This window comes from Pan troglodytes, chromosome 5 (assembly GCF_028858775.2).
Source record: "Pan troglodytes isolate AG18354 chromosome 5, NHGRI_mPanTro3-v2.0_pri, whole genome shotgun sequence".
Taxonomy (NCBI): domain Eukaryota; kingdom Metazoa; phylum Chordata; class Mammalia; order Primates; family Hominidae; genus Pan; species Pan troglodytes.
Genome location: NC_072403.2, coordinates 33,613,844 through 33,685,209, shown reverse-complemented (window position 1 = coordinate 33,685,209; position 71,366 = coordinate 33,613,844). Strand labels below are relative to the sequence as shown.

At 43.3% G+C, this 71,366-nt stretch overlaps 1 protein-coding gene and 7 non-coding genes across 13 annotated transcripts in view; 5 read left to right on the top strand and 3 right to left on the bottom strand.

The window, feature by feature from the left end:
• LOC101059676 (transmembrane protein 225B-like) overlaps positions 1-22,125 on the bottom strand; it is a 25,084-nt gene extending 2,959 nt beyond the window's left edge. The window contains exons 1-7 of one of the 6 annotated variants that reach the window (XM_063812809.1): positions 21,423-21,890; positions 16,252-16,322; positions 13,503-13,606; positions 5,674-5,775; positions 5,008-5,218; positions 4,666-4,809; positions 2,585-2,870 (exon numbers count right to left, since the gene is read on the bottom strand). In XM_063812809.1, coding sequence (XP_063668879.1) covers positions 2,752-2,870; positions 4,666-4,809; positions 5,008-5,215 — 471 coding nt within the window. In that variant the 5' untranslated portion in view covers positions 5,216-5,218; positions 5,674-5,775; positions 13,503-13,606; positions 16,252-16,322; positions 21,423-21,890 and the 3' untranslated portion in view covers positions 2,585-2,751. Of the gene's footprint in view, positions 1-1,908; positions 2,871-4,665; positions 4,810-5,007; positions 5,219-5,673; positions 5,776-13,502; positions 13,607-16,251; positions 16,323-21,422 lie in introns of those variants that run through there. The other 5 variants (XR_010157931.1, XM_063812808.1, XR_001718340.4 and 2 more) reach the window with 5 other exon arrangements.
• A 5,545-nt stretch (positions 22,126-27,670) lies between these two features.
• Positions 27,671-27,744, bottom strand: TRNAI-AAU (transfer RNA isoleucine (anticodon AAU)). Its single transcript has one exon. It is a non-coding gene; the product is annotated as a tRNA-Ile (tRNA).
• Positions 27,745-31,199: 3,455 nt separating this feature from the next.
• On the top strand, positions 31,200-31,273 carry TRNAT-AGU (transfer RNA threonine (anticodon AGU)). Its single transcript has one exon. It is a non-coding gene; the product is annotated as a tRNA-Thr (tRNA).
• Positions 31,274-34,803: 3,530 nt separating this feature from the next.
• On the top strand, positions 34,804-34,876 carry TRNAV-AAC (transfer RNA valine (anticodon AAC)). The gene has a single exon. It is a non-coding gene; the product is annotated as a tRNA-Val (tRNA).
• An 8,741-nt stretch (positions 34,877-43,617) lies between these two features.
• On the top strand, positions 43,618-43,699 carry TRNAS-CGA (transfer RNA serine (anticodon CGA)). The gene has a single exon. It is a non-coding gene; the product is annotated as a tRNA-Ser (tRNA).
• Positions 43,700-45,525: 1,826 nt separating this feature from the next.
• On the top strand, positions 45,526-45,598 carry TRNAR-ACG (transfer RNA arginine (anticodon ACG)). The gene has a single exon. It is a non-coding gene; the product is annotated as a tRNA-Arg (tRNA).
• Positions 45,599-47,546: 1,948 nt separating this feature from the next.
• Positions 47,547-47,620, bottom strand: TRNAI-AAU (transfer RNA isoleucine (anticodon AAU)). The gene has a single exon. It is a non-coding gene; the product is annotated as a tRNA-Ile (tRNA).
• Positions 47,621-65,087: 17,467 nt separating this feature from the next.
• TRNAV-AAC (transfer RNA valine (anticodon AAC)) lies at positions 65,088-65,160 on the top strand. The gene has a single exon. It is a non-coding gene; the product is annotated as a tRNA-Val (tRNA).
• Positions 65,161-71,366: the final 6,206 nt, after the last annotated feature.

Sequence of the window (71,366 nt, the reverse complement as noted above, 5' to 3'; positions counted from 1 at the left end):
AAGTGCTAGGATTACTGGCATGAGACATCCCTCCTAGCTTACTTTAGTTTTTAAATGCATTCTTCCTGATTTTATGAAACTTGCAAATATGAACACAGTCTTATTTTACCTAACTTTTTACATAAAAGGTAAAATATTTACTAATTATTCTGCAGCTCTTTTTCTCAATATATTTTGGAAATCTCTATTTTATCGGTGATTAGTTACAAATAGCACATTTAAATTTGCATCTGCACAAAACAGGAGCTTATTTTCAAATGAGTTTATCCAACCAGGCAGGAGTACAATCTGCAAACTTCTTTTCCATTGCACCTCTAAACAAGGGAACAAGAACAAATGTAGATTTATTGGAACTCAAAGGAAGAAGAGAAAATGACATCCTTAATTGTTTTTGATCCAGTGAGAAATAAAACACTTTTTGCCTAAAGCAATGTGGTACTCAACAATACCTGAAGTAGGGAATTAGAAGCAGCTGGTGATCAAAGGAAATGTTACATTAATTCAACAAATATTTATTGACCTTTTTCTTCACACTGCAATATTTAGCTATCTATTTTCTTTAAGTAAAGGTGTTCAAGAAATAGCATTAAGTTTTTAAAAAAAAAGATACAAAAATTTTTAATAGGATAGCAAATCCCCCCCTGCCCCAACTTTGTTTTTTGAGATGGGGTCTCACTCTGTCACCCAGGCTGGAATGCAGTGGAGCAATCTCAGCTTACTGCAACCTCTGCCTCCCAGCTTCAAGCGATTCTCCTGCCTCAGCCTCCCAAGTAGCTGAGATTACAGGTGGCGCCACCACATCCAGATAAATTTCTTTTTTTAAATTTTTGTATTTTTAGTAGAGATGGGGTTTTGCCATGTTGGCCAGGCTGCTCTTAAAACCCTGAGCTCAAGGAATCCTCCTGCCTCAGCCTCCCAGAGTGCTGGGATTACAGGTGTGAGCCACTGTGCCCAGCCAAAGACAATCCCTTTTTAAAAACATACGCAACATATACACACAACACATGTATATAAATGTCTAGAAGTGTATGTGTATATATGTATACACACACACACACACTCACACACATATGCCACCCATATATATACAGTAAAATGTGCTTTACATGCTTAACAGTGTTTATCTTTGGAATGTGGGGGGAATATATACATATACTCAGTCATATTTTTAATATTTTTAAGCAAAAATATAGGATTTTTAAGCAAAAATCCTATTTAATGCCTTGGTAGCTCAAGGCTGCTGCTCAGAGTTCCTTACCTTGAACAGCAGTTATCCAACCTACAGTCCATATTCAGTATTAATGATGAAGGTAAAAACAGTTGAAAATCAGAACAGTTAACATTCCAGTTGATTTACCAGGATTCTATTAATTTGGTTATATAGACAGGAGAATTCTTCTGAAGGTGGCTACTCCCTGGTAAAAAGATGAACTTCCTCTCAGAAGGCAGTGGGGTAAAGAATTTAGGACAAGGACTCTGGAGATAGACTGTTAGTTTGGGCCTATCCAAATGGGTCTACTCTTTACCTAAGACCTTTAAAGGGGAAAAGTGCATGGACCTTGGAGCCCAACAGTCTTGTTTTCCAATTCTGGTTTTGCCACTTCCTCTCTCTAAGCTACAACATCTTCATTGTACTAACCCCTACTCTATAAAATAATTATGAGGAAAGACACACACACACTCCCACATACATTGTATGTCACATACTGCCCGATAAATAGTAAGTGCTTAATAAATATTAGTTCCTTTACCCTAAAGAGAAAACCATCCTCATCCTTTATAAGCCGCCTTTCATGAAAATATTCCTGCTTTATTTCCATAGCCTTTAAAATATTCTAGACACTTATTTCTTTCTCTCTCTCTTTTTTTTTTTTTGAGACAGAGTCTTGCTCTGTCACCCAGGCTCACCTGCAGTGGCATGATCTTGGCTCCCTGCAACCTCCACCTCCCAGGTTCCACAGGTTCAAGTGACTTTCATGCCTCAGCCTCCCAATGGGTGTGGGCCACCAAACCTGGCTAATTTTTGTATTTTTAACAGAGACAGGGTTTTGTCATGTTGTCCAGCTGGTCTCGAAATCCTGACCTCAAGTGATCTGCCCACCTATGTCTCCCTAAATGCTGGGATTATAGGCATGAGCCATGGCACCTAGCCCTAGACATTTATTTCTTTTTTGTTTGTTTTTTATTGTTCATTTGTTTTTTGAGATGGAGTATCACTCTCACCCAGGCTGGAGTGCGGTGGCATGATCTTGGCTCACTGCGACCTCCGCCTCCCAGTTTCAAGCGATTCTCCTGCCTCAGTCTCCTGAGTAACTGGGACTACAGGTGGATGCCACCACACCCGGCTAATTTTTTTGTATTTTTAGTAGACGCTTCTGGAGGGAAAAGGATTTTTTATCAAAACCTAAACTTTACAGACAGAGGAGGAGTTCTGTTACGGACAACAAAATACCCCTGCAGAATAGGAAGCGCAGTAAGGGTAGGATTTATGGAGATGATAGAAAAGAGGCACCTGCATAATCTAGGAGCCAAAGCATAAGATTGCCTATCTGCTTCTCTCTCAACACACACAATTCCACCCGTCTTCACTTTTCTCTGCCGTAAAACACATTTATTGTCCTGGGCTCTAGAAAAATGAGCAAGACCAGGGGAAGAAGTCAATTCTTTCCATAATCAGTGACACTAATCTTGGAGTAAGTGTGAGGGGCTGAGGCATCCCCAGTTATGGGTAGAGAGTCCTCTTCGGTGAGTTCACTCTTCTGCTTGGATCAATTTTGTCTTTTCTGAGGAAATAGTATCCATGTGGTTTGGTTGAGATGTTAAAACTCTGACAGCTCCACAGCACCAGGAATTGCGAAGGTAGAGGGCTCCTAGAAAACAGTAATTATACTGATGACTCAATGATGACAATTGCTAATTTTCAAATAGCTTAAGAGTCCAGGCACTAAAGTGTGAATTACTCATGTACATTTTTATCATCACTCTAAAGATGTCCAGACTAGCTTCATGGGCATGTTAACTTCTACAGTTGCAAATGGCCCTGCACCCAGAAGAGCCCCACAATTGGTTCAATGCTCTGCTATCACCATCTGGAGATTGTTAATAATTTTTGAACCAGAGACTCTGTATTTTCATTTTGCACTGGGCCTCACACATCATGCAGTTGGTCTGACAGAATGTCTTCAGACTTTTTCTGTTGTCAAGAAAAGGAAACAAGTCTTTCCCATACTCTGGATTCTATCCCTTTTTCAAGGTATGTTTGGTGCACAGGGATTGCTTCCCAATCCCTCTTCTGGTGTTCAGGTGGTAAAAGTGAAGTGCAGGGAAAAAAATCAAGAAAGGATTTTTTTTGGTCCTTTTTTTTTTGGAGAAGGATATATTTTTAAAAATAGGTCACTGAACAATAAGAAGTCATGTATGACTGGACATGGTGGCTCACGGCTATAATCCCAACACTCTGGGAGGCCGAGGTGGGCAGATCACCTGAGGTCAGGAGTTCAAGACCAGCCTGGCTAACATGCCGAAAATTCGTCTCTACTAAAAATACAAAAAAAATTAGCCGGGCTTGTTGGCGCTGCCTGTAATCCCAGCTACTCGGGAGGCTGAGGCAGGAGAATCGCTTGAACCCAGGAGGCAAAGGTTGCAGTCAGCTGAGACAGTGCCACTGCACCCCAGCTTGGGCAATGAAGAGACACTCTGTCACAAAACAAAACAAAACAAAACAAAACAAAACAAAACAAAGAAGTGATGAATGAGCATTCATGATCAGAAATCAAAGACAAAAAGGGGTAGATTACATGACTGGGTGTTGCTATAGCTTCCACATATATGAGACCTTTACAGAAAAAGAAATGAAAGACCAAAGAAATAAGCTTTTTTTTTTTTTTTTTTTTTTTTTTTTTTTTTGAGACGGAGTCTTGCTCGGTCGCCCAGGCTGGAGTGCAGTGGCACAATCTCGGCTCACTGCAAGCTCCGCTTCCCAGGTTCACGCCATTCTCCTGCCTCAGCCTCCCGAGTAGCTGGGACTACAGGTGCCCGCCACCACGCCTGGCTAATTTTTTGTATTTTTAGTAGAGACGGGGTTTTGCTGTGTTAGCCAGGATGGTCTGGATCTCCTGACCTCGTGATCCACCTGCCTTGGCCTCCCAAAGTGCTGGGATTACAGGCGTGAGCCACCGCGCCCGGCCCAGAAATTAGCTTTATCCACTTCCTGGGAGGTTAACTCTCCCTCTTCGGCCTCACAGAATCCAATGATCACTCACCACATAGCAGAAATAGAGCATAGCTGAATGAATTTATGAAGTAAGGAAACTTATAAGTGACTTTTGTTGGGTCAGGTCCCTGACTCACTTTCAAAATTTGTGTATAGTGCATAAGTAAGGAGAAGAACACAAAAGTACTTGTCAACCCCAAAAAAGAAGGGAGAGATCAATCTGCTAATTAGCTTATCAATACTTAAAGATTTAACTGTAGTATTATGATCAGGGAACCAAATTATTTCATCACCTCCCCTCATTCTTCTTCTCCCTCCTTTCAGACCATTTTTTCTCCTAGCTTCTCCTTTTCCCTTGTACCCTCCTGAAAACTTTTTAAGAGGCTAATTAAGCCTCTTCCACCCTCACCCCAAGGCCAAGACATTCGGAATTTATTCCTGCCTCTCTTTACCTGTGACAATGCAGATGGATGCACAGAAAATATACTGTTTCTGGGTCTCAGGGAATAACTGAGGGAAGGTCAGCAACAAAAAGTTCAAGCAGAATGAGAGGAGAAGGGCGCTAATCATAAAAATTCCACCCAGTATGAAGTAGGCTAAAGAGAGAGAGAGAGGGGTATAAGTTCTTTTCAGGGCTCTCTCTGGTTTCAGAGTCCCCCAGTTCTAAAGGTCACATAGTAAAGTTTGGTGGATGTCAGCAGGAAGAAGTAGTTGTGAGGGAAATGAGGGGAGGGAGCACTGAGGCTCAGGTTAGTAATGACATTTAGCCCTTCCTTTTTAAATCCAGGACTTACTTGGTTTGTGTTTGGGCATCCAACACATCGTCTTACCACTGCAGTCCATGAAAAGTGCACTGACAAGAACATTGGGATCTCCAGGTAGTTCTGTTTCTACCCAGGAAGAGACAAGGGAAGACCACCAAAGCAGTGTGGTAGCCGGGAAATTACAGATAAGGATCATGGCCCTGTTCAGTTTCTTCATCCACCACCCATGAAGAGGCATCGCCTAAGAAGTAAGTGGGGAAAAAGGGAGGAGTTTCTTTAAATTCTCTATATTTACTTCTCGCCCTTCAAAGACAATTCCTAATGATCCCTCGTTTCTAAAACTCTCTTAAGTCTTCCATTCAAGCCCCAATATCCTCTCTATAGTTTAACTCCTTATTCATTTAACAAATGCTTACTGCATGCCCATAATGTGTCATGCCTTAAGTTCTGTTATATTGTCTTTTAACTGACCCTAGTTATTATCCCCACCATTCTAGACTCCAGATTAACAGCACCTCCCCCAAATAAGTTTATCAGGCCCTTCCCCAGCTTGAAACTCCCCTAACTCCTTTTGATTACCTCTAAACATAATCCTTGGGGTAACATCCAAGCCCTTCCTTATTCTAGCCTCAGTCTATCTTTCCAGTTTTATTTGTCTGAGCATGGTGGTACACGCCTGTAATCCCAGCTACTCACGTGGCGGAGGCAGGAGAATCACTTGAACCCGGGAGGCAGAGGTTTCAGTGAGCTGAGATCGCGCCACTGCACTCTAGCCTGGGCGACAGAGCAAGACTCCATCTCAAAAAAATAAATAAATAAAATAAAATAAATAAATAATTTAAAAGTTTGTAAAGTAAAAGTTATAGTAAGCTAAGGTTAATTTACTATTGAAGAAAAATATTTTTTACAAATTTAGTGTAGCCTAAATGTAGTGTTTATAAAGTCTACAGTAGTGTACAGTATTGTCCTAGGCCTTCACATTCATTCACCACTCACTGACTCACCCAGAGCAACTTCCAGTCCTGCAAGCTCCATAAGTGTCCTATACAAGTATACTTTTTTTTGTTTGGAGATGGAGTTTTGCTCTATTGCCCAGGCTGGAGTGCAGTGGCATGATCTTGGCTCACTGCAACCTCCGCCTCCCAGGTTCAAGTGATTCAACTGCCTCAATCTCCCAAGTATCTGGGATTACAGGTGCCCGCCACCATACTGGCTAATTTTTTTGTATTTTAGTAAAGACGGAGTTTCACCATGTTGGCCAGGCTGGTTTCAAACTCCTGACCTCAAGTGATCCACCTGCCTTGGCCTCCCAAAGTGTTAGTATTACAGGTGTGAGCCACTGCACCCGGCCAGGTGTACCATTTTAAAAAATCTTTTATATTGTATTTTTACTGTGCCTTTTCTATGTTTCGATATGTTTAGGTATACAAATATTATCATTGTGTTACAATTGCCTACAATACTCAGTACAGTAACATGCTGCACAGGTTTATAGCCTAGGAGCAATAGGTTATAGCAAACAGCCTAGGTGTGTAGTAGGCTGTACGATCTAGGTTTGTATAAGTGCACTCTGTGAGTCTGCACAAGGATGAAATCACCTAACAACACATTTCTCAGAATGTATCCCTGTCATTAAACAATGCACGACTATTTAAATATGATTAAATGCATATTTAATACTAACTTTTTACTTTTACTTATAAGTAGCAAGGGAAAGGAGTGAATTATAAAACCTTTCGTTATAAATTCATATACATTCAGGAGTCAAGATGTAAAATGTATTTATTACTGTGAGCTGAAGAAAAAGAAGTTGGAAAACATTACTCTAAATGTTGGCCACATGAGGGGGTTGCAAAGAAAGCGTGGAAAAGAAGATCACCAGATGAGAGAGGACTAGAGAATCTTACGATAGATTATTATGTGATTTTTGGCACGTAATATGGAAGTTAGAAAAATTAGAACTGCATTTCTATTTCAAAATTCCTTTCATTCCTATCTACTTGTGTGAACACAATTTCTCATATCCATAAGAATGACAAACAGACATAGAGCTGATTTTGACCTCTGGTCTCATTCTAGCAGTGAAGAATATTCTGCCATGGAAATATGAATAAGAAAATATTAGTCCCAACGTGCACAGTGGCTCACGCCTGTAATCCCTACACTTTGGGAGGCCGAGGCAGGCAAAGCGCTTGAGCCCAGGAGTTCACGACCAGTTTGGGCAACATAATGAGATCCCCTGTCTCTATGAAAAATAAAAAAAAAAACTTTAGCTTGGTGTAGTGGCATCTGCCTGTGGTCCCAGCTACTTGGGAGGCTGAGGCAGGAGAATTGCTTGAACCTGGGAGGCAGAGGTTGTAGTGAGCTAAGATTGTGCCACTGCATTCCATCCTGGGCAACAGAGTGAGATGGTCTCAAAAAAGAAGGAAAAAAAGAAAAATAGAGAAACAAAAAGAGAGGAAGGAAGGAAGGAAGGAAAGTAGGGAGGGAGGGAGGTAGGGAGGGAGATGTTTGGGGCGGGCAGATGGAAAAGAATAGAAAAGAAAGAAAGAGGCCAGGAGCGGTGGTTCATGCCTGTGACCCCAGCACTTTGGGAGGCCAAGGCAGGCAGATCATGAGGTCAGGAGATCGAGACCATCCTGGCCAACATGGTGAAACCCTATCTCTACTAAAAATACAAAAAAATTAGCCGGGCATGGTGGCACGCACCTGTAGTCCCAACTACTCAGGAGGCTGAGGCAGGAGAATCGCTTGAATCTGGGAGGTAGAGGCTGCAGTGAGCCGAGATTGTGCCACTGCACTCCAGCCTGGGTGACATAGTGAGACTGTCTCAAAAAAAAAAAAAAAAAAGAGAGAGAGGGAGGAATGGAAGAAGAATAAAAAGACTGAATTCAAGTAAAAAAGAGAAAGATGGCCGGGCTTGGTTTCTCATGCCTGTAGTCCCAGTACTTTGGAAGACCAAGGTGGGCAGATCACTTGAGGTCAGGAGTTCAAGACCAGCCTAGCCAGCATGATGAAACCCCGTCTCTACTAAAAATACAAAAGTTGACTGGGCATGGTGGCGTACGCCTGTAATCCCAGCTACTCGGGAAGCTGAGGCAGGAGAATCACTTGAACCTGGGAAGTGGAAGTTGCAATGAGCCAAGATTGTGCCACTGCACTCCAGCCTGGGTGACACAGTGAGAGTCTGTCTCAAAAAAAAAAAAAAAAAAAAAGAGAGAAAAAGATGCAAAATATCTAATGTTAAAAAAAAAAGCTTGTTTTTTTTTTAATTTGATGATAGATTTAAATCACTATGGTATTTAGAAACCACTGAATACATTTAGAGGAGTGATGGAATACATTTTAAAATGTCATAATTCACAATATACCAGAAATCACATTTTTTACAACTGTTTAAACTTATGATGTGAAATTTTTAGATGTCAACTTAAAAATGTAGAAGTGGATACATAATTTTTCAACAGGATATGCTTTCAAAGTTTGAAGACCACTGCTCTAAAGCAGTTCTTACATGTGATGAGCTTCAAGGAGTCAGTCTTGCTAGTTGTGTGACATTGGGCAAGTGACATAAATTCAGCTGTTTCCTTATCTGTAAAATGGGGATAATAACAATACCCTATCTCAGTAGCTGTCCAACTTTGGCATTCATCAAAATAGCATGGAGGGCTTTTTAAACAGACTGCTAGGTCCTCACCCCTAGAGTTTCTGATTCAGTGGGTCTAGGGCCAGGCCCTAAAATTTGTATTTCTAACAAGTTTCCAGGTGATGCTGATGTTGCTGGTCCAGGAACCACACTCTGAGAACCTTTGGCCTATCTCATAAGTTCACTGAGAAAATTTAAAACATTAGTAGATAAAATGCTTAAACTGTACTGGGACATAGCGGGTGCTAATATGTATTAGCCAATATCATCAATTAGGACTGCATTCACTGTAACAGAAAATTCCACTCCAGTGGATTAAACAGGAAGAAGTCCTATCTCATTTAATAAGAGGTCCCAAGGTAAATCATCCAGAGGTGGCACTACTGTCAAGAATGTCCCCAGCTCCTGTCTTCTTGCTCAATTGCCTTTGTCCCATGGCTTTCATCATCACGGATGTATGATAGCTGCTGTTCCTCCAGGAATTCTGTCTGCATTCCTGAGAGGCAGAAAGAAGGGCAAAAATGCACAGGGCAAAGAATTGATGGAGTGTTCCAGCCAAGTTGCTCCCTTTCAAAAAATGTTTCCCGAAACCCCCACAGTGACGCTGACTTGAATCACAATGATCAGATCCAGGTCACATGTTACCCCAACTACAAAGAAATCAGAAAAAGAAATAATTTTTAGTTCTCCAGCCACTGTGGTGAAGGAAATCAAAGGAGAATGCAGTTTGAGACAGATAATATATTTCACTTGCCTGAAGGGTACCCATGAACACCAAGAAACTCGTGCAAAATATCAAGTGTATGTGTATTTTTCTGAAGAGTCAGTCCACAGCTTTCATGAGATCCTTAGAGTCCAAAAACAAGGGCTTTCAAGCCCTAGTTTCTTGACTTGAGGGCCTAAATGTTTTCACAAAAAGGATGTCTGCTCCTTTTCATCCCCTCTGTCTGCCATCACGTCAAATAATAAAACCTGAGGGCATGGAACTCTCTTAATTGCTGTATCCTTTCCTTTTTTCTAAAAAAAGATTGTGAATTCATTGTAAATGCTGCTTATACTATTATATACTTGTCTATAATTTGTACTAAAGTATATTCTTTGGTGTGTGTATTTTTTTTTTTTTTTTTTGAGACAAAGTCTCGCTCTGTCGCCCAGGCTGGAGTGCAGAGGCGCGATCTCGGCTCACTGCAAGCTCCGCCTCCCGGGTTCACGCCATTCTCCTGCCTCAGTCTCCCGAGTAGCTGGGACTACAGGCGCTCGCCACCACGCGCGGCTAATTTTTTGTATTTTTAGTAGAGACGGGGTTTCACCGTGTTAGCCGGGATGGTCTCGATCTCCTGACCTCGTGATCCGCCCGCCTTGGCCTCCCAAAGTGCTGGGATTACATGCATGAGCCACCGTGCCCGGCCTGGTGTGTGTAGGTTTTTAATGTGATTTCCCAAATAGATAATATACTTTTTTTTTTTTTTTTTTTTTTTTTTTTTTGTGAGACAGAGTCTTCCTCTGTCACCCAGGCTGGAGTGCAATCGCACCGTAATGGCTCACTACAGCCTCAAATTCCTAGGCTCAAGCCAATCTCCCACCTCAGTAACCTGAGTAGCTGGGACTACAGGCATGTGCCAATATACATAGCTAAGTTCAATTTTTTTTGTAGAGATGAGGTTTCTCTATGTTGACCAGGCTGGTCTTGAACTCCTGGGCTCAAGCGATCCTCCCACCTTGGACTCCCAAAGCATGTCCTTGTATATTTTCGTCCTTTGTCATTTGCATAAAGTTGGGGAGCAAGGAACATTAACATCCGAAATAAGTTGCTGTGTCCTGAATTTCAGCCTGGCAATAATACTTGGAGATTTGTGTTCTCTGACTGAAGAAACCAGAAGGGTTTTTAAAGATGAGAGGCAGTAACTGGATTTATTCTGGGGTGTCTGAAAGACTGACTAATTCAGGAGTAAAACCTAAACACTGAAGGATTTGCATTCTTCAACATATGACTTTCACTTAGTGGGAAGACGGAAGACTTATCAACAAAACTACTGGGATCATCTGGAATCTCACCCTGAAAACACTTAGATCAAAAGTACTAATTGTGAAGTATCAGCTGAACAGTGTATAAAACAGGTTGGAAATGAGTTCTAAAATTATTAAAATGTTAGAATTGAGAAAGTTTAAATCTATTTAAGAATAGCACATAGGTTTATATTCTGGGTAAAATGCATTTAGAAAGTTAACGTTTGCTACTCCTGACAGTAATGAGTCTGAGTTCAGTAGAAAGAGCCTTCCCATCTACAAATCAGCCAAGAGAATGTTCCACTGTGCAGAGAACAAGCGATTTACAAGAAATGGGGAATACTTTTTAAAATAACGAGCTAGGCTGGGCGCAGTGGCTCAAGCCTGTAATCCCAGCACTTTGGGAGGCCGAGGCCGGAGGGTCGCTTGAGCCCAGGAGTTCGAGACCAGCCTGGGCAACATGGTAAAACTCCATCTCTACTAAAAATACATACAAAAAAAATAAAATGTAGCAGGGTGTGGTGGTGCATGTCTGTAATCCCAGCTCCTTGGGAGGCTGAGGTACAAGAATCACTTGAACCCAGGAGGTGGAGGTTGCAGTAAGCCAAGATCGTGCCACTGCACTCCAGCCTGCGGGACAGACCAAGACACTATCTCAAAGAAACAACAACAAAAAAGAAATAAAATAACAAGCTAAAAAACTTTAAAAAGTCAGTCTTTCAATAAAATTAATTTTTGTTTTGTCCCAACAATGTTATATTTAACATAGTTTTGTACCACTTTTCACAGTGAATCATTTTTATTTTTTTAATATCTAACTCAAGCCCCAACTTTTTTTTGCAGTTGAGATAATCTGACTTTCAATCAGCAGATGTATTAGCTCCCTTATGTTGGCCTTAACCTCTTTATGGGTTAAGAAAATTTGGAAAAGGTAAATGGTCATTTCCAAGTTAGGCTCTCTGATGAGAAGAATTCCTGAAATTTGAAAATACACTGATCAAGTTCAGAGTCTCAGCTTTTGGTGTCTCTGCCCTTTAAACATCAAAAAAGAGAAGTGTGACAAATTGATTTTGGGCGGCCATAAAACCATGTTAAATGTTAATATGAATGGTTTCCTTAAATATGGAATTCCCTGCTGTCAAATGGGATGTTAGAAACTGGTTAGAAATTAGTCATATTTGCAAGCTCCCTTATTAGCAGATATCATGGGTTGAACTGTGTTCCACCAAAATTCATACGTTGAAGTCCTAAAACTTGGTACCTCAGAATGTGACCCTTATTTGGAGACAGCGCCTTTAGAGAGTTACAGTGAGGTCAACTGAAAGTAGGTCATTAGAATGTGACCTAACCCATCCTAATATGGCCGGTGTCCTTTTATAAAGGGAAAATTTGGATACAGACATACAAAGAGAGAATACAAGGTGAAGGGACATAGGAAAGAATGGCTATCTACAAGCCAAGCAGAGAAGCTGGAACAGATCTTTCCCTCATTGCCCTCAGAAGGAATCAACTCTACTGAAACCTTGATTTTGGATTTCTAGCCTCCAGAACTGTGAGACAAAGACACTTTTGTTGTTTAAGTCGCTCAGTTGTGATATTTTGTTACGGCAGCATTAATAAACTAGTACAGCAGGGATTCTCTGATGTCGTACAAGTTTTCTTTCACTCCTCCCATTCAAGCACTACTCTCTTCTTTCCCCATGTGAGGACACTGATGTACAAGAAAGGCTGAGCTGTAGCTGAAAAATTTCCCACTCTTTATGCCTATAAACTCTTTCCTAAATACGTGGCGTCTTTGATGTCAGAATCTCCCAAGTTTTAGCTTAACATAGAATGTGAGCCAAAGTGTTATATGCAACTTTCATTCTGTCATTGCTTAAAAGGAAGCTTCTAAGTCACAATATTTTCTTTCCCCTTCCTGCAAGCTGTGATTCTGTTTCACCCATGTGAACAAGGCAATCCTCAGGAGGTCCAAAAGCAGCTAGAAGAACATAGACCCCTGGAGAACTTTGTGGAGAAGGGCTTCTAGAAGTCTCTGGTTTGCCCTTCAACAGCACATTTATATGACAAAGAAAATTTTCTATCTTGCTTAATCATTGTTACTTGGTCTTTATGGTACTAATCAAATAAACATCCTAACTGAAAGAAATCAGAGTAGAATTAAGGACTGATAACTAAAGGGGGGGCCAAAGTTTACACACACCTACCTAGATTATTCCGAGAGTCTTTTGACTGATTTTACTGTTTTTGGTCTTCTCCCTGTTCAATGCATTCTCCATATTATAACTATAATCTAAGACATAATCTGGTTATACTACCTGCCTATTAAGAAACCACTGCCTAGAGTTGAGTTGTATTGTCTAATACAGTAGCCACTAAAATTCAGTAAAAATTCATTAGTACTAGCCACATTTCAAGTGGTTTTTTTTTTTTTTTTTTTTTTTGAGGCAGGATCTATTTCTGTCTCCCAGACTGGAGTGCAGTGGTGCAAATACAGCTCACTGATGCCTCGACCTCCCAGGCTCAAGCAATCCTCCCACCTCAGCCTCCCAAGTAGCTGGGACTACAGGGGCATGCCACCATGCCTGATAATTTTTTTGTATTTTTTGTGAAGACAGGGTTTCATCATTTTGTCCAGGCTAGTCTCAAACTCCTGAGGTCAAGGGATATGCCTGCCTCGGCCTCCAAAAGTGCTGGGATTACAGGCGTGAGCCACCATGCCCAGCCTCAAGAGTTTATTAGCCACATATACATAGCGATTACTGTGTTGGACAACACAGATACAGGATAAAGTTCTATTGGACAGCATTGGGCTAGGAGATGCATGTCCAAGCCACCCACATGTCCTGTAAAGCTTTCTCTGCAGACTTACCTGCTGTCGCCATAAACTTAGTCAAGGCCACCATGCTGTTTCTCAGCCCTGCATTTGTTCATAATGCTGCTGCCAAGGAATTCTCTCTCCTCCACCTTGTCCACCTAGAAAACAATTCATTTTTTTTAAGTATTACCTTATTTACACATACACCCAAAAAACCCCAGAAGCATTGAGTAGTTCAAGAATTAATTTTGAATACATCTTCCCTTTTATCTACTATCCCTACAAAGATTAGCAGATCCAGAGAAGGGTCTTCATTTTAAAAATAGAAGTTTTATAGCTTAACAAAAAAACATAATCCAATTAAAAACTAAACAAAAAACTTGAATAGGCATTTCTCCAAAGATATGCAAATGCAAAGAGATACACGACATCACTAATCACTAGGGAAATGTAAATAAAAACCACAAAGAATACCACTTCACACCCACTAGGTCACCTACCTTTAAAAAAAAAAAAACCCAAGCAGAAAATAACAAATGTTGGCAAGGATGTAAAGAAATTGGAATCCTTGTGCACTGTTGGTGAGAATGCAAAATAATATAGCTTCTATGGAAAACAGTATGGCAATTCCTCAAAAAATGAAAAATAGAATTACCATATAACCCAGTAATTCCTTTTCTGGGTATACTCTAAAGAATTGAAGGCATGTAGGCCAGGCACGGTGGCTCACGCCTGTAATCCCAGCACTTTGGGAGGCCGAGGAGATGGATCATGAAGTCAGGAGATCGAGACCATCCTGGCTAACATGGTGAAACCCCATCTCTACTAAAAATACAAAAAATTAGCCGGGCGTGGTGGTGGGCACCTGTAGTCCCAGCTACTCGGCTGAGGCAGGAGAATGGCATGAACCCGGGAGGCGGAGCTTGTAGTGAGCCGAGATCGCGCCACTGCACTCCAGCCTGGGCGACAGAGCGAGACTCTGTCTCAAAAAAAAAAAAAAAAAAAAAAAAAAAAAAAAAAAAGAATTGAAGGCAGGATCTCAAAGAGATATTATAACCAAAAGGTGAAAGCAACCCAAGTGACTATTGGCAGATGAATGGATAAACAAAATGTGGTATATACGTAGAGTGAAATATTATTCAACTCTAAAAAGTAAGGAAATTGACATGCTACAACATGAATGAAGCTAGAGAGCACTATGCTAAGTGAAACAAGCCAGTCACAAAAAGGCAAATACTGTATGATTCCATTTATTTGAGGTACCTAGAATAGTCAGATTCATAGACACAAAAAGCAGAATGGTGATGTCCAGAGGCTGAAGGGAGAGGGGAATGGGGAGTTCTTTCTTAATAGGTATGGAGTTTCAGTTTTATAAGATGCAAAGAGTTTTGCAGCTAGATGGTAGGGATGGTTGCACAACAATGTGAATGTACCTAACAGTACTGAACTGAACACTTAAAAACAGTTAAGATAGGCTGGGAGCAGTGGCTCACACCTGTAATCCCTGCACTTTGGGAGGCCGAGGTGGGCAGACCCCGAGGTCAAGAGATCGAGACCATCCTGGCCAACATGGTGAAACCTCGTCTCTACTAAAAATACAAAAAAAATTCGCTGGGCGTGGTGGCATGTGCCTGTAATCCCAGCTACATCGGAGGCTGAGGCAGGAGAATCGCTTGAACCCAGGAGGCAGAGATCGTGCCACTGCACTCCAGCCTGGTGACACAGCGAGACTCCATCTCAAACAAACAAACAAACAAACAAAAAATGATTAAGATGCTAAATGTTATGTGTATTTTATTACAATTGATTTAAAAAGGTCCATATTTAAATCTCATTCCGAAAAAGGTAAGTCTTGAGCAAGCCCTGACTCTACCAGAACCCAGTTCACAACCACATCCTCAAACACCCCACGTTCTTTTTCTTTTTTTTTTTGAAGAGACAGAGTCTTGCTCTGTCACTCCAGCTGGAGCACAGCGGCACAATCATAGCTCACTGTAACCTCGAACTCCTGGGCCGAAGCAACCTTCCACCTCAGCCTCTGGAGTATCTAGGACTGTAGGTGCAAGCCATCACACTCCACTAATTTTTTTTTTTATTTTTTTAATTGAGGGAAAGAGGGATGGGGTGGGTGTTCTTGCTTTGTTGCCCAGGCTGGTCTCCAACTCCTGGCTTCAAATGATCCTCCCACCTCAGCCTCCCCCAAAGTGCTGGAATTAAAGGCATAAGCCACCAAGCCTGACCTATCCCATATTCTTAAAACGTACCCCATGATCCTGCTTTTCTAAAGAGAAGGCCACACATGCACAAAAATGCATGCAAGGAACGACCAGCCTGGCCAACATGGCCAAACTCCATCTCTACTAAAAATACAAAAATTAGCTGAGTGTGGTGGCATGCGCCTATAGTCCCAGCTACTCGGGAGGCTGAGGCAGGAGAATCACTTAAATCCAGGAGGCAGAGGTTGTAGTGAGCTGAGATCGCAACACTGCACTCCAGCCTGGGTGACAGAGCGAGACTCCGTCTCAAAAAAGAAAAAAACAACAGAAGTATGAGAAGATTCATAAAAAGACGTTTATGCTTGTTTAAATAAGGCTGAAGAGAAATGGAAAGAAGGGTAAGTGTAAAGTGGCGGTTAAGAGAAAAGTCTGCTGGGCAAGAAACATCTCATTCATCTATAGAAGGGTCTTGCAATTCCTGAGTAGATGCATGTGACTAGTGGTGTGCTAGGCAGGGTCTAGCCCAAGTGAAGGAGATTGGGGCAGCTGCCATGAAGCAGGCAGATCCTGGAAAGGTGGGATATTACCTAGGACTCGACTCTGACATTTGCTACAGCATCACCTGGTCTCCTGATCTCCCTTTCTGAGCAAAGCAGGTCTATAAAAAGAGAAAGAAGTTATCAGGAATAACCTAGTGCTAGTTCTGCTCACCCAGGCCAACTCCCATAAAAGTCATTTCTGCACAATTCAGCTGCAAATAAACCTTCTCTCAATATATAAACACCATCCAAATCCACCACCCGATACAAAGTAGAGTAAAGGCAAAATGCTCAACAAGGTGGCAGGACCAATATAAATTTAAACATGAATGGAAGAGTGGATATGTTTACAATATGTTAGCTCATCATACAACACACAAAAAAATTTTTCTTTTCTGAGACAGGGTCTTGCTCTGTCACCTCGTCTAGGCACCGTCGCAGTCACAGCACACTGCAGCCTCAACCTCCTGGGCTCTAGCAATCCTCCCACTTCAGCCTCCTGGGTAGCTGAGACTACAGGCACACACCACCACGCCCGGCTAATTTTTTTTTCTTTTTTTTTTGAGACGGAGTCTCGCACTGTCGTCCGGGTTGGAGGACCAATATAAATTTAAACATGAATGGAAAAGCGGATATGTTTACAATATGTTAGCTCATCATACAATACAAAAAAAATTGTTTTCTTTTCTGAGACAGGTCTTGCTCTGTCACCCCGTCTAGGCTCTGTCGCAGTCACAGAACACTGCAGCCTCAACCTCCTGGGCTCTAGCAATCCTCCCACTTCAGCCTCCTGGGTAGCTGAGACTACAGGCACACACCACCACACCCAGCTAATTTTTTTTCTTTTTTTTTGAGACCGAGTCTCGCACTGTCGTCCGGGTTGGAGTGCAACGGCGTGATCTCGGCTCACTGCAACCTCTGCCTCCCGGGTTCAAGCAGTTCTCCTGCCTCAGCCCCCCGAGTAGCTGGGATTACAGGCGCCCGCCACCACGCCCGCCTAATCTTTTGTATTTTTAGTAGAGATGGGGTTTCGCTATATTCGCCAGACTGGTCTCGAACTCCTGACCTCGTGATCCGCCCGCCTCGGCCTCCCAAAGTGCTGGGATTACAGGCATGAGCCACCGTGCCCAGCCGCCCAGCTAATTTTTAAATTTTTTTGTAGAGACAGGGTTTCGCCACGTTGCCCAGGCTGGTATCAAACTTCTGAGCTCAAATAATCCACCTGCCTTGGCCTTCCAGCGTTGGGATTACAAGTATAAACCATGGCACCCAGCTAAAATGTGATTGTTAATCTATGTTCATCTGACCTAAAGAAATGTGACACTTTAGGAAAAAACAGACATTAGCTATTTAATAAAACAAAATTTTTCTCTGTAATAGTATTATATACAGGGAATGAAGGAAAAATATGTTTCTTCAGTTATATGTTTACTGTATATATATATGATTATGTGTGTATATATTTATATATAAAGCTATATATATAGTTAACTGTACATATATAATTGTGTGTATATATTTGTGTATGTATATATGATACATACACACAGTTATTCACTGCATTGTTTGTGATGGTGAAAGATTAGAAACAACCTAGTGTCTATCACCAGGAAATGAGTAAAGCCCAAGTGTTCATCACCAGGAAATGGCTTAAATATATTATGGTATATCCATATACAAATGAAGACACTGTATATTAATATAGAAATCTCTTAAGATACAGTGTTGTGAAAAAAGTTGGAAAGTATGCCACCTAACAAATAAATAAGAGTGAAAATAGCCGGGTGTGGTGGCTCACACCTGTAATCCCAGCACTTTGGGAGGCCAAGGTGGGCAGATCACCTGAGGTCAGGAGTTCAAGACCAGCCTGGCCAACATGGCGAAACCCAGTCTCTACTGAAAATACAAAAATTAGCTGGGCCCAGTGGTGCACGCCTGTAATCCCAGCTACTCAGGAGGCTGAGGCAGGAGAATCGCTTGATCTCTGGAAACAGAGGTTGCAGTGAGCCGAGACTGCACCACTGCCCTCCAGCCTGAGTGACACAGCCAGACAACCTCTCAAAAAAAAAAAAAAAAAAAAAAAAAAAAAATTATTCTATCATTCTTTTTTTTTGCAGCAGCTTCCAGGAAGTCAGCTTTCTTCTCCTTTCACTAGCTTTTCTCTTCTTCCCTCTACCATAAGCACATACATACAAGATTACTTTCAATGTCAGTAAAAATATTCTTTTAAAAGCCATTTTTTTTTTTTTTTTTTTTTTGAGACGGAGTCTCGCTCTGTCACCCAGGCTGGAGTGCAGTGGCGCGATCTCGGCTCAATGCAAGCTCCGTCTCCTGGGTTCACAACATTCTCCTGCCTCAGCCTCCTGAGTAGCTGGGACTAAAGGCGCCCGCCACCACGCCCGGCTAATTTTTTGTATTTTTAATAGAGACAGCACTTTGGGAGGCCAAGGGGGGGCGGATCATGTGTTAGCCAGGATGGTCTCGATCTCCTGACCTCGTGATCCGCCCGCCTCGGCCTCCCAAAGTGCTGAGATTACAGGCGTGGGCCACCGTGCCCGGCAAAAGCCTATTTTGAAAGAGGTTTCTTATTTTCTTATTTTTTTTTTTCTGAGACAGGGTCTCACTCTGTCACCCAGGCTGGAGTGCAGTGGCGCGATCTCGGCTCACTGCAACCTCCGCCTCCCGGGTTCAAGTGATTCTCCTGACTCAGCCTCCTGAGTACCTGGGATTACAGGTGCAGGCCACCATGCCTGGCTAATTTTTATGTTTTTAGTAGAGACGGGGTTTCACCATGTTAACCAGGATGGTCTCGAACTCCTGACCTCATGATCCGCCCCCACCTTGGCCTCCCAAAGTGCTGGGATTGCAGGCGTGAGCCACCGCCTGAAAGAGGTTTCTTTTAAGAGTCTGTTTTTACCAGCCAATGTCAACTTCCTTCCTCTCATGAACTCTACCCCTTCCTGGCTAGATTCTGATCATCCTGGTGTATTTGTCACAGACCCAAAATACAAATCTCTAGTCAACAGTATAGAGCTCTTCATGGCTTCCAAAACAAGGCATATTTCCTTCCTAGAATGTTCCTTCTCTGGAATCCTCGTGATTCACTCCTCATTCCTTAGTCTTTGCTTAAATAATGGTAAAGTCTTCCGCATTCATCCTATTTAAAACTCAACACCCATTCCTCACTCTACCCTACTCCATATTGCCCTTCTCTGATTTCTTTTTCTCCACAATACCATCACCTGAGAAACTGTATTTTCCTCTAGAATAAACTCCACAAATATGGAGATGCTTGTCTTAAATGAATAAAGCCATGTCTATTCAAAACCAATTAGTCAAAATTAGTATCATATTCTTGGTTACTATTTTTTCATAAACTGTCAATTTGGTGTAACCTGGTTCTCATATCCCATTCCCCTTTTCTAGACATTCCTTTAATCAACATACTACTGAAGCTTTCCTTTTCTTTGTAATAATTTAAAAAACCCAGGTCTTTGTGATTGCAATGCTTGCTAGAGGCATCATGCAGGAAATGGCAGAAAACGGGTCCTCTTATATGCTGAACCAATAGTTCATGGAATGGTTGTGGGGGGGTCACAGATCTTGTAATCTGAAGTGCCCCATTGACTTAAAAGTAAAAAACACATGGCTGGGTGCGGTAGCTCACACCTGTAATCCCAGCACTTTGGAAGGCCGAGGTGGATGGATCACCTGAGGTCAAGAGTTTGAGACCAGTATGGCCAACATGGTGAAACCCCGTCTCTACTTAAAATACAAAAAATTAGCTGGGCGTGGTGGTACACACCTGTAATCCCAGTTACTCAGGAGGCCGAGGCAGGAGAATCGCTTGAACCTGGGAGGCAGAGGTTACGGTGAGCCAAGATCGCGCCATTGTACTCCAGATTGGGAGACAAGAGCGAGACTTCATCTCAAAAAAAAAAAAGTATAAAACACAGGCTTTTATGTTATACAGACATGAATGAAAATCCTTGGTTCTGTCACTTACTAGTTGTGGGATGTTGGACGTATTACCAGGTTAAACCCTCTAAGCCTCAGCTTTACTGTGGTTAAATGGATATAAAAATATCCAGTCTCTCTAACAGAGTTGTGAGGATTAAATAACAAAATTTGTAAACCTATTTAATAGTACTGGGCATACAATTCCTCAATAAATGTTATTACAATCACTGCGACAGAACAAAGATCACTGGAGGAATATTTCCAAATCGTTAGAGGTTTTAAGATCATCACAACTGTAATCCCAGCACTATGGGAAGCCGAGATGTGTGGATCACTTGAGCTCAGGAGTTCGAGACCAGCCTGGCCAACATGGTGAAACCTCGGCTCTACTAAGTAGCCGGGTGTTGTGGCACACACCTGAAATCCTAACTACTTGGGAGGCTGAGGCAGGAGAATCGCTTGAACCCGGAAAGCAGAGGATGCAGTGAGCCAAGTTGGCACCACTTCACTCCAGCCTGAGTGACAGAGCTAGACACCATCTCAAAAAAGGAGCACCACTGAACTTTGTAACATTAACTGACAGAAAAGACACTAGACACTAGAATTCTATGAGCCCCCAGCAGTGTCAGAAAATCCTCTTACATGGATTTTGTTTTTTGTTGAAGAAAAAAAACTTCTTAAACAGAGAAATATTGCTAGATTTCTTAGATTAGATAAGGATAAAATGAGAACTATCTTATTCTACTCGTTCCTTGTATTATTCAAGATTCAGTACCCTGATGGTAAGTTTCATTCAGCGAATCCAGCACACATGAATTAAATGCTAGTTAAGGTACAATGTCTCCAACAGGCACGATGTCAGAATAATGGTTTCTGTCCATCAGAACAAAGGATGAGATGCGCCTCTTGGATTTGACTGTAGCCCAATGGTCATCATAGCTGGCTGCACATTAACATTATCCAGGAAATTTTAAAGCTCTGTAGGTGATTCTAAGGAAGAGGAGGACTGAGAGGCCGACTGTTAAGATGCACTGCTACTGTCCGATGAGCACACACTCATCCATAACGTTACACATTTCCTATTCACCTGATGCCCAGAATCATCAAACAGTGTATTCAACACAGTCATGCCATTTCTGTTTTCCAGGTGACTATCCTCCACAAGATTCTGTTATCCAGAGCAGGTAAACTCCCTAGCATCTGTCGCTCAAGAACTTAAATCCCTCCCTGCACCCAACCCATCAACAGTGACTTATTACCATCCACAAGTCAGGCTGCTTCCCGATGCACCTTTTCTCCTGGGGAGTGCCCAGACGAGCGCCATCTGCTCCTGGGTCAGAGGAGTCCCTGCAGAGTCATCGACTTCCTCCTTTCCAAAAGCCCCGTAGGTTGCACTGGAGTCCCGAGGCGAAGCGCCGACACTTCATCTGCCTGTCACCTCCCGATTTTTGCAATGAGTTTCTTCTGAACAAGAATGTGTGCCCTGGAAGCCAACTCAAGTCCCAGACCTAGGTTTCTCGACATTTCCCCAAGTCCCACCTGCGTCAGGTTGTAGGCTCCGGGGCCAGTCCCTTTCGATCCGCATCAAAAAACCTGGCGATCCCCTTTGGGCACAAGAGCTCAGGGCTTTGGTCCCCGCGATCGCGGAAGCCCACTTCCAGAAAAACTCGACCACTAACAGTAAGCTTCAGGGGTAGCAAAAAGGGGCAGAAGGGTTTGCATCCCCTGGCGTCATTTCCGGGTCCGCTCTGGAAACCTCGGAGGTTTCCGTGTCTCTGTTGTTTATTCCAACTGTTAATGCTCCATGTGCCTTTGACTCTCCTCACCTTCCCTTCTAAACACACGGGGAAGAAAGGTTCAGGTTTCCCAGAGAAATTGTGGGGAAAAACCTTTAAATTATATATACAAAGGTAGACAGAATAGTACAGTGCATCCAATGTACCTGACACACCTTCAAGAATTACTAACTCGGCCGGGCGCGGTGGCTCACGCCTGTAATCCCAACACTTTGGGAGCCCGAGACGGGCGGATCACAAGGTCAGGAGTTCGAAACCAACCTGGCCAACATAGTAAAACCTCGTCTGTACTAAAAATACAAAAAACTAGTTGGGCGTGGTGGCGGGCGCCTGTAATCCTAGCTACTCCGGAGACTGAGGCAGGAGAATCGCTTGAACCTTGGAGGCGGAGGTTGCAGCGAGCCGAGATGACACCACTGCACACCAGCCCGGGCGACAGTGCAAGACTCCTCTCAAAAAAAAAAAAAAAAGAAGAAGAAGAAGAAGAAGAAGGCCTGGCGCGGTGGCTGACGCCTGTAATCCCAGCACTTTGGGAGGCCGAGGTGGGCGGATCACCTGAGGTTGGGAGTTTGAGACCAGCCTGACCAAAATGGAGAAACCTTGTTTCTACCAAAAATAAAAAAAAATTAGCCGGATGTGGTGGTGCATGCCTGCAATCCCAGCTACTAGGGAGGCTGAGGCAGGAGAATCGCTTAAACCCAGGAGGCGGAGGTTGTGATTAGCCGAGATAGCGCCATTGCACTCCAGCCTGGGCAACAACAGCGAAACTGCGCCTCAAAAAAAAAGAAAGAAAGAAAGAAAACAAGATGAAAGAAAAGAAATACCAACTCGTGGCAATTTTATTAATCTATAAACCACTCCTCCCCTTATGTGGTTGGAAGCAAATCTTTTTAATTTTTTTTTTTTTTTGACGGAATCTTGCTCTGTCGCCCAGGCTAGAGTGCAGAGGCGCGACCTCGGCTCACTGCAACCTCCACTTCCCGGGTTCAAGCGATTCTCCTGCCTCAGCCTCCTCAGCCTCCCGAGTAGCTGGGATTACAGGCACCCACCACCGCACCTGGCTAATTTTTGTATTTTTAGTGGAGACGAGGTTTCACCACCTTGGCCAGGCTGGTCTCAAACTCCTGACCTCGTGATCCACCCGCCTCGGCCTCCCAAAGTGCTGGGATTACAGGCATGAGCCACCAAGCCCGGGCCACTCCACTTTTCCTTAAAGCAAAACCTGTCATTCTTCTGTTTCTTGCCTCTTAGTTTCTTAGTCCTTTTTTTCCTATTAGCCCTATTTGTATTTATTTGTTATTAATGCACTATGACTAATAAAAACTTGCCTAGGGTCAGAAACTTTGAGCTTTAGCAAAAACAAAAACATACAAACAAAAACTCAGAAAGTTTTTTCAGATAAAGGTTTGTTTTTCAAGTACAATTAAGAGCATGATTCTGCTCAGGCGTGGTGGCTCGCACCTGTAATCCCAGCACTCTGGGAGGCCAAGGCAGGCAGATCACTTGAGGTCAGGACTTCGAGACCAGCCTGGCCAACATGGTGAAACCCCAACTCTACTAAAAATACAAAAACTAGCTGAGTGTGGTAGCGGGTGCCTGTAATCCTAGCTACTGGAGAGGCTGATGCAAGAGAATCTCTTGAACCAAGATAGCGGAGGTTGCAGTGAGCTGAGATCCCACCACTGCACTCCAGCCTGGACAACAGAGCAAGACTCCATCTCAAAAAACAAAAAACAAAAAACAAAAAAAAAAAGAAAGAAAAGGAAAAAAAGCATGATTCTGAACAGTTTGGTCATTTTAGAAACTTTTGGGATAAATCTGAATATTCAGAGTTTTCTCTGGCCATAAAATAGAAGATAGGAAAAACGTAAATTTTTATTCATATGGAGAGAAAAGTCACAGTTGTCCCTGTATTATCTTTAAGAAAGCTCCTGTTCTTAATTCTCTAACTAACTGTAATAATATCTCGAAGGACTATCTGTAAAACAAAAGGAAACAACCACTTGTTAAATTCAGAATTCCAAAAAATGTAGTTGTATCTCCGGTGTAATATAAACATCCATCTCATGGCCTTGCTTATTAATCATTCTTTAAAAATTATATATAAATTGGTTCTATGACCACTGTAAAAGTACCTGCATTTTGTTTGTTACATAGAAAAGTTTAAGGTTCAATGTAATCTTTAAGGGACCTAAATTGGCTTAATAATATTTTCATAATTGGGAGGAGGGGTTATGACTTTCCTTCAATGCATGGGGAAAAACCACTTTGCTGCTTGTGGCAGCAGTATTAACTATAGTTGTAAGATTAGACAGCTTAAGGGTAATACCAACACCAGATGTGGCAGAACAGTGCCAATCACAGAGAAAGAGTCAGAGTACCTCTGTAGTTCCTGTCACGTGAGATGTATTTCTGTCCTAAGCCAATTGGATTATTCTTCCTTTTTCCCATTTTTATTTTTTATTTTGCAGCTGAATGATACATTCTAATGCAACATCCTTAACACTTACCAAGTTCTCAATTAAATCTATTCTGCATGATCCCCTCCTGTCTGGTAAATCTGGTAAATCTTCTCTGAGTCCTTTAGCTTCCTGCTCCCGTATGGGTTAGTTGCATTCTAGGTTTCTTGAATAGCTGTCATCCTGTGTTTTTCATTTTTGAGCTCCTAGATCAGATTCATCATTTCCTGAGTTCCATGTCTTTCTCTGTCTTCCTCCCTATTTTCCCTGTAGTATATATATTCAGTTTGCGTCTTAAAATGTAGGTCAGCTTTTTGAGTCATGATAGGTTTATAAATGTCTTTATTCCAACTTCACATTTGATGTTACACATAGCTATGGAATTCTGTATTAAAACATTTTTCCTCCAGATTTTGAGGCATTATTTTGTTTTCTCCTAACATTCATTCAAAGTTGCTGATGAGACGTCTGATGCAGAAAGAGTATCTTTCTCTTGCCCACCACCATTACCTCTGACAGCTGTTAGAATCTAATGTCGTTTGCTTTCAGTCTTATTCCACCGTGAGCAGGTCTATACAAGTCTGCTCCTAAAGGCTGAGGAAGCTGAGAGGCCAAAGAAAGAGGCTGACAAATTCAGTTTCTCAGAAAGAAACATTTAATAACAGAAGCCATGTCTTGAGTGGTAGCAAGACAAGATGATGGATCCCCACATTGTCACCAGCCAAACCCAGGGCTTATGAACCACAGGGAATTTGCCTAAGGGCAGGATTTTTTTTTTTTTTTTTTTTTTTCTTTTGAGACGGTCTCCTTCTGTCGCCCAGGCTGGAATGGCCAGATCTTGGCTCACTGCAACCTCTGCCTGCCAGGTCAAGCGATTCTCTTTCCTCAGCCTCTGGAGTAGCTGGGACTATAGGCACGCCCCACGATGCCCAACTAATTTTTGTGTTTTTGGTAGAGACGGCATTTCACCATGTTGGCCAGGCAGGTCTCAAACTCTGGACCTCAAGTAATCTGCCCACCTCGGCCTCCCAAAGTGTTGGGATTATAGGCGTGACATACCGCGCCTAGCCTAAGGGCAGGATTTGTGTATGGTAAGTATGGGTTACAATAACACCAAGGTTGTTTTCACCTAATTGCAGGATTTATTGTACCTCAAAGTAGAAATCTTAGAGGCATTCCCAGAACTGGGGTTAATCAGAAGTCAATATGGTGGGTTACCATCCAAGATGGAGTGGCTTTCAGCTGGGCACAGTTGCAGTTGGCCAAGATCATGCCACTGCACTCCAGCCTGGGCAATAGAGCTACAGTGTCAAAAAAAATCTATATCTAAATCTATATATATATATACACACACACACATATGCACACACACACATATATGCACACACACATATATACATATATAATATTCATGCACACACATATTTTTGTACTCTAGTTTGTTACTTAACATTATTTCCTTCATATCTTTTCACTAGAGACAGCGGATTGCCACACCGAAGAGTGAGAGATCAATAAATGTTTGTTGAAATTATATATAATTTCCTTTGATTATTGTACAGCTTGGGAGCCCATATTCAAACCTCTTTGATGATCATATGGTCTAGGAAAGAAAGTGCTTTGTTCACCTTATAAGAGAAAATTAAGGGTATCGTCTTCACCACCCTCTTTCCTACGATGAAAAAGCCTGTACTTTGTACAGTGGACAAGAAGTATCTATATTCAATTCCTGGCTACTAGGATCAACTCATTTGAAAATAAGCTGATTTTTTTTTTTTTTTTTCAGATGGAGTCTCGCTCTGTCGCCTAGGCTGGAATGCAGTGGCATGATCTTGGCTCACTGGAGCCTCGGCCTCCCTGGTTCAAGCAATTCTCCTGCCTCAGCCTCCCGAGTAGCTGGGACTACAGGCGCGCGCTGCCACACCCGGTTAATTTTTGTATTTTTAGTAGAGACAGGGTTTCACCATGTTGGCTGGATGGTCTTTATCTCCTGACCTCGTGATCCACCCGCCTAGGCCTCCCAAATAAGCTCTGCTTTTAACAGTGTACAAAGTTGAAAAGTGCAATTTAAAACATCTAAGATACATTAAGAAAAAGTGTAAATGCAGAACAACGAGTAAATAACTAAGCTCTCTTTTGTGTGAAAAAGAAGAAAAAATAATCGATATAAATGCAGTATTTAAATAAAGAAACCCAGTAGGGATATATGAGAAATTAAGGACAGAGTTTACCTATAGAAGGTGGTGGTGAGAATTGAGCTGATGAAGAATAAAAATGGAAGGAAAGGCCAGGCAGCGTGGCTCACGCCTGTAATCCCAGCACTTTGTGAGGCCGAGGTGGGTGGATCGCCTGAGCTTAGGAGTTCGAGACCAGTCTGGCCAACATGGCGAAACCCCGTCTCTACTAAAAATACAAAAATTAGCCAGACATGGTGCTGCACGCCTATAATCCCAGCTACTCGGGAGGCTGAGGCAGGAGAATAGCTTGAACCTGGGAGACAGGGGCTGCAGTGAGCCAAGATCGGCCCACTGCACTCCAGCCTGGGCTACAGAGCAAGAATCTGTCTCAAAAAAAAAAAAAAAAAAAAAAAGAAAGAAAAGAAAACTTTTTTACTATATCTTTTTAAATTGTCTTTAAAATGTTTCTTTGTATAATAATAAGGTGTTATTTATTTTTTAAAAAACTCTTAAATTAGAAAAATATTTTTAAAGGTATGTATCCTGTTCACCTTGGAATAAGCGTTCAGAGTATATAAAACAGATCTTTGTCATTGTTATCATTGAAGTTTTGGAAAATTTTTCTTTCTCACTTTATAATCTTGTTTTCTCTTAGACTGAAATGAAGAAAACGGAATGACCCAGCATGAGTGATACAAACGGTGGGTGGTTTTACGTGCTTTTTTTTTTTTTTTTTGGAAGTAATCAAATAATTCAGTATTTTACTCCAAGAAAATTTCCCTGGGGCAGAGGAGGACAAGAATCACAAAAGCCTCCAACCGTAATGTACCTCTGTCACTGTAAGGTGCCTATACTATAGGCCCTTTGTTTTACGGGTAGGATGTGGGTATGCCTTGGAGGCAGCGGAAAGAAACGTCCCCGTTCAAATTAACTGCTGTCGAGTAAGGGAGGGCGCATCAAATTCACAGATTCGTTTTCTCGGGGCAAAGTTAAGCCTGGAGAAACACACAGGTACACGTTTAGATAGATGTCTGGGTTACTATCCTTTCTGGTGATAAAAACCACAGGGAACACTTGGCCGGTACGGGGATCGAACCCGCGACCTTGGCGTTATTAGCACCACGCTCTAACCAACTGAGCTAACCGGCCGGATGACAAGATGCCTTACTTCCCCATTATAAGCTACTATCAAACGGCATGCTTTGTGGAAATTTATCTTCGAATAGATAATCACATTCATTCTGTTTCCCAGTTTTCCTTCACCCGGGCTGGGAGTGGCGGAGCTCCACATTGAACACCAAAGAACCCTGCTTCTTACGGGGAAACAGTTTTTCTTAACCTGCTAATTCTGATCCGAGAAGATTCAAGTCAACGTTTCCAATCGGGGCTTCCTTCCTCCTGCCTGGGGCGAATCCGAAGTTGCATCCAAGCTTGAGATCTCGGCCAGCGGATCAGGGAACCGTTGGACCACGGAGCTGTCTCAAGGTTGAAAGGACGCGGCTCCCGAGTGATGGTTGCAGAATCCTCTCTGTTCTTGGAGACCCTTCCAGACAGGTCGGCTCTTCTCGAAGCCTTCGGGATCCGGGAACTGCACCATCTCCCCGCCTAGCCTCGGGTGGTTCCTCTGTCACTACGACCCTGAAGTCTCAGCGGCGCTTCCCAGGCCTGTGGCTCCGGGCTCAAGAAAGTCACACACTTGCCGCTGCAGTTCCCGTCACAGGACAGCTAGTGGCGCTCGGGCGCGGACTGGGGTTCGCTGAGACAAAAGGATGGTGGGGACAGCCTCTCTTGAGCATCTGCCCTCCCCTCCTCCCTGGACAGAACCAAACCCCCAAAACAATAATAGGGATTACGGAGCCAGCGTGTTTCCGAAGTAAGGGCCATTATTTGCGGGGGAGAGAAATCCTATGATCTGAAAAGGGAGGAGGAGGCGAGGCCCGGATTCGACAACTCAGAGGAAGCAGGCGTGAAACATTTGCCCCTGAGAGGTGCCCCGCTTCCAGACGGAGCCTGATGCTCCTGCTTGCAGGTGACAACCCAGGAAGGGGCCACTGGAGCAGCTAATTCATGATTTACTGTCTGTTTTTTGACAAGATTCTACTTTCCCCCTCTTCCTACCACGACTGTTTCTGTTAGTTAAGGGTAGTAATATTTTCAAAAGTTAATTGGCCTATGTACATTTTAAATGCCCTCCTTATGCCCTCCCCCTCTATTTAGACGTATATGCATACACTTATTTATATATATATATATATAAATTGTAAAGTCTTATCTTGGATATGCACTATTAGTATATAATGTGTTTAATGCTTTATATTCATGTCTTCGCCTTAGAAATGAGAATCATATCCTTTGACTAGACAAATTTGCCATTTATTTTCTAACTTTACATTTCAACTCTTTGAATATGAAAAATTAAAATTAGTTTAACATCATAAATAATAAATCACCTTTTCGTGTCCTTCAGCTCCTTTCACTAAAGTTGCACTTTTTTTTTTTTTTTTTTTTTTTTTTTTTTTTTTTTTGAGACGGAGTCTCGCTCTGTCGCCCAGGCTGAAGTGCGGTGGTGCGATCTTGGCCCACTGCAAGCTCCGACTCCCAGGTTCACGCCATTCTCCTGCCTCAGCCTCCGGAGTAGCTGGGACTACAGGCGCCCGCCACCATGCCCGGCTAATTTTTTGTATTTTTAGTACAGACTGGGTTTCACCGTGTTAGTCAGGATGGTTTCGATTTCCTGACCTCGTGATCCACCCTTCTCGGCCTCCCAAAGTGCTGGGATTACAGGCGTGAGCCACCGTGCCCGGCCCTATTTTATTTTTATTTATTTAATTAATTAATTTTTTGACAGAGTGTCGCTCTGTTGCCCAGGCTAGATTGCAGTGGTGTGATCTTGGCTCACTGCAACCTCCGCCTCCCGGGTCAAGCGATTTTCGTTTCTCAGCCTCCCGAGTAGCTAGGATTACAAGTGCGAGCCGCCACGCCAGGCTGATTTTTGTATTTTTAGTAGAGACAGTGTTTCATGTTGGCCAGGCTGGTCTTGAACTCCTGATCTCAAGTGATCCGCCCGCCTCGGCCTCCCAAAGTGCCGCGATTACAGGGGTGAGCCACCGTGCCCGGCCTGTACATCTTTTTAATCAACTAGAAGATGTCTTCGTTTGTTTTGTTCTGTAGTGAAAATGCTCAAAGTTTGTGGCACAGATTATTATTATCATTGTTGTTTTACTAGGACACTTGTTATGGTAAATGATTCCTGAAAGACTGGGCCACATTTAGACTTACTTTGACCTCAAGAGACCACCGTAGGCATCAGTCACTTGCTTTTTGTCATCGGTCAGTTCCCTAGGAAACAGACACTGAGATGGAGATTTGTGTGCGGGAAGTTCATTGGGGACGCTCTCAAAATCAGCATCTGTGAGAGGGTGAGGTGAGCAGGATTGAGAAAAGACAGAAGCTGAATTCAATACAGGCGCAACATACGTCCAGCCCATCTCACAGGTGTATATAAATCTGGAATGGTCCTTCACAAATGTCCTTAATTATAGTGGGGAGGCGGGAAGGGCAGACCTATATATTCCTCCATCAACAGTCATGGGATTTGAGCTGCTCCAGTGGTGGGGTGTGACTTGGAGCAAGTGACTTCCCTTCCACTGAAGGTAGGTCCCAGAGTCGGACCCAGACATGAGCCATCAGTAGTTAATATTCCTGTAGTTGAGGAATGAGTGCCACCACCTGGGCGTGGGGGGCCCGGGTGGGGAATCTACACTTGATCTTAGCCAAACGGCCGAGAAGCGATAGGAGGGGGGGATCTGATAGATGCACCACATATCCTCATAGTTCTTTTCCTACAGCAACCACGTGTCAGACATGTGCTAATCTTCCACCAATAACCCCTGCTTCTCCACACTAACAGAGAAGAGAACAGGTGTGGTTAAAACAAAATGACGGTTAATAAAGAGTCAATTCATTTTTCCTTTGAGGTTCAGCAAAAGTCCCTACCTGGCCACGAGAGCCTATAGTGAGTCTAGCGGTATCCATGTTGGAACAACTTTTCTTTTCTTTTCTTTTTTTCTTTTTCTTTTTCTTTTTTTCTTTTTTTTTTTTTTTTTTTTTTTGAGACAGAGTCTCGCTCTTGTCGCCCAGCCTGGAGTGGGAGTGCAGTGGCATGATCTCGGCTCACTGCAACCTCCACCTCCCAGGTTCAAGCGATTCTCCTGCCTCAGCCTCCTGAGTAGCTGGGATTACAGGCACCCGCCACCACGCCGGCAAATTTTTGTACTTTTAGTAGAGACGGGTTTCGCCATGTTGGCCAGTCTGTTCTGGAACTCCTGACCTCAGGTGATCCGCCCGCCTCAGCCTCCCAAAATGCTGGGATTACAGGTGTGAGCCACCGCGCCGGGCCGGGACAACTTTTCAAGGGGAAATACTCATTTCAATCCAGCCTATGAATTAATCCTTTCAAAATAAAATTATTTGGTTTTCACTGAGACCTGAATGTCTATTTTTGTTGTGAAGTCATCTAACAAACTAGTTGCTGGGATTGTTGCAAATTATGGAAGTGTGAAATAGTTTTCAAGTAGGATACGATCGAAGCATTTCTCGGCTGTGGCTCCGTGGCTTAGCTGGTTAAAGCGCCTGTCTAGTAAACAGGAGATCCTGGGTTCGAATCCCAGCGGGGCCTTGCTTTCTGTATCTTATACGTTTTGTAATTTCACCCGGTGCAACTGAATTTATACCCAATAAATGCTGTAATACTCAGGCTTTTAAAAGCCTTGCTAGAAAACAGGAGGTACATTAGGCGAGAAGCGGGAAATGCCAACAGTTTCATGGCAAGCATTCCTAATTCATGATAACTTTAAGACACAATATTTGTCCTATTGTAAGGCTAGGTAGCCTAGCATAGCTGAGGTTTGCTCCTTTGTCCTACCGTTCGAGAGCAAGTGATGCAGATTCAACAGCTTTAGAAATAGGCCCTTTTGGCCGGGCGAGGTGGCTGTCGCCTGTAATCCCAGCACTTTGGGAGGCCGAGGCTTGCGGATCACCTGAGGTCAGGAGTTCCAGACCACTCTAGCCAATATGGCAAAACCCCGCCTCTACTAAAAATACAACAGTTAGCTGGGCTTGGTGGCAGGCCCCTATAATCCCAGCCACTCCGGAGATTGAGGCAGGAGAATCGCTTGAACCCGGGAGGCGAAGCTTGCAGTGTGACGAGATGGCGCCACTGCACTCCAGGTTGGGCGACAGAGAGACCCCGTTTCAAAAAAACAGACCAAAAAAAAACCCTGAACGCAATTGGAATACAGATGGCACTCAAAAACTTTTTTACAACAGACCACTAATGGCTTTTCTAATTTTTTTTTTGAGACGGAGTTTGGTTCTTGTTGCCCAGGCTGGAGTGCAACGGCGCCATCTCGGCTCGCCGCAACCTCCGCCTCCCGGGTTCAAGCGATTCTCCTGCCTCAGCCTCCTGAGTAGCTAGGATTACAGGCATGCGCCACCACGCCTGGCTAATTTTGGGGTTTCTCCATGTTGGTCAGGCTAGTCTCGAACTCCCAACCTCGGTTGATCTGCCCACCTCGGGCTTCCAAAGTGCTGGGATTACAGGCATGAGCCACCGCGCCCGGCCTTAAACTTTAAATTGATTACTGTAATAGCTATTCTTCCTCTTTGAATGATTCTGGACTTAGGATATCACCACAGTTTCTGAAAAGAAGAGACTGTGATATCATCTTAAAGAATTATTCATGACAAAACTGATAAACTATTAACAATAGACTAGAGGCGAATGAAAAATGCATTTTAATATCTGAAGGCTTTTCTAGGCAGATTTTCACATAAAAGATCTGAGAAAAACACCAAACCGTAAAGAGTAAGGTGTTTCTGTCTTATCTGCTCTGTTTCTTTGGGTATTCTAAGACTTATCAACTATATGTCAATCTTTACTCACATATACAGGTACATATTCTTTATTCAAAAAGACTTTCCTTCTTCAAGGGCAAAATGCCACTTTTCCTAGGATCCTCAAATGGACAGCTCTGTGTGTGTGTGTGTGTGTGTGTGTGTGTGTGTATGTGTGTGTGTGCTCTTAATGTAAGCCTTGTGTTGGCTTAAGCTAACGATGTGGTTCTTTCTTCTTCACGTCCAGGTGTTAAATCCTGACATTGAGCATAAATAAACTTTACTTTATTTTATTTATTTATTTTTTTGAGACGGAGTCTCACTCTGTACCCCAGGCTGGAATGCAGTGGCGGTCTCGGCTCACTGCAAAATCCGCCTCCCCCGTTCAAGCGATTCTCCTGCGTCAGCCTTCCCAATAGCTGGGATTACAGGAGCCCGTCATCACACCTGGCTAATTTTTGTATTTTTAGTAGAGACGGGGTTTCACCATGTTGGCTAGGCTGGTCTCAAACTCCTGATGTCAGGCGATCCGCCCGTCTCGGCCTCTCAAAGTGCTGGGATTACAGGCGTGAGCCACCGTGCCCGGCGGGGCACTGAATAAACTTCAGTAAATTGATTTGAATATTCCTGAAAAGGTGAAAGGTATGGCATGGCGATGATGGAAAATGTTGGGAAGGAGAAATAGTCTCAGGAGGCATTTCCATCTGGTATCCAACCAGAGAACTTTAAGCGTGTGAGGCGAACGTGTTAACAACTACACTACAGAAAACAACTTCCAAATATTGTTATCCGGCAGACTCAGCACAGATTTTTCTGGAGTCCACTGTTCTTACTGCCTTCTATAGTACTTTCTTCTCTTTGTTAAGACTGTTTAATGCTAACGCTGTGTCCACAATTCCACATAAGCAGCACACCAAACTTAGGAATGTCCAACACTCACAGATTGTTTTAAGTTCCCTGAACCTTGATTAAAATCTAAACCATGATCACACATGAAAAAATCTCAAGAATCTTGCCACTTTTCAGGACTGACATTTACATCTTGACTGGATTGTGGAGTCAATCATTTTAATTTAGTAGAGACAGGGTATCACCATGCTGGCCAGGCTGGTCTCCAACTCCTGACCTGAAGTGATCCGCCTGCCTCTGCCTCCCTAAGATTTTTTAAATCTTTGGTTTCAACCATTTTCATATAATTTGAACAGTTATAGTTTTCTTTATGTTTATCTTTGTTGGCATTTGTTGATGGAATTAAATTTGTGAGTTGATGTCATATGTGTTCATTGACTAGTACACCTTAATAAATTTTTTAGAAAACCAAGAAAACAAAACTCTTCACTGGACGACATCTACATGCCAAGAATCAAAGATTAGTCCCCAGTCTCTCCAATTTCTCTCATCACATTCAGATTAAAATATATCTTCCCCTCTTTTGGAGACACTTCCTCCCTTCTTCTCTGATCCAGCACATATAGTCCCATTTAGTCTAATTTCTTTCCAGCTCTGCTTCAAATCCTTGGATTTCCTCCCTAAGATTATGACCACTCCATTCAGTTCCTAATGACAAAAAATCATTTTCTTCGTCTAAGAGCTCCAGAGGGAGCAAAAAAAAAAAAAAAAAAAAAAGCTCCTTTCTAACCTATCTACAACCATCATTCTTCTTTTCATTGATCAAGTCTCAGATCTGCCGTCGTTTTCTCCAGGAGGTCTTCCTTGATGGGCACTGGGGCATTTTTTAGTTTTTTGTTTGTTTGTTTTTTTGAGACGGAGTTTGGTTCTTGTTGCCCGGGCTGGAATGCAATGGCGCGATCTAGGCTCACCGCAACCTCCGCCTCCCGGATTCAAGCGATTCTCCTGCTTCAGCCTCCCGAGTAGCTGGGATTACAGGCATGCGCCACCACGCCTGGCTAATTTTTTTTTTTTTTTTTTTTCAGTAGAGACGAGGTTTCTCCATGTTGCTCAGGCTGATCTCGAACTCCTGACCTCAGCTGATCCGCCCCTCCTTGGCCTCCCAAAGTGCTGGGATTGCGGGCGTGAGCCACAGCGCCCGGCCCCCAGTTTTTTGACTGTTGTCAACAGGCTACTCTGAACACTCCGAACAATATAGTCGATATATTTGGCGAACGCATTTCTGCTCGTATCTGTCATCGGTATGTGATATTGGTGATTCCAATTAATGGGAAAAGTGAGGGTGAGAACAATACTACAATCGGAAAATTTTCTACAAGGAAAGAACAATTCCAAAATTTCTAAACTTGGGGGATCAGGGAATATATACTTCCATGTTTCAAGGTAAGGGAGCAGAAAGAGGGTGTTTCCGTAGTGTAGTGGTTATCACGTTTGCCTAACACGCGAAAGATCCCCGGTTCGAAACCGGGCGGAAACAAGTAGGCTTATAATATTTTTGGTTGCTGCTTAGTTTCTATTCCTTCTTACTCACGAACCAGTTTGCGGTTCTGGACTTTAAAAATGCGCAATTCTGAGCTCAATTTGTGGTCCAGAAGTCTAAGATGAAAGATTTCTCACGCCACTGACACAGAAGCCCGTGTCACCCCACCTCCTCTCGCCCCAGTAAGTTTCCCATCGCTTTTCCTCCTCTTCTGGGCTTCAGAACCCTAGGAGGTGTCAATCCCAGGAGACGCCCACGGACCAGGACTCGGCCTACGCAGCTCAGGTGAGACTGGCTTCCTTGGAATTCCATCTTAGATTTCTGGACCACAAATTGAACTCAGAATTGTGTATTTTTAAAGTCCAGAACCACAAACGGGTTTGAGCGTAAGAGGGAATAGAAACCCAGCAGCAACGAAAAATAATATAAGCCTTTCGCGTGTTAGACGAACGTGACAACCACTACACTACGGAAACCTCGTGTTACTGCGCTTTTACCTTACTAAGTCTGCGGGTTTCCCGCAATTCGAAATTCCGCAGCGGCCGCTACCGAGTGTCAGTTAACGGATAGCAGACCTCTCGGGCAATTATTAGTAGTAGTACTATCGGTACTGTTAGTGCCACACAATATTTCTAAAACCCATCAAGCGTGGACGAGAAGGAAGAGCTGTGAGGAGAGAAGGGTAAAGGAATAAATAAGAATATATTCCTGCCGTCAACGGCCTGGATAATCTGTATTGGACTAGGAGACTTCAATTTTTGTGACCGCCTTTCCCCTCCACGTTTCCACCACCCGAGAAGATCCTCTGGGACTTGATTCTCAGCAGGGCTTGATCTCAGACATTTCAATTCCAGTGCGTTCCTCCCAGTGGGAATTCGGGGCGCGACTTCGTGCGCACTGGGCCCACTCCCGGCCTTGCTCGCTGCCAGGAGCCTTCTGTACAAACGCGACCTTCTCCCAGGACTCAGCAATGAGCGTTCAGCTCGGTTCGAAATGAGCTCCCAGCAGACGACCATCCTGAGTGAAGGAAGGGAACCCGACCATTTCTGGAATCAGCGTAGTGTTCACGCCGTTTGCGAAATTTCTCGGAAATAAGAAAGAAAAAGAGGAAAGGGTTAAAAAGTTTAGCGACTTTGTGTGTTTCGTGGCCTATTTTGGTAAAAATCGCGAACTTTAGGACAGGTTTTCTTCTGGGATAGACATACACTCGGAGGGCGTTTCTACTTTCCTAACCTGCATTCTGAGAGATTATTTCCTCATTTTGTCTCCTAGTGTTAAACTCAGTTAACACCCTGCCTGCAATAAGTGACTCCCCGCAAGTGGCAAAGACTGGGCTCTCCTGATGGTCGATCGCCAACCCCTACCCCCAGTGCACTAAGAGAACTCTCACGATCATGCTGATACATGAATTCTTTCAAACTTATTGAAAGAAATTTAATTGACTTCCTTAGAGGTTAACTCACACCAGATCTCAGATTCTGGTTGTTTTATTTTTTGAGTCGGAATTTCACTCTTGTTGCCCATGCTGGACTGCAATGGCACGTTCTTGGCTTATTGCAAGCTCCGCCTCTCGGTCCGCCTCTCGGTTTCAAGCGATTCTCCTGCCTTAGCCTCCCAAGTAGCTGGGATTACAGGAATGTGCCACCACGCCCGACTAATTTTTAGTAGAGACGGGGCTTCACCGTGTTAGGGTGGTCTCGAAATCCTGACCTCAGGTGATCCACCCGCCTCAGCCTCCGAAAGTGCTGGTATTACAGGCGCGAGCCACCGCGCCCAGCCCTCAGACCCTGGTTAATTTGACAAGGTAAAGGAAAGAGGAGGCAGAAACTAACATTTTAAGAATCTGGGCCGCGCGCGGTGACTTAAGCCTGTAATCCCAGCACTTTGGGAGACCGAGGTGGGCAGATCACCTGAGGTCAGAAGTTCGAACATGGCGAAACCCTGTCTCTACTAAAAATACAAAAATTAGCCTGGCGCGGTTGCTCACGCCTGTAGTCTTAGCACTTTGGGAGGCCGAGGCAGGCTTATCACCTGAGGTCAGGAGTTTGAGACCAGCCTGGCCAGCAGGGCAAAACCCCATCTCTACTAAAAATACAAACAATATCTCGGCGTGGTGGCACACGCCTGCAATCCCAGCTACTTGGGAGGCTGAGGCAGGAGAATCGCTTGAACCCGGGAGGAGGAGTTTGCAGTGAGCCGAGATCACGCCATTGCACTCCAGCCTAGGCAACAAGAGCAAAACTCTGTCTCAAAAAAAACCCCTGATATATATACTACACATTTTAGAGGTGTTATCTTCTATAACACTCCTTATATATAACTTCCTGAAATGCTGTGCGTGTCTAACTTTTAAAATGCTTCTTCATCTGCAAGTCATGGTTTGATGTCTCCTGCAGTCTATGCCTCATACTCCATGAACTCCACGCAATTAGTCTCTTTTTCATGACTGGACTTTTCACCTGAGGTTCCCTCTAGCTGAAAAGCTTTGCGCTTGGCTTTGCCTAGTTAGTTATCTTTACCTCGTGACTGTATCTCAGGGAAACTATTTTTTCTTTAGGAAAGACTTCCTTAAACTACATCAGTGAAAGTCCTGTATTCCTCGTAGTACCATGAACTTTGTTCCCTTGCCACCTTTACATTTATGAGCATAATAACTAGATTGATGTCTGTCTCCCTAGAATATAAGTTGCATTTGGACAGGAACAGTGTCTGTTCTTGCTCATCAATGAATCCATACTGCCTTGCGCTCAATGAATACCTTTGAATATAAGACTGAACCCTTACCCTGATTCTCTGAGTAAACGATTATTTTCCTAATTTTAAGTTGAAGCACGGAGGCTTGCAGCGATCATCTGTCTTGCCTAAGTGTGGAGCTAGTATGTGAGTTATGGCTCACACACAGATATTCCTGGCTTTACAGTCTTGCTCATTCCTTAATATACTATTGGATGTGGGTATATTTTTAACAAATCCCCAAAGTTCTGATCTTTGTAATTCCCTAGAAACTAATAATGAAAAAGAAATCACTAGAACAATAGTAATAGCTACAATTTATTACCAGCCATTAAATCGAGTATTTAATGATTTTTCATACGTAAACGAACAAAGCAAGCCTAAGGTGTAGGTGCAATTGTTACTTACAATCATTAGCCTGTCTTATAGATGCAGAAGTTGAGGAGCGGGGACGTTAAATAATGTAAATGACTTCCTCAAGCTCACACAAGTTATAGAACTTGGAACCAATATTTCTATCCATGTGTGTCTGAGGTCAAAGTATTCCTCACAGCCGGGCAAGGTGGCTCATACCTGTAATCCCAGCACTTTGGGAGGCTGAGGCAGACGAATCACGAGGTCAGGAGTTTGAGACCAGCCAGGCCAACATGATGAAACCCCATCTCTACTAAAAATACAAAAAATTAACTGGGCATAGTGGCAGGCGCGTGTAATCCCAGCTACTTGGGAGGCTGAGGCAGGAGAATTGCTTGAACCCAGGAGGCGGAGGTTGCAGTGAGTCTAGATTGTGCCACTGCACTCCAGCTCAGACAACAGAGTGAGACTCTGTCTCAAAAAAAAGTATTCCTCACTATTGCAGTTTTCAGGAAAAAGGAAGGGTCTATGAAAAGACACTGGTATTAAGAGGGTGAAACTGAGCATATAATATGAAAATGATTTTTACACTATAGGGAGAGGCAGAAAAAGCTCAATATAGAGACACTCTGAGGATATGGAGAGTTGCCAGAGATAACTCGTACAAATATTATGCTTGTAATTGGTACTACTTCCTGGAGAAAATGGGAAGTGCATATTTCAAAGTAAAAGGAGGACATTTTTCATTTAAGAGAATGGGTATGAACAATGGCCCAGGAAATATTCCCTAATGCAAATTAAATGTATTGCTACCCTTGGATGCGGGCATTAGAGAAATACTAGTCTGCCGGGCGCGGTGGCTCATGCCTGTAATCCCAGCACTTTGAGAGGCTGAGTTGGGCAGATCACCTGAGGTCAGGAGTTCAAGATCAGCCTGGCCAACATGGCAAAACCTGGTCTCTACCAAAAATACAAAAACAAATTAGCCAGGCTTGGTGGCGCCAATTCCAGCTACTCAGGAGGCTGAGGCAGGAGAATTGCTTGAACCCGAGAGGCAGATGTTGAAATGAACGGAGATCACACCACTGCACTCCAGCCTGGGCAACAGGGTGAGACTCTGCCTCAAAAAAAAAAAAAAAAAAAAAAAAAAAAAAAGAAAAGAAAAGAAAAGAAAAGAAAAGAAATTCTAGTCAGATACATGGTTCTTTTGGTGAAAGCTGTTTGTTTTGGTAGCAAGAACCATCCCACTTCCCTTAGAGTCCTTTCTCTTTCCACACTTCAGACGAATTTGCCTCCTTGCCCTCCTCAAATACACTGTCTTCCTCTAAGTCTCCCTGGAAGACTAGAAAGATCTCTAGGCAGGAAATCTGAATATCTGAGCTTCAGTCTTAGTGTTTATTATGTTGTGTCCTTGGGAAACTCAGTGACCTCTCTGAATTTTATTTTCTAATCTGTGAAATGGGATAATGAAACCTGTATTCTAATGTATTTTCAACAAATATTTATTGAATGTCACCCATATCTCTTCTAGGTATTAGTAATCTGACAGGAAACAAATATCTTGCCCTCATGGAGTTTGCATTCTCATAGGGAAGACAGACAATATACAAAATAAATAAGTTATATACTGTGTTTTTAAAATGATCGTAAGTGGGCCAGGCGTCGTGGCTCATGTCTGTAATCCCAGCACTTTGGGAGGCCGAGGCAGGTGGATCACCTGAGATCAGGAGTTCAAGACGAGCCTGGCCAACATGGTGAAACACCATCTCTACTAAAAATACAAAAAGTAGCAGGGCGTGGTGGCACACTCCTGTAATCCCAGCTACTCGGGAGACTGAGGCAGGATACTTGCTTGAGCCCAGGAGATGGAGGTTGCAGTGAGCCGAGATCATGCCACTGCATTCCAGCCTGGCAGACAGAGTGAGATTCTGTCAAAAAAAAAAAAAAAAAAAAAAAAAAGACTGAGCCCTGAGATATCCTAGTACAAGGATGGAGGAGAGCAGGAGGAACCAGCAAAAGAGAAATTGAAGGAGAAAGACAATGAGTGGTGAAAAAATAGACAAATAGATCAATGACAAACAATAATGACAAATAGATCTAGAGAGACCAGAAATAGACCCGTACAAACATGGTAGTCAAGTAGTCAATCTTTGACAAAGAAGCAAAGGCAACACAATAGAGCAAAGATAGTCTTTTCAACAAATGGAAACAATTGAACAACTGAACTTCCACATGCAAAACAGTGAACCTAGACACAGACACACCCTTCACAAATATTAACTCAAAATGGATCATAGCTCTAAATATAAAATGCAAAACTGTTAAACTAAAATATAACAGGAGAAAACCTAGATGACCATGGATATGGCAATGACATTTTATTTTATTTTATTACTCAATTAGAAAATGTTATTGAAACAATGTGAGTGAATAATTTTTTTGCTGCAGATTTACAACTATTAAGATATGATCATGAAAATGGGTTGATCACTAATGAATGAGTTTGTCATTAGAGACCAAACCATTTTTTAAACATAAAATGAAGGATCAGGCCCAATATTAGCGTAAACTACCTCAGTATCAATAAAAGATATTTTTAAAATCAGAAATAATTAAAGTGACACATACCTATTTTGTTTTTTTTATTAACTACATGGGCACCCATGAGAGGATTCTAATGATTCTAATAATCTTAGGATTGTCAGAAGTAACATATGGAAGAAGAAATAAGACAAAAGACCTACAAAAGGCCAGGCACAGTGGCTCACGCCTGCAATCTCAGCACTTTGGGAGGCCAAGGCGGGCGGATCACGAGTTCAGGAGATCGAGACCAACCTGGCTAACACGGTGAAACCCCGTCTCTACTAAAAATACAAAAAATTTGCTGGGCGAGGTGGCACGCGCCTGTAGTCCCAGCTACTCCGGAGGCTGAGGCAGGGGAATTGCTTGAACCCGGGAGGTGGAGGTTGCAGTGAGCTGAGATCTCGCCACTGCACTCCAGCCTGGGCAACAGAGCGAGAGACTCCGTTTCAAAAAAAAAAAAAAAAAACCTAAGACAGTTGCTCATAAAGAAAGCAAGAAAGCAACAAAGCTAAGACTCCCACTCAGAGAGTGGGCAGTACTTCCTCTCGCTAGGGGCAGGTCAAAAGGAGGACTCCCACGGGAGCCTAGCTTGGGTCCCAGTTGGCAGAAAAATATAAACAGATGTTCTGTTGGGCGACTCGAATAATTCTTATTTTTATATACAATCTTTCAGAAAAGAACTATAATAATTATGATGTGATACTATTCTAGAGAATAACTAATTGATATTTTTACTTTATTAACCTTTTTTCTTGTGTGCATACAAACATGCACATATACACAGTTTTGGAGGAAAAGACAGTTATAGTTCATAGTTTACTATAAATGCGTATCATCCAACTCAATAGAAATTTACTACAAATGTGTATCATACAATTCGAGAGAAATCTATGTGCTCCAGAATGTACAGAAGTTATGCAATGTTCCAAAGAGTGTCATTGTCACCTCTGGTTTTTTGTTTTCTTTAAAGACAAGGTTTCACTCTGTCATCCTAGTGCAGTGATGTGATTATGGCTCATTGCAACCTCTGACTCCCAGGCTCAAGCAATCCTTCCACATCAGCCTCCCAAGTAGCTGGGGCTACAGGCGTGTTCCACCACACATGACTAAGCAATCACATTTTAGATAAAACATCAAAGATATGTCCCATGAAAGAAGTAATAAACATCATTAAAATTTAAAATTCTACTCTGCTAGAGATAATATCAGAAGAGTGAGAAGACACAGATTAAAGAAAATATTTGCAAAAAGCTTATGTAATGAACAACTTATTCAAAATATGCAAAGGACTCTTAAAACTAAACAGCAGGAACACAACCCAATAAAAAAATAGGCTAAAGACCCTAACAGATATTGCTAAAGAAGATATACAGATGGCCAATGAGCATAAGAAAAGATGCTCCACATTATATGTAAACAGAGAGATGTATTATTGTTTTAATTGTATTATACCACTCACTACCCACCTATTAGAATGGCCAAAATCTGGAACACTGACCACACCTACACTGGTGAGGTTATGGAGCAACAGAAACTCTCATTCATTGTTGGTGGGAATGAAAAATGGTACAGCTACTTTGGAAGACAGTTTGGTGGTTTCTTACAACACTAGACATACTTTTATTATATGATCCAGCAATCACACCCCTTGGCAACTATGCAAAGGAGCTGAAAACATGTCTACACAAAACCTGCACATAAATGTTTATAGAAGCTTTATTCATAATTGCCAAAAGTTGGAAGTAACCAATATGTCTTTCGGTAGGTAAATGAATAAATATACTACGGTACCTCAGACAATGGAATATTATTCAGCCCTAAAAATAAATGAGTTATTAAAGCATGAAAAGACACGGAGGAATCTTAAATGCTTATTACTAAGTGGAAGACAACCAGGAAAATTGTTACCCTAAAGTCAATTGAAGAAAGTGTTGTAAGAAGGAGAATGTATTAATAGCTGCAGCTATCCCAAGTAAGGTGAGGACTGGGAAATGATTTTAGCCATGTGGAGATAATCGGCGAGCTTGTCAAGGCATTATAGGATCACTGACAGTCCTTCAGAGGCTGGTAGGTGGATGAATGTGGTGATAGATGTGCGTGGAAGGTCTCTTCTGATTGTGAAGTAGGAAGTAAAGTCATCAATTGAACACAAGGATGGGAGAGGAGGTGTTGGAGCATTGGCATAAGAGATATGAAATAGTGACTTAATTTTTTTTTTTTGAGACGGAGTCTCACTGTCTGTCACCCAGGCTGGAGGGCAGTGGCGCCATCTCAGCTCACTGCAACTCCGCCTCCCGGGTTCAAGTTATTCTCCTGCCTCAGCCTCCCGAGTAGCTGGGATTACAGGCGCGAGCCATCACATCTGGCTTTTTTTTTTTTTTTTTTTTTTTTGTAGAGATGGGGTTTCGCCATGTTGGCCAGGCTGGTCTCGAACTCCTAACCTCAGGTGATCCCCCCCGCCTCGGCCTCCAAAGTGCTAGGATTACAGGCTTGGACCACTGTATCCGGCTGAAACAGTGACTTAGAACAAGAGGATTGGGAGTGGACTAATCTAATCGCGTATGGTACAATTTGCCTGGTAGCCTTGAGCACCTACTTGACATTCATTGTCATGAATTTAAAGTGAGGTCTGTCAACTGATTGTTTTTCTTCCGCCATGTTTAGCTGCCCTGGTTGTGGCTTTGCCAAAGGAGTACAAAGTGAGAGAGGCAGGGAAATTGAGAGTGCAGCAAGAACGTGACTCTAACATGTGCTGGGTAAAGAGAGAAGAAAATTCATGAACTGGAGGGAGGAATAGGGAACAGACAATTGAGTCTCCGGGGATTTGTTCCAGCAACAGAAGCAGCCACTAAGCACCAAATAAGTTTCTGATGCATAGAGAGTCAGATAACAAGTAAAGATTAAGACACTATTATGTTTCCCAGGAACTTCTTGTTGAAAGAGAGAGACAAATATATAAAAAGTGACAAATACAAACACGGAAGCATTAACCTGCCGTGGGAACATTAAAGAGCGAGAGAGTCAAAGAGCCTAACACGACTTCCTCTGAGACAAAAAGTGTCCCCGGAGCTGTGATGGCCGAGTGGTTAAGGTGTTGGACTCGAAATCCAATGGGGGTTCCCCGCGCAGGTTCAAATCCTGCTCACAGCGTTGCCATTTTCTGGTTAGATTTCCAATTTGCTAATTTCATCAGTTAGCTTTCATTAGTTCACTAGGATAGAAAGTTGTGAGTGCTATCGCTGTGGCTTTTACAGCGCGCGCACACTTGTGGAAATGTACATCAAGAAATATGTACATTTGAAGGCCGGGCGCGGTGGCTCACTTCTGCAATCCCCGCACTTGGGGAGGCCGAAACGGGCGGATCACTTGAGGTCAGGGGTTGGAGACCAGCCTGACCAACACGGTGAAACCCCGTCTCTACTAAAAATGCAGAAAAATTAGCCGGGCTTACTGGCGCACGCCTGTAGTCCCAGCTACTTGGGAGCCTGAGGCAGAAGAATCGCTTGAACCTGGGAGGCGAAGGTTGCAGTGAGCCGAGATCGCGCCACTGCACTCCAGCCTGGGAGACAGAGTGAGACTGTCTCAAAGAAAAAGAAGATACTAGTTGTCTTACATCTAATCATAATGGCAAATACAAGACAGGTGCAATGTTGAAAATATTAGGAATACAATTTCCCTTTTAGATTACTAGTATGACAGCTTTCTTAAAGCATTCTCAGGCAGCAATCTTTACTTTGTATTTGTCCTGATCTCACAGCTGGTGGGAGCCAAAAAAATTAGGATGATAACAATCCGTCATATGCATTAGTTGCTCTTCAAAGCGTTTTGTATAAACAAGGAAACAGAGGCACAAAGAGGATACATTTTGGCTTCTGACCACCTTCTTAAACCCATACGAAACTTCGTCTCCTTATAAGCACTTCTTCATTTTCCACTATTTTGCTTACTTTGAACAGCTATGCAAGTAAAGTTCCTTGTTTCTAAGTTTCTATGTCAAATGTGATTCTGAAAAATGTGTACTTTCCCGAATTCTTGACTCTTCGTTAAATTTGAGTGTCTTCATCTGCTACTTTGAGTTGTAATACCATTTTACAATAAACTTCTCCCTAGTGAGTGGGTACTTGTTTTTTCCTTTTGGACGAGAAGAGGGAAAAACTATGATTAATACTTCCAGAAATGTATTACAAAGCACTTTACTTTTTGCAATATCTAAATTTAAAATAATACATATTGCTCATTACTGATCCACATACATCATTAGTGCCCAATGTAAGTATATTAAAAATGAAATTCAGGCCAGGCACGGTGGCTCACGCCTGTAATCCCAGCACTTCGGGAGGCCGAGGCGGGCGGGTCACCTGAAGTAGGAAGTTCGAGATCAGCCTGACCAACACGGAGAAACCCCGTCTCTACTAAAAATACAAAATTAGTCGGGCATGGAGGCACATGCCTGTAATCCCAGCTACTTGGGAGGCTGAGGCATGAGAATCACTTGAACCCAGGAGGCGGTGGTTGCGGTGAGCCGAGATCGCGCCGCTGCACTCCAGCCTGGGCAACAAGAGCGAAACTCCGACTCAAAAAAAAAAAAAAAAAAAAAAAAAAAAAAAAAAAAATCAAATTCAGGTAAAAGCAGCTGATTGGCCTGAAAAATAAGTAACAAAAAGCCAAAAAGTAGGCACACACATGAAAGAGAAGATAGAAACACCAATATTGCTTTGAAGGAAAGACATTCATCTTAGCACATATATAATGTTTCAAAGATGAAAATTGGTCATTATTTTCAATAAAGACACTTTATGTGAATGTCTATTATGCCAACAAACCACAAAAGAAAACATGCTTTCCTTGAATCAGTGCGGTTTGGGGTTTTAATCCCTACCTAAATAAAGAAACAATCTTTTTTTTTTTTCTGGCCCCAATAGTATAATACAATATAATTATGAAAAGAGTAACAGTTAAGACAGCGTTAGAGGCAAGGGCCAGTGGCGCAATGGATAACGCGTCTGACTACGGATCAGAAGATTCTAGGTTCGACTCCTGGCTGGCTCGCTTGTGCTCTCACTTTTTCCTTCTTCAAAGCCGTATTAACAATCCTGTGAATGTCCTTTTCCAGAGTGGTGCTGTTACTTGAACGTGAAAGAGACAAGCGTCGAAAGAGCCAACTTACAGGATTTTGTTTCTACCTTTCATCTCATTCTCAACTGGAGAAAGGAGAAAGGAGAAAAAGACCATTAGAAAGCTTAAAAATCAAAGAAGCTTTAAAAAAATGTTTTTTCACGTAAATCTTCTTCATCGGTATTTTTTTCCATTGGGAGAAGTCCACATTCCTGGCGTCTCTGAGGCACAGCTCTTTCCCTGGGCATGACTGTTGTCAAAAAGAAAGGGGACATCTGAAGAAACGTTGAATCATAAAGGCAGGGCTGTGGGGATGCAGGATGCAAGCTGCTCCTTGCATCAGCTGGGCCCCCTACACAGAGCTCAACCCTGAAGTCGGTGGACCCAACTCAGCCTCAACATCGCCCCAATCCACCACTCCCGCCACGGGCCTCTTCTCTGCCTCCCAGGTTCCCACCACTTTTCCTCCGCCCTGAGATCCTAGAGAAATAGAAGACAGGAGAATCGGCAGGGACAGAGATAGACAGACAGACAGACAGACAGATAGACAGATATCCCAGAAGAAGATGAGTGTGGAAGGCGGCAGCTTTGGGGCGGTGTCTGAACAGAAGGACCTCCTTTCTCAGCGACCAGGAAGATGGTGGAGGAGAGAGAGGCTGGGAGGCAACCACAGTCAAGGGGGGGAAAATTCCTCAAACTAAACCAAAAGAGCATCTTAACATGTGGTTCGGTTGCCGAACGTGTAGCTTGGATCTTCGCTCTGCATCTCAGATGAGTTTACTTTAGTCACTTACCAGTATGCGCTGTCAGGGGCACTGCGGGTAAACGAAGGAAACCACAAACCTGGTAGTCCAAATGTGTTGGGCTGTGGACAAGTTGAACGGAGAACTGGCGATTCTTAAAACACCGCATTCACTTACATACTCTTTAAGGGGAGAAATTTTCCGTGAAAGCCAGTGGCAGCCTCACGTGGTGTGGGCATTTATTTGCCTTGGAAACTGCCTGGGATCAGAAAAAAAGAATGAAGCACAGCCATTGCGAGGAACAAAACCTCGTATCTTGCTGCTATTAGTATCACACTCTCACCAAGTCACTGGCCACGCTGAGCCTGCTTTCCTTTCCCTATTGAAACTCGTTTAAAGCGTCAAAATAATATTGTCTCCCTTTCAATATTGAGAATGAAAAAAATTGAAAAAAGTATATATTGCTTCCTAACGTTTCACTAAAAACTAAACAGGCAAATGTCATATCTCTTCTTAATTCCCCATTCCCTAAAACACACCCACCTAGCTGCCGCACTACTCCAACCCAATTTTCTTCAGTACATTCTTCCTAATGCTTGCATCTTTTTTGTTGTTCTTTGTTTGTTTTGAGACGGAGTTTCGCTCTTGTTGCCCAGGCCCAGGCTGGAGTACTATGGCACGGCCTCAGCTCACCGCAACCTCCGCCTCCCGGGCTCAAGTGATTCTCCTGCCTCAGCCTCCCTAGTAGCTGGGATTACAGGCATGAGCCCAGCTTATTTTGTATTTTTAATAGAGACGGGGTTTCACCATATTGGTCAGGCTGGTCTCCAATTCCCGACCTCAAATGATCACCCCGCCTCGGCCTCCCAAAGTGCTGGGATTACAGATTCGAGCCACCGTGCCCGGCCTGTTCTTTTCATTTTTCACAATAAAGGGAAACGTACGTAAAATAGCCTTCTCGCTTGACGAATAAGAGGGCGTCTTAATTTCGGATTCAGAGCAGCTGTGATTCGATTCAGAGCAGCAGCTGTGATTCGATTCGGAGCACCTGGGATTCGATTCGGAGCACCTGTGATTCGACGGGCTTAAATTAAAAGGCCTCCCTTCAGGTAAGTGAAGGGCCCCACCATGACATCCAGTGGCCCGTACGGGGATCGAACCCGCGACCTTGGCGTTATTAGCACCACGCTCTAGCCAACTGAGCTAACCGGCCACACGAATGCGCTAACGTTTTAAAGGAAACCATATATAAATTCGTTGACATTTTTGTTTTTCTAAATAAAACAGAACTTTTTTCTTTCTTACTCCTTTCAAGAGACCTTTGAGACTATATTTACAGACTTTAGCAAGGAAGTCCAAACTATTTTAACTCTGAGCCAGACTAGAAAATTCACGGAGAAATTTTTGACAGAGGATGTGGAAAAAGCGCTGTAATAGGATTTTCAATGGTGAGTGAAGGGAACCTCCTCTTTTTATTTTATTTTTGTTGTTGTTAGACAACAAATTTTTTTTTTTGAACGGCACTGCTCCTTGCGGAGTATGGCTAATTCAAAGGCAGTACGCCCAGAGTCGGCAGCCTTCTCTTTTTAGTCATGTCAGTGTACTGGATCGCAAGTTGCAAACTTCCCTTTAGTGACTTGTAACTTAAGGACTTATTATTTTCAGGTTGGTTCAAGACAACGCCGCCGAAAGGAAGGCGAATGGGGTTGAGGGAAGGAGCCGCGCCTTCTCAGTGTCTCTGAAGTCACAAACATAAGCATTGATGTAATCGGCGAAGATATTCAGGGGTGGAAACTGAGGTAGCCCAGCAGTACCAGAATTACATAGTAAATCTGGTATGTTTTTTGAGGGTGGTAGAAAAGGGCTACAGAGGTTTGCAGAAGGGCAAGGTTGTGGTGGCACCCCGCTAAGTATTAAGTCTCATTTAACAGCACTTGCTGTGTGTCACTCAAATTCTAACTTGGGAACCGAAGGATTTCAGCCCGAGTTGGAGAGGCCAGAATAAGTGAGATATGCTCTTTCATCCTTGGTCAGGCTACTGGTTTTATCACCTGGAGACAAGTTGAAAGAAACCTCCTGCAGCGTCAGGAACTCTCTCTCTACATGTGCCTGGGGTTTCCTTCGTGTTTTTGGAACTTTCAAGATCACTGACGCCTAATAAACTTTTAACGAATATATTAGCAGTTAAATGAATCAGCAAGTAACGATTTTGTTGATTCTAAAACTGACGCTGGCGCGAGGAAGTGTTGGAATTCCAGTGTTACTCTTAATGTATTCAACGGTTAAAGACCGAAGTACCACCAGGAGCTTCGATGTTTTTCATTCTTCTAGTCCTCAAGAGGTTTTATCCTAGGTGTCAAGAAATGAGGCTTCTACTTGCTCAAAAATCACCTGAAAGTAAACTCTCTGATACAGTTCCTGCAGTAACACATCCTCTTCACCGGTCGCAAGGAATTACATTCTGGCTTTTGAGGATCCCTCTTGCACATTCCGACTGGTGTTTATATACCTCCGAAGTTCACATGTAAAGCCATACCAAGGGAATGAACTTGTCATATATGACATCAACACCGGAAGGATTACCCTTTTTTCTCCTTCAGATAAATGGGAGCTAATCTTCTAACATTCCTGTACTCTGTCCTGAGGCTTGTTGGTAGGCAGAGCTCTTCATGCTGTCCTGACTCTAACAGCACCAGCCTGGGTACTTGCTCTTTCTTTTGTAACGAAAACCAAATACTATTGAAGAAAATCTGCACCTGGGACTAGAGAAATCACATTTTTTGCTAGTAACACCTGAGATTAAAATCTGTTCTTCTCACCCCACCCCCACCTTCAATTGTGTTTCCCGGATCCAAAAACCGTATTATTCTTTACTTTGCTTCAAATGAAATACTATGTGTTAACGTTACCAGCAGTAATTCCAGACAAAAAGAAGAGTTCAATACAAGGTTTTCTGTCCTTCCTTAACCGTAAACATGATATAAAATGAGGATCAAATCTCCGTTAATCCTAGATCCTATCCCCATATCCTCCTCAGAGACTATCGAATTTCTTACTTTCTTATCTTCCCTAAAATAATCTATGCATAATCAAGCATATCATTACTATCTTCACCTGCATTATTGGCAACACAGCGGAACATCTGTCACAAGTGTCTTGTAAGATATATGTATTGTTTTCTTTTTCTTTTTCTTTTTTTTTTTTTTTGAGACGGAGTCTCTGTCGCCCAGGCTGGAGTGCAGTGGAGCGATCTCGGCTCACTGCAGCCTCCGCCTCCTGGGCTCAAGCGATTCTCCTGCCTCAGCCCTCCCCAAGTAGCGGGGATTACAGGCGCCCGCCACCACACCCGTCTATTTTTTGTATTTTTAGTAGAGACGGGGTTTCACCATGTTGTCCAGGCCGCTATCGAACTCCTGACCTCAGGTGATCCGGCCGCCTCAGCCTTCCAAAGTGTTGGGATTACCGGCATGAGCCACCGATCTTGGCCATGTAAGATAATTTCAAAATATTTATGTTATATTCCAGATTAGGTTATTTTAATTTTCTAAGACTGCCTCAGGAAAAATACTGAATCAATACTAACAATTTTTTTTTTTTAAAGAAATGTGGATGACCTCAGCATGTTGTCCAGGCTGGCCTTGATTTATAGAACCAAGTGATCCTCTCGCCTGAGCCTCCCAAGTATCTGGGGCCACTGTGCTCCCGCACCTGCCACTGTGCCCAGCTCATTTATTTTACAATGTGAATATATATATGCACATATATGTGTGTGTGTGTGTGTGTGTGTAATCACATATAGCCTTAGTATTACTAAAATTCAGGTTATTTTTAATATGTCCTCTCTTGCGTCTCTGCACAGTAAAAATGACTAGCTATGCACTGGGACTGTCCCTGCAACTGAAAACAACTAAAATGCTGTACAAAACAAGCAAAGCTTCTAAAAAAATTCAAAGTGCTGATAATAATTTAAGGATTTAACAGACCAAATTCTGAGTGAAAGTAGAAACACAGGGAGTTAAGCATAGAACTGAAAGTGCTTGGCCAGGCGCCGTGACTCACTCCTGTAATCCCAGCACTTTGGGAGGCCGAGGCGGGCAGATCACCTAAGGTCAGGAGTTTGAGACCAGCCTGTCCAACAAGGCGAAACCCCGTCTCTACTAAAAAAATACAAAAATTAGCCAGGTGTGGCGGAGGGCCCCTGTAATCCCAGTTACTCGGGAGGCTGAGGCAGGAGAATCGCTTGAATCCGGGAGGCGGAGTTTGCAGTAAGCCGAGATCAAGCCACTGCACTCCAGCCTGGGCGACTCCAGCCTGGGCGATACTCCGTCTTAAAAAAAAAAAAAAGTGCTTATGCCCTGATTCTTATGTGTTTCATAACATCATGACATGTAAGTGTGGCCGGGCACGGTGGCTCACGCCTGTAATCCCAACGCTTTGGGAGGCCGAGGTGAGGGGATCACGAGGTCAGGTGACCGAGACCATCCTACCCAACATGGTGAAACCCCGTCTCTACTAAAAATACAAAAAAATTGCTTGAACCCAGCAGACGGAGGTTGCAGTGAGCCGAGATCACGCCACTGCACTCCAACCTGGGCGACAGAGCGAGACTCCATCTGAAAAACAAACAAGCAAAAAAACATGTAAGTGCACACTGAATGAGGTACTGAATAAGATTGCTTTCTTCCCCTCAACGAATTACTAAAACCTGTGGAGGAGCTCATGTTTATGGGCATGGAACTGCGTTTTGTGAAATGACTTACAAGAGCCCTTTTCATTATAAGGGCAAATGCATGTATTCCCTTACCATATAAATTAAATGTCAATATGGACTTACATATTGGTAGATGGCTGACATTTGGTGGAGGGCCAGTATTACACAGTTAACGCGGCCAAACATTAATTTAGCAGAGTCGACATGTACAAAAGAGTCCGGAAACAGCTGTCGAAACCCGGAATTGAACCAGAGACCTGCAGAAGATCTTCAGTCTAACACTCTCCCAATTGAGCTATTTCGGCCATCTGTAAGGAATGAGTTGTTTTGTTTTTTTATTCTTTTTTTTTCCTTTTTTTTTTTTTGTCAGTTACTTTCAAATCGCCCTTCATGAACACCCTCCTAGTTTCCCTTCTGGGTGCTATATTTCAGAGAAAGTAAAACATATATGGTTCCTTAGGATATTAATTGGATGGGCATAGGGATTTTGTGATTCAAAACTTCCTGCTGAAATGGGATGCTTCCTAGAATTGAAGACACCACCAGACACCACCATCTGGGATAATTTCTTTTCTTTTTTTTTTTTTTTTTTTGTTTTTCTGAGACAGTTTTGCTCTTGTTGCCCAGGCTGGAGTGCAATGGCGCGATCTTGGCTCACCGCAACCTCCACCTCCCGGGTTCAAGCGATTCTCCCGCCTCAGCCTCCCAAGTAGCTGAGATTACAGACACGCGGTACTACGCCAAGATTTTTTTTTTTTTTTTTTTTTTTGTATTTTTAGTACAGATGGGGTTTCTCCATGTTGGTCAGGCTGGTCTCGAACTCCCGACCTCAGGTGATCCGCCCGCCTCTGTCTCCCAAAGTGCTGGTATTACAGGCGTGAGCCACCACGCCTGGCCGGAAGTATTGAGTTTTAGGAAAAATGAAGGATTATGCACATATATTTACTTAAGAATATACATTTCTTTTTGGCAAATTCTACATAATATAAGGCTAAACACACTAATCTAGGAATAGTAATTATTTCTGAGAAAGGGAGTGGCATTGCAGGTGAGGAGATATTTTTGCTGTTTTTCCTGTATTGTGTAGAATACTTATATTCAGAAAATAGCCATTATTTGGATAATTAAAAGAATAATAATTTGGCATATACTATATTAAAATACATGAGATAGTTGAAGTCGACAAACCTTACCTCCTACGTAATGTAAAACTTTATACTATTTAGTTATTGACAAAGCCAAACACAACCTTCCTCTTTTTTTTGGGGGGGGGGGGCCGGAGTCTCGCTCTCTCTCCCACTCTCCCAGTCCTGCAGTGCACTGGCGCGATCTCGGCTCACTGCAAGCTCCGCCTCCAGGGTTCACGCCATTCTCCTGCCTCAGCCTCCCGAGTAGCTGAGACTATAGGCGCCCGCACCACGCCCGGCTAACTTTTTGTATTTTTAGTAGAGACGGGGGTTTCACCGTGTTAGCCAGGATGGTCTCGATCTCCTGACCTCATGATCCATCCGCGTCGGCCTCCCAAAGTGCTGGGATTACAGGCGTGAGCCACCACGCCCGGACACAAACCTTCCCCTTTTGCCTGAACCTGCTGATAGGCAGACCGTTCCCTTTTATCTCCTAGCCAATCCAGTTCTCTGTTTCATGAGTGATTAGCTAAAATTAGAACTGTTTGTCTCTGTGTTGCGGGTCTCCAAGACTCACTCCTAGGTTCAATGATTGGCTAGAAGGGCTCACAGGACTCAGCATATAATCATCCTCACAAGTAATTCCAAATGTAAATAACGTCACCTATAACTTTTGAAGTTATATTTTTACCTCACCTTCCTCCACCTATTTGTACCACACCTTCCCCAACTCCCTGGCAACCACTGATCTTTTTTACTATCTACCTCTCTTTATAAAAGTCTAAGCAAAACCACCCTGCAGAGTACACTCTGATCTTCAGATCCAGAGTGCTCTCCCAGTTGTAATAACCAAAGACAGAAATCAACTTCCTCACTTACCGAGTTTGGTCTTTGTGTTAGTGCTGTGAGTCACAAAGGAGTGAAAGCCTCCCTCAGACATCCATCTTCTTCACTCAGGCACTAAATCCTTTCTAGCTTGTTCTGGTCCTCCCCTGACTGGCAACTTGGGGATTTCACACTGAGGCCAGCTCCTGACCCCTGAGCTACAGGCATCTGTCTGTGGTAGCACAGTAAGGATTTGATTTTGATTCTTTGAGGGCTCCCTTGGTTTGGTTTTGTTGGTGGCTTTTGTTTAACTTGGTATTATGGATAAATCTAAATCCACGCCTCAACCCCTTTCAAAAGCCCTCACGCTTTGCCACTGTGCTAACAATTCAGTTAATTACCTCTCATGCTTTGCCACTGTGCTAATAATTCAGTTAATTACCTCTCATGCTTTGCCACTGTGATAACAATTCAGTTAATTACCTTTAAAAAATGGCAGAATTTAACTATTAGGAGTAGCTCTTCTAATTCCTTGATAATTTAAGATAATTGAAGTCCATGTTTTAAACAGCTAAGGTCATTTACAATTATGTTATCCCCTATCCGCCTATGTTTACCTTTTTTTTTTCTTTCTTTGAGATGGAGTCTTGCTTTGTCCGCCAAGCTGGAGTGCAGTGGCGCCATCTCAGCTCACTGCAGCCTGCGCCTCCCGTGTTCAAGCAATTCTCCTGCCTCAGCCTCCCAGGTAGCTGGGATTACAGGTGCCCACCACCACACCTAGCTAATTTTTGTATTTTTGTAGAGATGGGGTTTCACCATGTTGGCAAGGCTGGTCTCAAACTCCTGACCTCAGGTGATCAGCCTGCCTTGGCCTCCCAAAGTGCTGAGACTACAGGCTTGAGACACTGCACCCGGCCACCTTTTTTCTTTTCTTTTTTTTTTTAACTACAGCTGCTAGCAGCTCTAAGAAATTGTGTTTACTTTTATTATTATTATTATTATTATTATTATTATTATTTTCCTTTCTTGAGACAGGGTCTCTGTTTCCCAAGCTGAAGTGTAGCTCTCTGCAACCTTGAACTCTTGGGTTCAAGCAATCCTCCCACCTCAACCTCTTGAGTGGCTGGGACTACAGATGTGTAGTCCCACTATGTCTGGCTAATTTTTTAAATTTTTGTAGAGACAGGGTCTCACTACGTTGCCCAGGCTAGTCTGGAACTCCTGGCCTTAAGTGATCCTCCCACCTTGGCCTCCCAAAGTGCTGGCTTTTGAAATTACAGGCTTGAGCCAACATGCCAGGCCATGTTTACCTTTTTAAATAAACTTTATATTTTAGACCATTTTTAGATGTATATAAAAATTGTGCAGAAAATACAGAATTCCCATGTAATCCCTTCCCCAACTTCATTTTGAGCTAGTGTGCAAAGTGTTCTTAACATTAACATCTTGCATTAATGTGGTACATTGGTTACAATGAATGAATCAATATTAATACAATATCGACCAGGCACAGTGGCTCATGCCTGTAATCCCAGCACGTTGGGAGGCCAAGGTGGGCGGAGTTTGAGACCAGCCTGGCCAACATGGAGGAACCCGTCTCTATTGAAAAAACAAAAATTAGCTGGGCGTGGTGGCCGGTGCCTATAATCCCAGCTACTCGGGAGGCTGAGGCAGGAGAATTGCTTGAACCCGGGAGGCAGAGGTTGCAGTGAGCCGAGATCGTGCCACTGTATTCCAGCCTGGGCAACAGAGCAAGACTCCGTCTTGAAAATAAAAGACAAAAAACAAACAAACAAAATATGCACGTAGCTGGGCGCGGTGGCTCACAACTGTAATCCCAGCACTTTGGGAGGCCGAGGCGGGCGGATCACCTGAGGTCGGGAGTTCGAGACCAACCTGACCAACATGGTGAAACCCCGTCTCTACTAAAAATACAAAAACTAGCTGGGCGCGGTGGTGGGCGCCTGTAATCCCAGCTACTAGGGAGGCTGAGACATGAGAATAGCTTGAACCCGGGAGGCGGAGGTTGCAGTGAGCCGAGATCGTGCCATTGCACTCTAGCCTGGGCAACAGAGTGAGACTCTGTCTCAAAAACAACAACAACAACAACAACAAAATACAAAATAAAAAAATGCATGTAAAGTTCCTCTATGTCTTTTAATGACTTTATAGCTGATTTCTTTTTGTCATTGAACAATATTTCATTGTATGGATATACCACAGTTTGTTCATCTATTCACCTATTGAAGGACAGCTTGGTTGCTTCCAAGTTTTGAAAATTATGAATAAAGTTGTTATAAACACTCATGTGCAGGTTTTTTGTGGACTTAAGCTCTTTAATTCTTTGGGTAAATATTAAGGAGTGCAATTGCTGAATGTTATGGTAAAAGTATATTTAGCTTTTAAAGAAACTGCCAGATTGTCTTTCAAAGAGATGGTACAATTTTGCATTTCCACCAGCAATGAATGAGAGTTGGTGTCGCTCCACATCCTCATCAGCATTTGGTGTTGTCAGTGTTCTGGATTTCGGCCATTTTAATAGGTATGTTGTGTTATCTCATTTTTTTTTTTAATTTGAATTTCCCTAAACATATGCTGTGGACCATCTTTTCATATGCATATTAATCATCTGTATATCTTCTTTGGTGAAGTGACTGTTAAGGTCTTTGGCCATTTTTTCATGGGGTTGTTTGTGTTCTTACTGATGAGTTTTAAGAGCTCTTTGTGTATTTTGAATAACAGTACTTTATCCGATAGGTCTTTTGCATGTATTTTCTCTCAGTCTGCGGCTTGTATTTTCATTGTCTTGGTGTTATAGTGTTTTTGATCACTAGCATGTCTTTTTGGTTCTTTCTTAGAATTTCCATCTCTCTGCTTACATTGCCCATGTGTTCTTGTATGCTGTCATCTTATTCTTAGCATCTTAATCAGTTGTTTCAAATTCCTGGTTTGAGAATTCCAACATCCCTGTCATATCCGAGTCTGGTTCTGATGTTTGCTCTCTCTCTTTAAACTGTGTATTTTGTCTTTTTTTATATCTTATGTTTTTCTTGATAGCAGGACATGCTGTGCTGGATAAAATGAGCTGCTATAAGCAGGCCTTTAGTAATGTGGTGGCAAAGTGTGGAGGGAGAAAAGCATTCTGTAGTCCCACAAGTAGGTCTCAGTCTATTAGTGAGCCTGTGTCTCTGGACTGTGAGCTTTAAACATGCTTTTTAGGTTTTTCCCCACTTTCGGTGGTACTGGATGGCTAGAGTGGGCTGGAGTTGGTTATTTCCCTTCCCGCAGATCCATCGGGCTCTTGATAAAACCCCAACAGGTTAGATTGAGATTAAATGGTTTCTTCTGAGGGCAGACCTTGTTAAGAACAGAATGGGCCGGGCGCGGTGGCTCAAGCCTGTAATCCCAGCACTTTGGGAGGCCGAGGCAGGTGGATCACCTGAGATCAGGAGTTCAAGATCAGCTTGGCCAACATGGCGAAACCCCGTCTCTACTAAAGATACAAAAATCAGCCGGGCGTGGTGGCAGGCTCCTGTGATCCCAGCTGCTCAGGAGGCTGAGGCAGAGAGAACTGCTTAAAACCCAGGAGGCGGAGGTTACAGTAAGCTGAGATCGCGCCGCTGCACGCCAGTCTGGGCGATAGAGCGAGACTCCGCCTTAAAAAAAAAAAAAAAAGAACAGAATGATCTGGCCTGTTGCAAACTGGTTCTTGCCCTACCCGCTACCAGAGGGGATTTTTCTCCCTCATTGTGAGAACTTGGTTGAGCTCCTGAGATAAAATTCACAAATTTGTAGCTGGAGGTTTTTCCCTGAGATTTGTCCACAGAAAGCCTCAAGCAGTTTCTTAATTACAGCTCAGGTGTCCCTCCTCTAGCACTGATTCAGGTGGAGGATTTTGCTCTTTGGGTTTCCGGTCTGGTAAGTTGTAGTACTCCGTATTTGCCTTTCTGTCTCTCCAATTTTGGGGGCAGTGGTTTGCCCTGTGACCTCACAGGAAGTATGGAAAACCTTCAGCCATGAGTGTGGATTTTCCTATTTTTAGTTCCATCGTGGTTTTGTTGTTTTCTTTTTTTCTTTTCTTTTCTTTTTTTTTTGAGACGGAGTCTTACTCTGTTGCCCAGGCTGGAGTGCAGTAGCGCGGTCTCGGCTCGCTGCTAGCTCCGCCTCCCGGGTTCACGCCATTCTCCTGCCTCAGCCTCCTGAGTAGCTGGGACTACAGGTGCCCGCCACCACGCCCGGCTAATTTTTTGTATTTTTAGTAGAGACGGGGGTTTCACCGTGTTAGCCAGGATGGTCTCAATCTCCTGACCTCGTGATCCGCCCGCCTCGGCCTCCCAAAGTGCTGGGATTACAGGCGTGAGCCACCGTGCCCAGCCTGTTTTTCTTTTCACTATTTAGTTCCTGTGAACCATCAGGTCATCTTAACTTTTAATTTTGAAATTATTATAGATTAACAAGGAGTTACAAAGAAAGTAGAGAACTCCCCTGTACCCTTAACCCAGTTTCCTACAATGATTACTTCTTTTTTTTTTGAGACGGAGTCTCGCTCTGTCGCCCAGGAGGGAGTCCAGTGGCGTGATCTCGGCTCACTGCAACCTCCCCTCTTGGGTTCAAGCGATTCTCCTGCCTCAGGCTCCGGAGTAGCTGGGATTACGGGCACCCACCAGCACACCAGGCTAATTTTTGTACTTTAAGTAGAGACAAGGTTTCGCCATGTTGGCCTAGCTAGTCTTAAATTCCTCACCTCAGGTGATCCACCCATCTCAGCCTCCCAAAGTGCTGGGATTACATGGGTGAGCCACTCAATGTGCCAGCCCAATGGTTACTTCTTATATAACACAATATCGAACACAGGAATTTAATATTGGTATGACATGTGTGTATGGTTCTAAATCATTTTTATCACATGTGTAGGTTTGTGTACCTAACACTGGAAACAAGACACTAAAACAATTCCAGCACCATAAAGATCTCCCTGTTAATGCCACCCCTTAATTAGTCATACCCACTTACCTCTCCTCTTAACAAAAATTCTTTTTTTTTTTTTTTGTTTAAGATAGAGTCTCGCTCTGTCACCCAGGCTGGAGTGCAATCTCGGCTCACTGCAACCTCTGCCTCCCGCGTTCAAGTGATTCTCCTGCCTCTGCCTCTGCCTCCCGAGTAGCTGGGATTACAGGTGTCAGTTGCCAGGCCTGGCTACTTTTTCTATTTTTAGTAGAGATGAGGTTTCACCATGTTGGCTAGGCTGGTCTCAAACTCCTGACTTCAAGTGATCCTCTCGCCTCGGCCTCCCACAGTTCTCGGATTACAGGCGTAAGCCACCGTGCCCGGCCTTGACAAAAATTCTACCATTCTTTTTTGTTTTGAGAATGTTATAGAAATAGAATCATATAATAGATGACCTTTAAAGATTGGCCTTTTCCACAGCCTAGTTCCCTCAAGATCCGTCCAACTCATGATATCAATAGCTCCTGACTTTTTATTGTTGAGTATTCCATGGTATGGATGGACAACTGTTTATTTAACCATTCACATACTGAAAGACATTTTGATGCTTTCCAGTGTTTTGCTATTACAAATAAAGCTGCTATTAACAATTGTATACAGATTTTTGTGTGGACATAAGTTTTCACATCATTTTTGGTCTATATATTTTGAAACCATGTTATTGGATGCATACACATTTAGAATGTTTATGTTTCTCTTTTATAAAATGTCTCCTATTACTATAAAATGCATACCTTATTGTTATGAAATATCTCTGTGGTAATGCTTCTTGTCTTAAATTCTACATTTTAAAAAATGTTGGCCGGATGTGGTGGCTCACACCTATAATCCCACTTTGGATTATAGGTGTGATCCTATAACTTGGGGAGGTCGAGGCAGGAGGACCACTGGATGTCAGGAATTTGAAACCAAGCTGGCCAACATGGTGAAACCCTGTCTCTACTAAAAATACAAAAATTAGCTGGGCATGGTGGTGCACGCCTGGAATCCCAGCTACTCCGGAGGTGAGGCAGGAGAATCGCTTGAACCTGGGAGATGGAAGTTGCAGTGAGCTGAGATCATGCCACTAAACTCCAGTATGGGTGACAGTGTGAGACTCCATCTCAAAAAATAAATAAATAAAAATAAACAAACAAATAGTAAAGTTAATATAGCCACACCAGGTAAAAAACTAAACATAGGATTAGCTTTTGTTTTGTATATTTTTAACATTTCTCTTCTAGATCACTTACTTTATATCCTTATGCATATTTTCCCCCATGGCATTTTTTAAATTGTGGTAAAACATACATAATATAAAATTTGCCATTTTTATCATTTTAAGAGTACATTTTGGTAAAATTAAATAAATTCAGTGTGGTGGAACCATCACCATCATCCATCTCCAGAACTTTTTTAGCATCCCAAACTGAAACTCTATAACCATTAAACAAAAACTCCCCATCTGCTCCCCTTCAGCCCTTGGTACCCATTGTCTATCTCTATAAATTTTGCTTGTGCTTTTATGTATCTAATAGAAGTGGATTATACAATATTTGTCCTGTTTGGCTTTTTTCACTTAGTTTAATGTCCTCAAAGTTCATTCACGTCATGGTATTTATGAGAATTTCATTTTTTCTAAGGCTAAAGTATATCCCATTGCATGTATATATCACACATTTATCTGTCAATGGACATTGGGTTAAATCTATCTTTTTTGGGGGGGAGGGGATGAAAAGGTCTCACACTGTCACCAGGCTGGAGTGCAATGGCAGCTAATTTTAAATTTTTTTTGTAGAAGTAGCGGTCTTGCATTTTGCCCAATCCTGTCTTGAACTCCTTGCCTCAAGGGTTCCTTCAGCCTCAGCCTCCCAAACTGCTGGAATTACAGATGTGACCCAGCGTGCCCAGCCCCATCTTTTGACTATTGTGAATAATGCTGCTGGGAACAACTGGCGTGCAAGTATCTGAGCTTCTGCTTTCTTTCTTTTTTTTTTTTTTTTGAGAGGAGTCTGGCTCTGTCGCCCAGGCTGGAATGCAGTGGCCTGATCTTGGCTCACTGCAAGCTCCGCCACCCGGGTTCATGCCATTCTCCTGCCTCAGCCTCCCGAGTAGCTGGGACTACAGAAGCCCGCCACCACGCCCGGCTAATTTTTTTGTATTTTTAGTAGAGACGGGGTTTCACCATGTTAGCCAGGATGGTCTCGATCTCCTGACTCTCCTGACCTCGTGATCTGCCCACCTCGGCCTCCCAAAGTGCTGGGATTACAGGCGTGAGCCACGGGGCCCGGCTGAGCTTCTACTTTCAATTCGTTTAGATAAACACCTAGAAGTGGAATTGCTGGACCGTATGGTAATAATATGTTTAATTTTTTTAGAAACTGCCATACTGTTTTCTACAGTGGCCGTACTATTTTACATTCCCACCAGCAATGCACCAGAATAATAATTTTCCATATCCTTGCTGGTATTTATTTTGCTTTTTGTTTTCTTTTTCTTTTTTTCTAATAGCCATCCTAAGGGACCTCAGATGCTATCTCACTGTGGTTTTGATTCGCATTTTCCTAATGGTTAGTGAAGTTGAGCATTTCTTTATGTGCTTATTGGCTATTTGTGCTTGTATCTTCTTTGGAGAAATGATCCAAGTCCTTTGCCCAATTTGAACTGGGTTGTGTTGTTGTTGTTGTTGAGTTGTAGTAGTTCTTTACATATTCTGGATATTAATTCTTTGTCAGACATATGTTTCACAAATATTTTCTTCTATTCCATGGATTGTCTTTTCACTCTTTTGATAGTGTCCTAATTCAATAAATAATTCAATAAAATCTGACTAAACAGTGTCCTGACTATAAATGTTTTTATTTTATTTCTATTATTTATTTATTTATTTATTTATTTATTTATTTTTTGAGACAAGAGTCTCGCTCTGTCGCCCAGGCTGGAGTGCAGTGGCACGATCTTGGCTCACTTGAACCTCCGCCTCTCGGGTTCAAGTGATTCTCCTGCCTCGGCCTCACAAGTAGCTGGGACTACAGGCACACGACACCACGCCTGGCTAATTTTTGTAATTTTAGTAGAGATGGGGTGTCACCATATTGGTCAGGCTGGGCTCGGACGCCTGACCTCAGGTGATCCACCCGCCTTGGGCTCCCAAAGTGCTGGGATTACAGAAGTGAGCCACCGTGCCCAGCCTCCAAATGTTATCAATTTGATGAAGTCTAATTTATCTATTTTTGTCATTGTTCTCTGTGCTTTTGGTATGATATCCAAGAAATCATTGCCAAATGTCATGAAGATTTTCTCCAATGTTTTCATCTAAGAATTTTAAGGTTTTTAGCACCTATGTTTAGGTCTTTGATCTGTTTTTAAGTTAGTTTTTACGTGTATTATAAGGTAAACATCCAACTTCATTCTTTTGCATGTAGATATCCAGTTTTCCCAGCACCATTTGTTGAAAAGTCTGTTCTTTCTCCATTAAATGGCCCTGGCACCCTTGTCACAAATCAGTTGGCCATATAAGCCATAGTTTATTTCTGGGCCCTCTATTCGCTTGTGTCTGTATGTCTCTCCTTATGCCAGTACCATACTGTTTTGATTACTGTAGCTTTAAAGTAAATGTTGAGGTCAGGAAGTATGAAGCCTCCAACTTTGTTCTTCCTTTTCTTTTTCTTTCTTTTTTTTTTTCTTTTTTTTTTTTTAGTATTCATTGATCATTCTTGGGTGTTTCTCGGAGAGGGGGATTTGGCAGGGTCATAGGACGATAGTGGAGGGAAGGTCAGCAGATAAACATGTGAACAAAGGTCTCTGGTTTTCCTAGGCAGAGGGCCCTGCCGCCTTCCGCACTGTTTGTGTCCCTGGGTACTTGCGATTAGGGAGTGGTGATGACTCTTAACGAGTATGCTGCCTTCAAGCATCTGTTTAACAAAGCACATCTTGCACCGCCCTTAATCCATTTAACCCTTAGTGGACACAGCACATGTTTCAGAGAGCACGGGGTTGGGGGTAAGGTTATAGATTAACAGCATCCCAAGGCAGAAGAATTTTTCTTAGTACAGAACAAAATGGAGTCTCCTATGTCTACTTCTCTCTACACAGACACAGTAACAATCTGGTCTCTGTTTTCCCCACATTTCCGCCTTTTCTATTCGACAAAACCGCCATCGTCATCATGGCCCGTTCTCAATGAGCTATTGGGTACACCTCCCAGACGGGGTGGCGGCCGGGCAGAGGGGCTCCTCACTTCCCAGACGGGGCGGCCGGGCAGTGGCGCCCCCCCCCCGCCCCACCTCCCGGACGGGGCGGCTGGCCGGGCGGGGGCTGCCCCCCACCTCCCGGACGGGGCGGCTGCCGGGCGGAGACACTCCTCACTTCCCAGACGGGGCGGCTGTTGGGCGGAGGGGCTCCTCACTTCTCAGACGGGGCGGCCGGTCAGAGACGCTCCTTACCTCCCAGACGGGGTGGTGGCGGGGCAGAGACACTCCTCAGTTCCCAGACGGGGTCGCGGCCGGGCAGAGGCGCTCTTCACATCTCAGACGGGGCGGCGGGGCAGAGGCGCTCCCCACATCCCAGACGATGGGCGGCCGGGCAGAGACGCTCCTCACTTCCTAGACGGGATGACGGCCGGGAAGAGGCGCTCCGCACTTCCCAGACTGGGCGGCCGGGCAGAGGGGCTCCTCCCATCCCAGACGATGGGCGGCCAGGCAGAGACGCTCCTCACTTCCTAGACGGGGTGGCGGCCGGGCAGAGGCTGCAAACTCGGCACTTTGGGAGGCCAAGGCAGGCGGCTGGGAGGTGGAGGTTGTAGCGAGTCGAGATCACGCCACTGCAGTCCAGCCTGGGCAACACTGAGCACTGAGTGAGCGAGACTCCGTCTGCAATCCCGGCACCTCGGGAGGCCGAGGCTGGCAGATCACTCGCAGTCAGGAGCTGGAGACCAGCCTGGCCAGCACGGCGAAACCCCGTCTCCACCAAAAAATACGAAAACCAGTCAGGCGTGGCGGCGCGCGCCTGCAATCCCAGGCACTCGGCAGGCTGAGGCAGGAGAATCAGGCAGGGAGGTTGCTGTGAGTCGAGATGGCTGCAGTACAGTCCAGCCTTGGGTCGGCATCAGAGGGAGACCGTGGAGAGGCAGTGGCAGAGGCAGAGGCAGGGGCAGGGGCAGAGGCAGAGGGACAGAGGCTTTTCTTTTATTTTTGCATAAAGACAAACTTTATTGAGCCCCTCAGCACTAGCTCTCTTTCTCCTGCACAGTCTTCGTTCCCCGGAGACGTCCAGTCCGGCGGGGAGCAATAAGACCCACTTTGCGGCCAGCAGGGGCATCCATCTTGAAGGCTGGCCGGGCCTACCACAAATATAAGGCAAAGAGGAACTGTAGGCCACGAGTACGGGGTGTGGCCATGAACCCTGTGGAGCATCCTTTTGAAGGTGGCAACCCCCAGCACATTGGCAAGCCCTCCATCATCATGAAGGTGTTTGAAGTTTGTCAAATGCTTTTTTGCATTAATGCAAAGAACTGTGTTTTTTCTTTCATTCTGTTTATGTATACATTATATTAATTACTTGTTTTATATGCTGAATCCTTCCATTTCAGGAATAAATCCTACTTTGCTATGGTGTGTAATCCTTTTAATATGTTGTTGAATTTAGTTTGCCAGTATTTTGTTGAGGAATTTAGCATCAATATTCATAAAAAAATATTGGCCTGTAGCTTTCTTTTTTGTAATGGCTTTGTCTGGCTTTGGTATCAGAATAATGCTAGCTTCATAAAATGAGTTAGGAAGTGTTTCCTACTCTTCAGTTTTGTGGAAAAGTGTGAGAAGGACTGCTTAAGTATTTAAATGTTTGATAGAATTCATCAGTTAAGCCAGCTGGTCCAGGGCTTTTTTTCACGGTAGGTTTTTGATTACTGCTTCAATATCCTTACTAGTTATAGGTCTATTCAGATTTATAATTCTTTATGATTCAATCTTTGTAGATTGTGTGTTACTAGGAGTTTGTTCATTTAATCTAGGTCATCCAATTTGCTGGCATACAATTTTTCATAGTGTACTCTTATAATTCTTTTTATTTTTGTAAATTCAGTGATAATATCACCGCTTTCGCTTCCAATTTTAATTTGAATCTCTTGTCTTTTTTTTGTTTTTCCTTAGTCAGTCTAGCTAAAAGTCAAGTTTGCTGACAATATAGACAATGTAGACAACTTTTCAAAGAACTTCTGGTTTTATTGAATCGTCTGTATTGTTTTCAGCCTGCCTTTTCTGATGGCCTTTTATTACAGCCTGCCCTATGGATTTAGCACTTTCTAACCAGTCTCCACAATTGCATAAGCGTATTACTTCTTCAATTTATCCGTCTATTCCCGTGCACCTCTCTCCCAATCTCTCCCTCTCTCTCCCTCTCCCTCCCTCCTTCTCTGTCTCCGCCTCTCTCTCCCACCTTCCCCGCCTCTTACAGGCACACACACACACACACACCCCTTGAGTACACACAAAAGGAACACACCTGGGAAACCAGAGCATTTCCAGTTCCTTTTCAGTTACGACCCACTCTTCCCAGATGGAAGTACTATTGTGACTTCTGGCTGGACAGCGGAATGTTGCCTGCTTTATAATTTAAATCAGTGGAGCCACAGAGTACGTCCTTTTCTGTCTGGTTTACTTTAGTCGACATCTCTGTGAGATTCATCCACATAGTTGTAGATTGTTCATTCTTGTTGCAATAGATTATTTCATGTGAGTTCATTCCTGCATCTGCTGATGGGTGCTTGGGAAGTTTCCAGTAGTTTTTATTATTCTGAATAGGTTACTGGGCATTCTGGTTAATATATTTGGTGAATATATGTACCAATTTGTGGTAGGCAAATAACAACTGTCAGGATGTGATATCTTTGATTTCAATAAGTGGAAAGTCTGAAAGATATGGAAAGAAACTACCAGAAAAAAAAAATCTGAGTAAAAAATATAAATTTTCTAAAGCCAAACCTGGATTGTCTCACCCTAGGTGCTTCAATTCTAACTGCCACCACCAGGGTTGTTTCCGTAGTGTAGTGGTTATCACGTTCGCCTAACACGCGAAAGGTCCCTGGTTCGAAACCAGGCGGAAACAAGTGGTTACCTTTCTTACGTCTTGTTCCTGATCCTGAGAGTCTCTATTTGAACCAGATAGAACCCTTGTATATGAACAAGCACCTAAATCAAAGGATCTTATATCCTCCTTTTTTTTTTTATTTGAGCCACCTCAGGAACATTTTTGCTCCCTCCTTTGTCCTGAGCCGCGGCGAGGCCCACATCGCCCCATCTTCCCGCGCCCCAGCATGTCGCTGTCCCAGCTCCCTCCCCTTATGCTCTGCATGGCCTGTAGGTTCTAGGGCCCAAAGCAAGCTCTCGTGGTGCAGGACCCCGCTACACTGTGCAGGCGAGATTGGCTTCCTTGAAATTTCCAAAGCCACTTGTGCAGGTTCTTCGCAAAGAGATTTTCCTCAGGAGTTTCTAAAAATAAGCAATGCTTAGGACACAGACCCGTGAGAAAAAAATAAAAAAAGAAACAGGGCCATGCTTTGAGCCAAGTGAATAACTAATATTCTATTGTCTGCCCTTTACCCCTAAGTGCAGAGAGAATTTTTCACAAAATAGGTAAGAGGCAATTTCATGTGGATACTTAGAAACTGTTAAGTGTTAAAATAAATAAATCAATAAATAATAAAAAAATTAGATACTGGCCTGGCCTCTATGGGTACTCAATGCCAGATGTCGGCATTATTGGTAAGATGTGCCAATCAACTGAACTGATCAATAACAGAGAAACTGATTTCTTTCTTAAACTTAAGAGTGTGCTAGGCTGGACGCCACAGTGGCTCAGGTCTGTAATCCCATCACTCTGGGAGGCCGAGGCGGGTGGATTACTTGAGGTCAGGAGTTCAAGACCAGCTTGGCCAACATGGTGAAACCCCCATCTCTACAAAATTACAAAAATTAGCTGGGCGTGGTGGCACGCACCTGTAGTCCCAGCTACTTGGGAGGCTGAGGTATGAGAATTGCTTGAATCTGGGAGGAGGAGGTTGTAGTGAGCCAAGATTGTGCCACTGCACTCCAGCCTGGGCAACAGAGTGAGATTCTGCCAAAAAAAAAAAAGTGTGCTAAACCAGCATTGTCACTTTAAATTTCACTGTAATAAAGCAGATGATTCCCTAACTCCTAATATCCACCTTCTGTAATCTACCTGTAGTGCCTCACTGAGTTTTTTAATAAACTCTCCAACCAAATGGTTGTAAATTACTTGTTTTAACAACAAAACCAAAGAGCAACAATAAAAAAAAAAAAGCTTGATATAGGGAAAAAGAGGAGGACCACATTCATGTAACTTTCATTACAGTATATTGTTATAATTGTTATATTTTATTATTAGTTGCTGTTATTTACCCTGGCTATTTTATCAATTAAACCATTATAGGTATGTGTTGTAAACCCAAAATATCTGAGACAGATCTCAACCAATTTAGAGAGTTTATTTTGCTAAGGTTAAGGATACGCCTGTTACACAGGCTCAGGAGGTCCTGACGACCTGTGCCCAAGGTGGTCAGGGTACAGCTTGCTTTTATACATTTTAAGGAGACATGAGACATCAATCAGTATGTGTAAGATGTACATTGGTTCGATCCAGTAGGACTGGACAACTCAAAGTGGTGGTGGGGTCTTCCAGGTCACAGGCAGAAAAGACATAAAAGACAAAGGTTGCATTCCTTTAAGTCCTTGATCAACCTTTCACTGAATACACAATTTAGTCTGTCTCCGTGAATCTGCATTTTTACATAAACAATAAGGCAGAGGAAACAATCAGATATGCATTTGTCTCAGGTGAGCAGAGGCAGGACAGTTTTTTTTTTTTTTTTTTTTTTTTTTTTGAGACAGAGTCTCACTCTGTCACCCAGGCTAAAGTGCAGTGGTGCCATCTTGGCTCACTGCAACAACCTCCGCCTCCTGGGTTCAAGCGATTCTCCTGTCTCAGCCTCCTCAGTAGCTGGGATTACAGGCGCATGCCACTACGCCTGGCTAATTTTTGTATTTTTAGTAGAGACAGGGTTTTGCCATGTTGGCCAGGCTGGTCTCGAACTCCTGACCTGAGGTGATCCACCCACCTTGGCTTCCCAAAGTGCTGGGATTATAGGCGTGAACAACCGCACCCGGCCAGAGGGATGACTTTCTGTCCCACACCTGTGAAGGTAAGCTATTAGTTTACATTGCCAGGGTGAAATTCAACAGAATTGTTTTAGGATAAATACCTTAAAGCCCACAAGGAATTTCCTTGTGGGCAAATTGTGAGGGAGGTATGTGGCTCTTTTATCTTTTTAGCTATCTTGTTTAGGAATAAAATGAGAGGCAGTTTTGCGTGTAGTTCCCAACTTGACTTTTCTGTTGACTTAGTGATTTTAGGGTTCTAAGATTTATTTTCCTTGCACAGCGTGTATAGAAGAAAACAACAGTTATGTATAGGGTTTAGTACTATCAGCAGTCTCAAGCATCCACTAGGGGTCTTGGAATATATCCCCCATGAGTAAAGGGACTATTGTATCTGAAACTGTACCAAACTAAGAAGAAAGGCATAAGAGTCTGCACTAATGGAACATCCACAGTTGGGGCCCAGGCTTTTTCTAGGAACAGAATTACTGAGAAATTCACTGATCTTCCTCACATGCAGAAGAATTTGTTATAAGATTCTATGAAACAGGTTTTCCTGCTTTACTCTGAAATGCTGCATTACTCTGAAATGACCAAATCACAAAATACTGAGCTTGTTAAAAAATTTTTTTCAGGTCACTAAATGTAATTGCCCAAAGAGTTCACCTTGCCTGCTGCCTAGACAGAGCCAATTTATCAAGACAGGGAAATTGCAATGGAGAAAGTAATTCACGCAGAGCCAGCTGCGTGGGAGAACGGAGTTTTATTATTTCTCAAATCCGTCTCCCTGAGCATTGGAGCACTGGGGGATGGTAATTTTAAAAGATAATTTAGCGTCGAGCGCGGTGGTTCATACCTGTAATCCCAGGACTTTGGGAGGCCGAGGTTTGCAGATTATCTGAGGTCAGGAGTTCGAGACCAGCCTGGCCAACATGGTGAAATCCCATTTCTACTAAAAATACAAAAATTAGCTGGGCGTAGTGGCGGGAGGGGAGCCTGTAATCCCAGCTACTCGGGAGGCTGAGGCAGGAGAATCGCTTGAACCCGGGAGGCGGAGGTTTCACTGTGCCGAGATTGTGCCATTGCACTCCAGCCTGGGCAACAAGAGCGACAGTTGGTCTTAAACAAACAAAAATAAATTAATTAATTAAAAAATAATTTAGCGGGTAAGGGGCTTGCTGATTGGTCGGGTTGGAGATGGAATTATAGCAGGGGTCGAAGTGAGGTTTTCTTGCTGTCTTCTGCTCCTGGGTGGGATTGCAGAACTGGGTGGTGGTAGCTGATCCATCAAATGTAGGGTCTGCAAAATATCTCAAGCACCGATATTAGGTTTTACAGTAGTGATGTTATCCCCAGGAGCAATATGGGGAGCTTCAGATTCTTGCAGCCAGAGGATGCATGACGGACCCCCTAAACCATAATTTGTAATCTTGTAGCTAATTTGTTAGTCCTACGCAGGTGACTGGTCCCCAGGCAAGAAGGGAGTTTCTTTTGGGAAAAAGCCGTTATGGTCTTTGTTCTAAACTATAAACAACTATAAACTATAAACTAAGTTCCTCCCAAAGTTAGTTCAGCCTACATCCAGGAATGAACAAGGACAGCTTGGAGGTTAGAAGAAAGATGGTTAGGTCAGATCTCTTTCACTGTCTCAGTTATAATTTTGCAGTGGTTGTTTCATAAAGGCAAAAAAAAAAAAAGTTTAAAGTTTATTAATAGCAAAGAAGTCAGTCAACTTTAAAAGTTTCCTCTGCTCGGTCCGGCGCGGTGTCTCATGCCTGTAATCCCAGCACTTTGGGAGGCCGAGACAGGTGGATCGCCTGAGGTCAGGAGTTCGAGACCAGCCTGACCAATACAGCGAAAAGCCACCTCTACTAAAAAAACTCCACGAAAATTAGCTGGGCATGGTGGTGTGTGCCTGTAGTCCCAGCTACTCAGGAGGCTGCGACAGGAGAATTGCTTGAATCTGGGAGAATTGCTTGAACTCGGGAGGCGGAGGTTGCAGTGAGCCGAGATCGCACCACTGCACTCCAGCCTAGGCGACAGAGCGAGACTCTGTCTCAAAAAAAAAAAAAAAATTTCCTCTGTCAAAATACCTTTCCTTCTTCACCTAGCCCAGCATTTGTGAAGTATTTGGGTCACTGGGGAAACCCCTTCCTGGGTCTTGGGTTGTGGAGTTTTGGTATTGTTGGTTTTGATAAATGGAAGATACAAGGAAAGGAAAAACTTGCCTCAAATATGAAAATGCTCTAAAGGAAAAAATACATTTCACAATACTAAATACAGGACATCCAAGAAACCTCCATTTTAATTTTTAGAGGTGACTCTTGGGTGTACGGTAGTTTCCACAGAGTAGTGGTTCTCACGTTTGCCACACGCACGAAAAATCCTCTCCTGAAACTGGGCAGAAATATATCCTGCCAGTATTGTTTTTTTTCTTCTCTCTCCACTTTAGCTTAGTTAATTCTTCTTTCACTAAACTCGACTCCAGTCGTCAACACAAACGTCAACACCAAAGGTGAATACTGAACATTGTTGGAAAACTAGTATCGCTGTGGGGCCCTAACTTTGGTCTCTACAGTTGCGCAGCTTCTGACCTGGGCTGAGGCGCAGGTGGCACAGGTCCCACCTACCTGGTTCGCCACTCTTCACAATTAGGAAAGAGTGAGGCTCTCAAGGTTTATCAAACGGAGCAGAACTCCCTTTGGGGTTTGTTGTTTGTTTGTTTGGGTTTTTTTGTTTGTTTTCTTTTTGTTTTTGAGACACGGTCTCACTCTGTCGCCCAAGCTGGAGTGCAGTGGCACAATCAGGGCTCACGGCTGCCTGGACTCCCCGGGCTCAAGCAATTCTCCCACCTCAGCCCCCAGAGTAGCTGGGACCACAAGCTCATGCCACCATGCCAGGCTAAAATTTTAATGTTTTGTTGAAGGTGGGGGAAGGAATGTCTCACTATATTGCCCAGGCTGGTCTCGAACTCAAGGGCTCAAGAGATCCTCCCGCCTCAGCCTCTCAGAGTGTTGGGATTACAGGCATGAGCCACCACGCCTGGCAGAGCTTCCCTTTGAAACACATCTGCGCACATTTCATTGTGCTATCTTTTTATCATTGATCCATATATATCACTTAAGAGTTCTTTGCCAGATATTTGTATTGCATATATCTTCTTGTCACTTGAGTCTGGGAAACAGTTTAATGATCTCTTGTGATGAAATTGTTAATTTTGGTGGCACATGTCTATAATCCCAGCTACTTGGGAGGCTGAGGCGGGAGAACTGCTTGAACCTGGGAGGTAGAGGCTACAGTGAGCCGAGATCGCACCACTGTACTGCAGCCTGGGCAACCCAGCAAGACTCCATCTCAAAAATAATAATTAGAAGAAGAAATTGTTAATTTTTATGAAGTCCAATTTATTTAACTTTGGTTTAGTTATTTTTGTGTCTCCCTAAGAAATTTTTCTTTCCCCAAGCTCACATAAATATTCGATTCTTTTTTATCCCCCTCATAACTTTATTTATCTTTCACTTTTAGAGTTATGAGCAAAAAACCTGAACAGGCACTTCCAAAGCAGAATATGTTAATGGTCAATGAGCACATGAGCATATGTTTTGACAGCAATAAAAAGTTTACTGATTTCTTTATTTTAACCAGTGGTGACCAGACAGAAGACCTCAACGGTCTCTGGTAACATTATTTTCTTGCCGGAAATCTTTTCAAAACTCTTCCGTGAAGGTTGTGTTTTTCTGGGGGAGGGGTGGAAGCATGATTTGAGGTGGGTCGCAGATGGAGATAAGACAAGGTTTCTGCCTTCAGGATTTTCAGGATTATCTGCCCTTCAGAAGCTCTGCTTAATGTGATTCTGCTGATCTCCCTTTCTTTTTCAGTTTGCTCCATTCCTCCAATCCTGAGACTTACTTCATAGCTGCATTTGATCTACATCTCTTCGGCTCCAGATGGTTTTACTAGGGGTCAATGTGGGCTGCATCTCTCTGGGACAAAGGGAGAGCTACTGGAGTCAGATTGGCCTTTCCAGCCAAAACAGCCTACCAGTTAGGTGCTCGAGCCATAAGGTCCTATCAGTTAGGCGCTCAGTCGCTGCTAGGAGCCATCCTATGCTGTCAGAAAGCTCTTCCTTAGTGGGTG